A 62,468-nucleotide genomic window follows, 5' to 3' on the forward strand; every position below is an offset into this window, starting at 1 on the left:
ATTTTCTCGGGGTTCTCGGGGATTTTTTTAGAGTTATTTTTGGAGTCTGCGTGTGGCCTGAGAGTGTTCTGCTCAATCTGTTACATGCATATTTCATGTTTGGATGAACGCAGCTTCTGACAGACGCATGCAGGGATTAAAAAGGGAAATTATTCCCGTATTCTGAAAATAAATAAAAGAGAAGATTCGGAGCAGTTATGAGGAGAATCATTTGCATTTAGTCGAGATATTCTGAGGAGTTGTTGGGTATAAAAAGGCTTCACGGGATTCAGTCCAAAGGACGGAGAGTTTGGGGAGATTACAGAGCATCACAGAGTCGAGAAAATCAAGTTGCAGAAATCACAATTTCTGCTGCTATGAAGAACACGAAGAACTTTAGACGCACAGAGACAGTCGTTTATCAACAGTGACAACGACAGAGGGGGTGAGGGTCGTATGCTACAACATCAGTGACAGTTTACATATATCGTTCTCTGTAACAGTGCGGTTTGTAACACTTATAACTGTTACAAACCCGATTTTTAATAGTTTTTCTCCATTTCATCTTTGTAAATACCCTTTGAGCAATAAAAATGAATTTTGAGTATGTTTCTAACTTGATGATGAGCTAATTATCCCACAACCAAGGCAATGAGGAAGCTATTCATGCATGAATAATTGGTAACTATTTTATTCTCTCTAATTTATAATTTATAATTAGGCCTGCCAATATATGTCCGATATCTGGAATCCGTTTCCTAGTATTCGGGATCCTATAGGATTTTATCCGTTTTATCGGATATCAGATATCAGATACGGATATTTATCGGATATTTCTTCCTTAACCTATCGGAATCGGATTAGGCTCTATCTGTTTGGTTAATATCCGATATCCGATATAACATGGATTTATTTGTGATTTACCCTAACCATGTTTATGATTTATTTGTGATTTACCCTAATATCCGATATCCGACATGAAATGTTTGAAAAATGGAACTTAAATTTCAATTATGAACATGTTTTAAGGGTTTTTAACATTTTTTCAGAACCGGATATTATCGGATAAATATCCGATATCCGATAGCTTAGCCTTCAGAATCGATATCTGATTTTGATATCCTATAGGATATTATCGGATATCGAATATCCGATAGTGCTTAACCTGTCGGATATCGGATATCGGATTTCTGAATATCCGACGGATATTCTTCCATTGACATGCCTATTTATAATTCACTCAATCACTGCTTTGCGGAGTTTTAAATTGTTTACTTGATTTTCTTAATTACTTGTGATTCGATTTGATAGGTTATACTTTGTTTAGATAATCTATGCTTAGGGAATACAATTATTGTTTGAGAATATGCCTGATTATTTGTGAATTAAGAAATAATGGACTTAGAAGACAATTAGAGTTTTGGATTATTTATCATAACTTATTCATGTGTGATAGTGGAATCAGTGTCTTGGTTATTTTTAATATCTTGAAATCAATTTGGCAATAAGTTTTCTATTTTCAAGTTTTATAAGTCTAAAATCTTTTGCTTTCACAAGTCTTGAACGAATCATTTACTACAACTCAATTGAAAATCACATCAATTTTTGGCGCCGCCCCGACGCGGATTTGTCTTTAGGCTAGAGTTTTTAGATTTATTCTTTTTTTTTTTTAGTTTTTTTTTTATTTGTTTGTTCTACTTTACGTTTTTTGGGTTTTTATCTTTTTACTACAGATTCTGGAATTTGGAGCGAAAGAAAAATTTGCCAAAGCTTTTGGTGAATACTTAAAGATTTGGAATTAAAGACAAAGCAAAAAGAGCGAAAGAAAAAAAAATAAAAAAAAAGAGAGAGAGAGATTTTTTTTTATTTTTTTAGATTATCTTTTTCTTTTGCACTATATTTTTGGACTGTGGACTTTATTTTTTTTTAAACCCTACGGAAGGGTAGTTTAAATATAAAGTGTTTACAGAGAAGGACGGCGATTACGATATCGCCTCGGCCCCTCGGGTTCGTACACGACATCGGAGTCGTCGACTTCAGCGGTTCTTCGCCCGCCTGGTACGTGAGGTAAGTTTTTCGAAACACCCACGAATCCCCTGTCAGCGGGTTTACTGTATTCCTTCGTTTGCATATATGCTGAGGAATTGAAAACGTCTGCTTTAATTTCCTAGTAAAGGGCAAGTACTGGCCATACAAGATAAGGGTTCGGATTTCATCACCATTCTCTTTTTGCCCGTCTTAGGAAAACGAAACCAAAAGCGAACCTAAGCCTAAAATTTTGACTAGAACGAGACCTATAGGGTAACGAGCTTAATAGAAAAGTCGTTCGAAAATATTGGTTACTCTTTTGAGCATACTTTGAAGTTCATGATGGTTTATGTGAGTTGAATACGCCGCCTTGTAACGCCGGTGAGGCCTTGGGTATCAAAGCTCCACGCATCTTCCCTCATCTCTATTCAACTTATTTTAACTCGGATTGATTCCAGAGAGGTTTGCTCAGATTGTAACGAGTTCCTTTTCAAAATAATAGAAGCTGGTTTATAAACAATCTAAGTGGAGCCATCATGCTTTTTGTTTGGTAGAAATCTTTAGGTTTGCTTTGGTGGAGTCAGCCTGCTTTGTGTTTGCTTAGAACATCCCTTCCTTTAGGATTATTTTATTTGTTTTTCTAGTGTATGCCCGAGGTCATTAGAGAACGGGCTTGGAAAAGAGATAATCTAGGTCGATTGATCAGTGAAAAACCTAGTAGTTCTTCTTGTGTGAAGTGGGGAGCTCGAAGAATCTTCTTTTGAGAGCCCTGTTTTTGGAAAATTCAGTTTTGAGAATATGTCTCTTCGTGAGGAAAATACCCCTAGTACTTCAGCTGTGCCAGCGATGGCAACTTTGAAAGATTACATGTTCCCAACTAGGTCCACCCGAGTTTTGTGCATTAAATTGCCAGCCACTACGGCTAATTTCGAGATAAAACCTAGTATTCTTCAGATGATCCCTATATTCCTAGGAAAAGATGATGAGAACCCTTATTTTCATAATAGGGACTTTGAGGAAATTTGTGGGACAATTAGAATAAAAGACCTTACTGATGAAGTCTTGAAACTTAAGATGTTTCCCTTTTTCTTGAGAGATAAAGCCAAGACCTGGCTGAGCAACCTACCATCTGAATCCATTGAAACATGGCAGGAACTTATTGCTGCTTTCTATATGAAATTCTACCCTAAGCATAAAACTGCAGCTGTTATGAAGAAAATTAGTGCTAGTGTGCAACAAGAGGGAGAGTCTCTTTATAGGTTTTTAGAGAGATTCAATGATCTCCTATCCCAGTGTCCTCACCATGGATTTGATAAGATGAAACTCGTAGAGATTATTTATGATGGTTTAGACTATTCAACCAAAGCCATGGTTGAGTCTATGTGCGCTGGTGAGTTCACTAGTAAAAGTGTTGATGATGCTTTTACTTTCTTAGGAGATGTCGCTGAAAAATCCCAACAGTGGGAGTCTTGTGTTGAATCCCCCAAAAGACTCTTGGTCAATAGAAGTAGCACCAATGTGGTAGATACAAGCTTTGGGTATGATGCTAAGTTTGATGCTTTGTCTATAAGGTTAGAAGCTTTGGAATTGAATCATCCTAAACATAGGTTTCTTGTTGAACCCGATGATAGGTTTAAAGCCTCTCAAGTGTCTAGTTATGGAGTAGAACCCAATAACTCATTTTGGGAAGATCAGGTTAGTGAAGAGCAAGCCCATGCTATCTATAACAATGCTAGGTTTGAGAACTGTCAGAAGTTTGACCCATATTCAGAGACTTACAACCCTGGTTAGAGAAACCATCATAATTTTTCTTGGTCTAAGGGTCAGAATCAAGGACAGTCTAGTAATTCTCAGCCTCCCCCAGGTTTTGGTTATGCTAAGAACTCTTCAGGTCAACCCCAGTTTCAGAATGAGAAAAAGATCTCCACCTTAGAAGAAACCCATACTATGTTAGAAAAGAACCATGGGATGTTATCAAAGAACCACTATGGTTTTCAAGAAGAAACCAGACATAATTTTAAGAATAATTCCCAGTCTCTTGCTAACTTAGAACTTCAAGTCGGCCAAATAGCTAAGTTTCTTAGTGAAAGAGAAGATGGAAGGTTCCCTAGTCAAACTGATCCTAACCCTAAAGGAGAGAAATCGTACAATCATGTGAATTCTATAACAACCCTTAGGAGTGGAAAGAAAGTTGACAATAAGGTTATCATGCCTGATAGTGAACATGTTGTAGTTCACCCTTCTGAGCCAGAAAATGAGGAGACTGATAGATCTCCAAAGAGACCAATGAGGGTCCTGCTGAGGCCGACTTTGTTCCCAGAGCCCCGTTCCCCCAGATGCTAGTTCCAACTAAGAGGGAGTCCAACTTTAATGATATATTGGAGGTTTTTAAGCAGGTTACTAGCAACCTCCCATTGTTAGATGCGATTAAGCAGATTCCCGCTTATGCCAAGTTTCTTAAGGATATGTGTACGCGAAAGCGAAAACTTAGTGTCCAGAAGAAAGCCTTCCTAGCTAGTCATGTGAGTTCTATTATTCAGAATACCACTACTCCTAAGTATAAATACCCAGGGTCCCCTACTATTTCTTGCACAATAGGTAAATACCGTGTCGAGAAATCTTTGCTTGACTTAGGAGCCAATGTGAACTTACTCCCATACCATGTATAACTTAAGCTAGGACTTAGTGAGATGAAATCTACCCAGATGACATTTCAGTTAGCTGATAGGTCCGCTAAAATTCCTCGTGGTGTGATCGAGGATGTTCTTATTGAGGTCGACAAGTTTATTTATCCAGTGGATTTTTTTATCCTAGATACCCAACCTGTCCCTGACCCAGAGAACCAAATACCAGTGATTTTAGGTCGCCCGTTTTTAGCTACATCCAATGCGATCATTAACTGTCGAAATGGTATTATGAATTTGTCTTTTGGTAATATGACTATTGAGCTGAACATTTTTAATATTAGTAAGCTACCCTCTGAACTAGATGACTCGAGCATAAAAGAGGTGAACATGATAGGAACATTAGTCGAGGAGTCATTACCAAACGCTTTGTTAGAAGATTCATTAGAGAAATTCCTAGCCCACTTTGGGATTGATTTTGACGATGAAGATGTGATTAATGAGGTGAATGCTTTGTTAGATTCAACTTCTTTGATAGACACTAGTAATGGCTGGAAACCTAAGTTCGAACCTCTACCCGTTTCTAAGTCTACCCTAGTTCCTTCGTTAGAAAAGCCTCCTAAGTTGGACCTTAAACCATTACCAGATTCCCCGAAGTATGTGTTTTTAGGCCCATCTGAAACTTTACCTGTGATTATAGCATCCGACTTGGATAGTGATCAGGAAAGTAGGCTAGTGACCGTCCTTCAGAATAACAAGGAAGCTTTAGGGTGGACCAACCCGGGTGACCACTTTCCCCTTCCCTTCATCGACCAAATGCTAGAGAGATTAGCAGGACGTAGCCATTATTTCTTTTTAGATGGATACTGCGGTTATAATCAGGTTGTCATAGCCCCAGAAGACCAAGAGAAAAACACTTTTACCTATCCCTTTGGTACCTTTGCTTATAGACGCATGCCTTTAGGGCTATGTAATGCTCCTGCAACCTTTCAGCGTTGTATGATGAGCATATTTTCTGACATGGTAGAACGGTTCTTAAAGGTCTTTATGGATGATTTTTCAGTGTTTGGTTCGTCTTTCGATGAGTGCTTGCATCATTTGTCATTAGTTTTGACTAGGTGTAAGGAAAAGAATTTAGTGCTTAATTGGGAGAAATGTCACTTCATGGTTCGTTCAGGAACTGTTCTAGGGCATATCGTATCTTCAAAGGGTATAGAGGTAGATAGAACCAAAGTTTACCTTATTAAAACTTTACAGGTCCCAAAAACCGTAAGAGATATTAGGTTATTCTTAGGGCATGCAGGTTTTTATCGTCGATTCATTAAGGATTTTAGCTTGATTTCTAGACCTCTTTGCAATTTGCTTGCAAAAGACGTTAAGTTTGTCTTTGATGATGCTTGTTTAGAGGCTTTTGAAAAGCTTAAGAATTTCCTCACTACCGCCCCCATAGTCCAGGCACCAAACTGGAACATACCCTTTGAGATCATGTGTGATGCTTCAGATTATGTTATTGGTGTTGTGCTAGGTCAGCGAGAAAAAAATTTACTTCATGTGATTTACTATGCTAGAAAAACTCTGAATGATGCCCAGTTGAAATATACCACTACCGAGAAGGAACTGTTAGCCATTGTGTTTGCCTTAGACAAGTTTAGACCCTATCACTTAGGTTCTAAGATCGTAATATATAATGATCATGCTGCTTTGAAATATCTTTTGTCTTAAAAGGATACGAAACCTAGATTTATTAGGTGGATCCTTTTGTTGCAAGATTTTTCTCCAGATATTAGAGACAAAAAGGGTGCCAAAAATGTAGTAGCAGACCACTTGTCTAGGCTAGTTGTTGATATCCCTGATGATTCCCTTCCTGTAAGGGATAGCTTTCTTGATGAACAACTGTTCTTTGTTACCCAATTACCTTGGTATGCAAATATCGTGAACTATCTTGTTACTGGTCGAAAGCCCCAACATTGGGGTAAACAAGATCGTTCTAGGTTTTTAGCCGAGGTGAAGCACTTCTTTTGGGATGATTCTTATTTGTTTAAGTATTGTCCAGACCAGATTATTAGGAGATGTATACCTGAGAGTGACCAGTCCAGTATTATTTTATTTTGTCATGATCATGCTTGTGGGGGTCACTTTAGTGCTAAGAAGACTGCTGCTAAGATATTGCAGTGTGATTCTATTGGCCTTCGTTGTTTAAAGAATCCCATAGTTACTGTGTTACTTGTGAGCGTTGCCAGAAATCAGGAACCATTTCCCGTAGGAACATGATTCCCTTGAACCCTATTTTAGTTGTTGAGGTCTTTGATGTGTGAGGTATTGACTTTATGGGTATGTTTCCTAATTCTTTTGGTAACCTTTACACCCTTGTCGCTGTAGACTATGTCTCTAAGTGGATTGAGGCGGTTGCGTGTAAAACCAATGACCATAGGGTTGTGATTGAGTTCTTGAAAAATAATATACTTACACGTTTTGGTACACAACGAGCTATAATTAGTCATGGAGGGTCGCACTTTTGTAATGGACCTTTTAGGCTTTTGATGAAGAAATATGGTATTACACATAAGGTAGCTACCCCGTATCATCCACATACTAGTGGTCAAGTAGAGGTTTCCAATAGGGAGATAAATGTATATTAGAGAAAACAATTAATCCTAATCGAAAAGACTGGTCGTCTAGGCTTACTGATGCCTTATGGGCTTACCGTACTGCGTTTAAGACCCCCATTGGAATGTCGCCTTATCGACTTGTGTATGGAAAGGCATGTCATTTACCTTTTGAGTTAGAACATAAAGCTTATTGGACTGTTAAGCAGCTAAATTTTTCACTTGACAAGGCAGGAGCCCATAGAAAACTCCAGCTCAATGAGTTGAAAGAGATTCATATAGATGCTTACGATAGTGCGAAGAAGTATAATAACAAAATGAAACTTGTGCATGATAAGAATATTTTAAGAAAGTCATTTTCTCCAGGTCAAAAAGTTCTTCTGTATGATACCCACTTGCATCTTTTCCCTGGGAAGTTACGTTCTCGGTGGACGGGTCCTTTTATTGTTCGCACTGTCTTTCCAGATCGAGACACCGGATGGTAGTAGTTCTTCGAATGTTAACGGTCAGAGATTGAAACACTTTTTAGAGCCCTTTCCTACAGGTGATGTTGAGGAGGTCCCTCTGGAGGACCCTGTTTACCCTTGATTGACCATCGAGGCGATTGTATGTTGTATTTTGATTCACCCAGGTACTATCTTTCCGACTTCTCTCTTTACTGATTCCTCATGTTACTCTACTTTTTGGTATTTCTCTTTCATTAGAAACATTGAGGACAATGTTATATTTAAGTTTGGGGGTGGGGAAGAAACTTTTTGTTAGCTTTTAGTTGCAATAAATAAACTCCAGAGCCTAGAAATTTATGCTTATTAAGGTTGGCACTAACCAATCTAAGTGGATGGGAACATCTTGGTTGTAGGAGTTGAGGAACAAATCTGATTAAATGGATACATCTAAAGAGTCTATTCATTAAAGCACAGAAATCAGGTGTTAGAATTAAAAAAAAAAACATGGTAGTTTCGCCATAACTCGTTGAATCCTAATCCCTTCTGTTTTTATTTCTTAAGTGATTTGGTGGGGTACACGATTCAAGTTGTTACCATTTCTAGGGTGAAATAGGGTGATTGAGATACCAAAAAAAAAAAATTTGAGACAAGACTATCAGACCAACCGGAATAAATTCAATAAAGTCGACCAATGGTGCCCTTGTATATGCCAGTTGTGTTGACCTAGAGTTAGGTTTATCGACCACTGGTCCCCTTGTATATGCCAGTTATGTTGATATTAGTCAGATCGGTATCTCAGTCCATTAGGATAGGTTCATCTTGGCAGAGGCCTTCAGACAGATATGGGAAACACCGTTCACTTTAAACCATCTATTTTTCTTTTTATCCATCTTCTTAATATTTCCATGTGATTGGTTGACTCCGGTTATGATGTCTAGAAACTATCTGAGTAGAGCTCTGTCACTTGCATATGAATTATAGTATGTTGAGTGCAAACTCGTGTACAACAATTTGAATTTCGCATCAGGGTACTTCCTCCTATAGTCAATGTTTGTATGCCAACCAAGGAGATTCTTTAGTGCCTTCCAAGGTTCTGGGTAGATAGCTAGGGTCTGGAGTAAAGGTTTTCTGGGTATACCTCTGGTAAACCCTCCGGAGACAACACTCCGCCGCTAGAACCACCTGGCGGTTTAACGGCTTGCTGCACGTCCTAAGTATAGTCAGTTTATTAGTTTTGCTCGAGGACTAGCAAATAATAAGTTTGGGGGTATTTGATAGACGCATTTATGTGTCTATATTGTCCTCAATTTTCTGTATTGTTGGTACTCGATTTCGTACTTATTATGGTGTTTTTTTTGTATTTGTAGGTATTTTTGGGAAATAAACATTTTTGAAAAATTCGGCTCGAAGAGTTGCTCGGGGCACCCCGGAGGACATTTGCTATACGTACCTCATATTTGGCTAAAGAGAACCCATGGCTATGTGTAGCCCAAATTCATCCACAACACCCATTTTCTATCGGCACCCCCAATCTGGTTAGGGGGTCACCCTTCTTCATCATTTGAATTCAAGAACTGGCGGGAAAGTTTTTCACTCACCTGTGGAAACTGCTGGAGTGGATTTGACCGAGATTTTCTCGGATTTTCGGTTGGAATTGGACTCTTATCAACCTGTTACACCTAATCAGGGACAATAACGAGGTTTGTTTCAAGAAACAAGGAATAGAACGTACGAACATAAGAAACAAAGAGGATAAATATTCTCGGGGTTCTCGGGGATTTTTTCCAAGTTATTTTTGGAGTCTGCGTGTGCACTGAGAGTGTTCTGATCAATCTGTAACGTGCATATTTCATGTTTGGATGATCGCAGCTTCCAACAGACGCATGCAGAGATTAAAAAGGGAAATTATTCCTGTATTCTGAAAAGAAATAAAAGAGAATATTTGGAGCAGTTATGAGGAGAATTATTTGCATTTAGTCGAGATATTCTGAGGAGCTGTTGGGTATAAAAAGGCTTCACGGGATTCAGACCAAAGGACGAAGAGTTTGGGGAGATTACAGAGCATCACAGAGTCGAGAAAATCAAGTTGCAGAAATCACCATTTCTGCTGCTGTGAAGAACACGAAGAACTTTAGACGCACATAGACAGTCGTTTATCAACAGTGACAACGACAGAGGGGTGAGGGCCGTATGCTACAGCATCAGTGACAGTTTACATATATCGTTCTCTGTAACAGTGCGGTTTGTAACACTTATAACTGTTACAAACCCGATTTTTAATAGTTTTTCTCCATTTCATCTTTGTAAACACCCTTTAAGCAATGAAAATGAATTTTGAGTATGTTTCCAACATGATGATGAGCTAATTCTCCCACAACCAAGGCAATGAGGAAGTTATTCACGCATGAATAATTGGTAACTATTTTATTCTCTCTAATTTATAATTCACTCAATCACTACTTTGCAGAGTTTTAAATTGTTTCCATGATTTTATTAATTACTTGTGATTCAATTTGATAGGTTATACTTTGTTTAGATAATCTATGCTTAGGGAATACAATTAATATTTGAGAATATGCCTGATTATTTGTGAATTAAGAAATAATGGATTTAGAAGACAATTAGAGTTTTGGATTATTTACCATAACTTATTCATGTGTGATAGGGGAATCAGTGTCTTGGTTATTTTTGATATCTTGAAATCAATTTAGCAATAAGTTTTCTATTTTCAAGTTTTATAAGTCTAAAATATTTTGCTTTCACAAGTCTTGAACGAATGATTTACTACAACTCAATTGAAAATCACATCATTTGCAAATAATGCATTCCTTAATATATATAAATGTACTAGTTCATGAACAAACCGATTTTAGAACTTTAACCACTCAAGTATGCAAACGGGTACGCATACTTAAGTACCCGGTCTGAGGTTGGGTTTCACCACTATGCAAACGGGTACGCATACTTCCAAACACAACAGAAATTTCTGGACCCAAACCCTTCGCCAGTACGCGTACGGGTATGTGTACTTAGGTACTTGGAATTTCACAACTAACAGGTGCGCATACGGATATGCATACCATAGTTTCGGTCATGGATCACATACATGCAAGAACGCATACTATGTTCATAATCCAATGATGGTTAAGTGTTCTAAACTCTATTTCAACCATTGAAACTTTCTTAGAGGATGACAATAGCCATTTTCACACACTATTAGCATCAAAGAAATTTTCAAGTTATTGAAATAATCATAACGAGACATTCCAAGTCTATATCAAATGATGTATCACACAAACCATGTAAGATGTTACTCGGCGATTTTCACATGATCTTATTTTGACTTTCGTCAAGAATATAATATGAACTTGGTTGAAATGAAATCTTACCAACACATATTTTGAGAAATATGTAAGCGAATTAAACTCAGCTCGAAATCTCAAATGTGCATAATCGAATACTATATGATAATACGACTTTTGTCTCAATGTAGGATATATAGTAGAAATAGACTTTTCATGGGATAAATGAGTTTTAGTCTCCACATACCTTTTGTTGATGAAGTTCCACAAGCTCTTCTTAGTAGTTCTTCGTCTTCAATTGATGAACACCGTGAAGTATAATGTTCAACTACACAATCTATCCTAGTCCGAGACATCACTATAAGTAGACTAGAAATAAAGACTTATAGTTTTGATCACTAACATTGACAAACAAGCTTGAGATACCAACTCTTGAGAGTTCGACCGAGCAGTGATGTAACATAGAGAATCGTCACATTCATCACTTGGAATCATGCTCGATTCATCAATCTAAGACTCGTGGTCTATCTAAGTCAACGATTGACCAAATAAATACTCGTCTGCAAAACCGACTTTATATGAGACATCAATCATGTCACATGTGGCGATATTCACTAGGATTTTGATCTGGCGGCCTACATCACGTGCGATATGGAAATACATCCATCATGATAAAGTGATTAAGTCATGTTGGCAGTTGAAGGAGTAAATGGAGTAGTAGACTGATAACTAACCAAGTCTCCCTCACAAAGAGGAACTAGTTCAACCACAATTTCCTACTTTCATACTCTTCAATTCCTCTTCAACTGTCATTACTTATTGGAGATCAATGTGTTAATTATGCCTGCTACAAATAGGTTCATTAACCTATGATACATAAAACTAAGAACTTAAACTTATGTCAGTCAATCATTAATCACATAGAATCTTTCTCTCAGTCTAATGCAAATAAATCATCTTCAAAGAAGTTCAACACATTATGCACAATCAATTACCATTGATCTCAACACATTCTCAGCTTCCCTCCTTATAGAGCGACCCTTCTCCTTTTTTTGTGACCGAATTGAATATGGAATGACCATTTATTGCTCTAGACTAGAGTCTTACAGATTGATCTCTCTAACTCAAAGCAGTCCTGTGCAATGCATCTGTTAAAGGTTTTATACGATTTACTTCATCAAGCATTTTCCTACTTTACCACTTTACTCTTTAACTAGTAAATCGTTTTTACCTATCAACAAATGGTTGTTTTATACCTCTATATGAAGCAACATCCACATCGTGATTGGTAGGAAGATAACCTAATCCAATCAAAATAAGCTAGAGATTGTTAGTAAAGCACAAAGTTCGGGTCCGAATCATACGGTAAAACTTTGAAATATGAACATGTTGGTTTTTAAGATGAAACTCGAAGAAAGTAAAATGATTGATTTAAGTGCGATTTTGAGGGTTTCTTGCTGAACCCCATAATTGGTTCTATGAAGATAAAGTATTCTTATAACACTGATGCACTATTTAGCTTGGCAGTCCCTGAAGGACTCAGATTGCATCTAAATAAGACTAGTGTTCGCTGATTATATTTGAATATGTCAGGCTTGAAATTTAATCATAATCACCATTTCGAATAGGAGAATTTTATGAACAGTCTTTTATGTATTTTATGTTCTTAGTACAAGAGCAAAATTCGGATAAATTGATGATATCATCTTTGCCTTGAGCCATTCTTGAACTAGTTTGTGATATCTCATTGAAATTGGAATATTTCTTGACCTAAAGTTCGAAAAAGGCTAGTATATATATATCTGTTTCTATAGACTAAAGTATTCAATCTTTGACACTCATGATACTTATTATGCTACTAAATTAGCAATGTTATTATGTGATTCATAAGGGGTAAAAAGTGATGAATTTGTCACGTATATAGACATATTACTTTATGGCCCAAAAGAACCATGTAAGAATATAATGAATGCATTTTTTTTGTTTTTCTATTTTTTGTTTTGCAGGTTACGCTTTTAAAGGCTAAAATTTATTATTGGTAAAAAAGAGTTTACAAGAGCCCTTTTATTGTTACGCCTGAAGTTGAAATGACAAACTTAAATTGGTGTGCTATGATTAGAGGATTTAAATGCGAGGTGTACCGTGTTTAATGGTACACCCGACGTAAAATCTAACAATCAATCCTTCACAAACTGCGAATAGTAACGTAATTTTCTGAATGTTGTATAATATTTGCACCACCAAGCGTAGGGGTTTCAATGGATGAATATCCATATGATATTTAGAAATCCGTATCCGATAGGTTAAGTTATCGGATATTCGATATTCGATAATATCCTATAGGATATCAAAAATCAGATATAGGTTCCGATAGGCTAAGCTATCGGATATTTATCCGATAATATCCGATTCTGACAAAAAAAATGTTAAAAACCTTGCAAAACATGTTCATAATTGAAATTTAAGTTCAATTTCTCAAACATATCATATTGGATACCGAATATTTTTCCTTACTCTTCTACTCGACTCTAATATGGTTAGAACAAATTGCAAATAAGTCCATATTCTATCGGATATCGAATATTAACAATTCATATGAAGCCTAATCCGATTCCGATAATATTAAGGAAAAAATATCCGATAGAATATCCGACCCGATATCCGATAAAACATATAAAATCCTATAGGATCTCGAATACTCGGAAACGGATTCCGGATATCGGACAGATATTGACAAGCCTAACCAAGCGCTTTAAGAAAGTTATACTGCGGGAGAGTAAACTCTTGAAATCTTTTGCAGGACTTAAGCGCGATGTACTTTTTTTTCTTTGCAAGGTTTTTTCGCATATGGTTCTCCTTGCTTAAGTTTTAAAAAGGCATCGTATGCATGTATAATACCGTAATTAGGCAATGTCAATCGTACACTTTTTTTATGGTCAGGTTTTGTCCCATGTGGTTTCCTGGTGGAATTTTTAGCGAGGCAACATGATTATCGACGTCGAAAATATTATGAGATTTTGACGTTCAAGTTTTGTCCCAAGTGGTCTTCCTGGCTCGAGCGATCAGGTTTTGTCCGAAACGGTTTTCTTGATGCATTTTTGATAAAATAGGTGGTTATCCTCGTTCTGAGCACCAAGTGTTCACGTTTTATACAAAGTGTTTTCCCAACATAGTTTTGACGAACAATAAAGTTATGTGAAAATGATGCTCATCTTTTCCAACGAAGTTCTTTCGGAAGATAGTACATGGAACCGGAATGCACCACGTGTACAAGAAAGCATATTAACAGATATTTTGTTCAAGGGAGTTTTATTTTGGACCTCAACGAGCTGTAATCTTTCATTCGTCAAAGTTTACATGGTTTTCCTTGTCAAGATTCTAACGAGGCAGCATATGCGTGATCAAAGCCATTCTAAATTTCTGATGTTGTACTATTTTTTTTGTCTGATTTTTATTCCCTTGGGATTTTACTAGAAAAATTTATGGATGAAACAACGATGTTAAAACAGTGGTAATTGAAGGAACAACATTGTAATTAAGTCGCTAATTGTGAATAACCACATAAATGTTAGACTCATCTAATATACCATTTCTTTGACACATGTGCACTAATGTGTCACATGTATAAAGGGTATAATCATAATTGTCGCTTTAGATAATATCCCTCTGTTTCGGGAAAACTACGATAAATAAAAAATGCGAGAATATCTTCTTTCGTGTTTCGGGGTAATCCTATTACTTGGCTTAAGTTTCGCTGCACAAATAGCTATTGTTGGATTACTCTGTAATAGTAGCTAGAATCAATAATAACTCCATTTTGTTATGTGAACACATCTTGGGGGTGGCCCACCGTTTTATGGAATAATCCAGCAAGTACTACGTTTGCTTCCCAGTTAAGAAGACCGACTAAGACCGGATTAACATCATCAACTTAACTGTTAAGTAACTCCTAAAAATCCGTGTACTTTTCTCACTTGCCGCCGAAGTATTCTGGGCTATAGATAGCCACTTACTCTTTCATTTTGTAATGTAACAGAACTTGAAAAAAAATGAAATGCTTTCTTTGTTTCCACTTTCAAAGCTAGTAATTAGTTCGGTAACCCGTATTCAATAATCACTAGTACATATACTACTTGTCCTAAACTTACTGTATCAGTACGGTGAGTTAGTATATGAACAATTATTACTTAGTAATATCATTTCATAAAACGTTATCAGCAAGAATCGCTCCCGACGCTCGACGGCCAAGCTGTTATTGTTCAACAACTAAAACACAGGGAATATAGGTAGCTGTTGTTTCTTTGAATACTTTTCTTAAATGGTAAATCTAACAAAACTCAAATTCGCAGGTCTCAATATCTCAAGAAATAACTATATTTCTTGGGCACTTGATGTTGGAATCTTGCAACAATAGAAGAAACGTCAGATGTATCAAACAATAAATATAAAGAACAGTATCAAACAACTCTACCACGAACAAATTGATGAGGGCAGAATCACAGGTTCAACAAGCTGTCCTTAACACATTAGTTCGCGGGTATACTCTGAAGTAATGCTAAACCCCAACGTGCGAAGATGTGTCCAGGATAAGACTGCCCGATATAACTTGAGTTAGCACAACGCAAGTTACCCACTCTTGAACTCAGCAACAGGGATGGAAGTAAAACGCCGCAAAAAATATAAGAAGAAGAAGAAAAGTTGACCTAGAGATAGTCGCTGCTTGTGTATTTTTAAAACAGAATTTCGAGTCATATTTATAAGATGAGATACTTGCAAATCAAGTTAGGTTTTTGTTTTCTTCAAAAACAAGTAAAACTCGTAAAAGGAATTTCCCACAAATAAAACTCTTAAAAAATAATTTTGGAATTAAATTCCTAAAGAAAAAATTCTCCCAAAAATAAATCCGTGTAGGAAAGGGACTTGGTGCATGGTATACGCGCATATCGCATGGGTCAAAATATGTATTTTTGCCCACCCGCTCCACCCACGTTTTACAATTCATACATAAGTGTATGATTATATAGTGGAGCTCCTCTTTAGTTTTCCACAATGTGGGACTAAAGGTTCCACTTCATTCACCCAAAAATGAGTGAGTATCCTTAGACCCTTAGGTCATTAATCAAACCATACCAAGACCATAAAATCTTTTAATTAAAACTCATTTTCTCCAACAATCCCCCACATGAATGAAATGTCGGAAAACGAAAAAATCAGAGTAAGGAAAATACCATTTAGGCAAAGGTGTCCATGAGGTCTTGAACCTTGCTTAGTGAGAAGTTACCGGAACTACTAGCTAGACAGTGAACGCGATGTCTTGAACTGCTAGTGTTTGGTGTAGTTCAAATAATATCCACGCATAATATCCTCCAAGTGTTGCTAAGTTCGTGCCGTTTTGTCCATTTTGGCCCTGGACATATTCTGTTTCTCAGAATGCTCTAAAGAATTGGCTCCATTCTCATAGGAAGCGACCCACTTCCTCATTCAGATAGGTGAGTTCCATCAAGAGTGTTTACTGCTACACCCCACTTCAATCTTAAATTGAAACTATAGAACTCATTAAGACTTAATTAAAAGTCATCCTCCACATGCAATCACACTATCACATCAACACCATAGGGAAGTGACAGATAATGAAATTATCTGATAGTGTTTACCTTTAACTACCACAAATTAGTTGTCTCATTCGAAACCTTGATCTTGGAATATCCAGTCAGCAAGGTTGAGTATCCTTCATGGCAAGTTTAATTATTTGAGCCTAAGCCCCATCCCCTTCGATGCTTTACTAACTATCTCCTTGGACAAGCCTTTCGTCAAAGGGTCCACAATATTCTCCTTGGACCTTGTCCAATCTATGGAAATAACGCCTGTTGAGATTAGTAATTTCAAAGAATCATGTCTTCTACGCATATGTATAGACTTTTCATTGTAGAAGCTATTTTTAGCTCTACCTATTGCAGATTTGCTGTCACAATATATAGATATAGCTGGCACAGGCCTATGCCAGAGAGGAATATCTTCTAAAAAGTTTCTTAGCCATTCGGCCTCCTCTCCTGCTTTATCTAACGCAATAAACTCCGACTCCATAGTTGAGCGAGCTATACATGTCTGCTTGGAACTCTTCCAAGTCACATACGCACCTGCTAGATTGAATACATATCCACTCGTAGACTTAGACTCCTCTGAGTCTGCTATCCAGTTTGCATCGCAAAATCCCTCAAGGACGGCCGGATACCCTTCGTAATTCAAACAAAAGGTCATTGTGTACTTCAAGTACTTCAGCACTCTAATAAGTGCATCCCAATGTTTCTGCCCTGGATTACAAGTATACCTGCTTAACCTACTCACAGCATAAGCAATGTCTGGTCTCGTACAATTCATCAAATACATCAGACTTCCTATGACTCTCGAGTACTCAAGTTGGTTAACACCTACACCCTTATTCTTCATGAGTTTTCAAGAAGAATCATATGGAGTGCAAACAGGTTTACAGTTAAACTGATTATATTTCTTAAGTATGGATTCAACATAATGAGACTGACTCAGACTATAGCCATTAGAAGTTTTTCTAATCTTCATACCTAATATGACATCAGCAGGGCCTAAGTCTTTGATGTCAAAGTTCTCATTCAACAGTTTCTTAGTGGAGTTAATAACATCCATGTTTGTACCTAGTATAAGCATATCATCAACATACAAGCATACAATCACACAGGCATCCTTGACAGGTTTAGTATAAACACACTTATCAGATTCATTAATTCTAAAACCACTAGAAATCATCACATGATCAAATTTCTCATGCCACTGTTTAGGTGCTTGTTTCAATCCATACAAAGATTTAACCAGTTTACAAACTTTCTTTTCACAGACTTTAACTACAAAGCCCTCAGGTTGTTCCATATAAATTTCTTCATCTAACTCACCGTTAAGAAACGCTGTCTTTACATCCATTTGATGTATCTCTAGATTATGGACAGAAGCTATAGCAATTAACATCCTAATGGAGCTAATTCTACTCACTGGTGAATATGTGTCAAAGAAATCTATACTTTCTATTTGTCTGTAGCCTTTAGCTACCAGCCTAGCCTTTTATTTTTCAATAGTTCCATCTATCTTACGTTTTCTCTTGAAAATCCATTTACACCCTGTGGCCTTACACCCTGGAGGTAAATTTACAAGTTCAAAAGTACCGTTTTCTCGAAGGGAATCCATTTCACTAATGGAAGCTTCTTTCCACCATGGAGCTTCTGGACAAGTCATGGCTTCCCTATAAGTATGAGGATCAGACTCGGCTAGGTATGTAATGCAACCAGGATAGGTTTTTTTAGTTTTAGCCCTTTTACCTCTTCTAGGTTCTACTTCTGGTTCATCTTCCTTTAAAGGTAAAGACTGACTAGTTGAAGGAAAGTCTAGGGAATCATCAATACATCTCTTACGAGAGTCACGTTTTAAAGGAAAAACATTCTCAAAAAACTCAGCATCCCTTGACTCCATGATAGTATTCAACCCTATGTCAGAAATTTCAGAACTCACAACCATAAACCTATGGGCACTAGAATGCTCAGGATACCCTATAAAAACACAATCAACGGTTTTGGGTCCTATCTTAGTTGTCTTAGGAGGAGGGATGGCCACCTTTTACAAGCACCCCCACACTTTGAAGTAAGCATAAGAAGGTTGTCTACCTTTCCATAACTCATATGGAGTTTTATCTGATCCTTTAAAGGTTACTCTATTCAAGATGTAATTGGCTGAGAGGATAGCCTCCCCCCACAAGTTCGAAGGTAATCCTGAACTAATCAACATGGCATTCATCATATCCTTAAGGGTACGGTTCTTACGTTCAGCTACACCATTAGATTGAGGTGAATAAGGGGATGTAGTTTCATGTATTATGACATGTTCTTCACAGAAATTTCTAATAGGAATTTCATATTCACCACCACGGTCAGACCTAAAAGTTTTAATGGTAGCATTCAATTGTTTTTCAACTTCACGTTTATAAATCTTAAAGGCTTCTAAGGCATCGTCCTTCCCTCTAAGCAAATAAACATGACAATACCTCGTATAATCATCTATAAAAGTGACAAACCATTTCTTACCACCTCTAGTTTGAACTGACTTCATGTCAACTAGGTCTGAATGGATTAACTCTAAGGGTTTAGTGTTTCTCTGGACATTCTTACTGAATGATTTCTTAGCATGCTTAGATTCTACGCAAATCTCACACTTATGACTTTTATCTAAAGTGAATTTAGGTATGCAGCCTACGCTAGCCAGTTTATGCATTGATTTGTAATTTACATGACCAAGTCTACCATGCCAAACATTCGATGACAAACACATGTAAGCATAAGAATCATTCAATTTCACTTCAGGACAGGTTACATTAAGTTTATAAAGACCCCCAGTCTTATAACCCTTACCCACATAATCATTGCCCTTAGTTACTATAAGTTTTCCAGACTCAATTGAAACTTTAAAACCCTTATCATCTAAAATAGAACAAGAAACAAGATTTTTGCAGATGTCTGGAACATGAAGAACTTCATTCAATGTGAGAGTCTTTCCAGATGTGAGTTTCAGACCGACCTTTCCTTTTCCTGCAACCTCTGATGCAGATGAGTTACCCATATAGAGTTTCTCGCCTTCTCCTACCCTCTGGTAGGAGGTGAACAGATCTCTGTTCCCACAAACATGCTTGGTAGCTCCAGAGTCTACCCACCAGTCCATCACATTGGTCACCAAATTAACTTCAGACACTACTGCAGAAAACTCGTCCTTGTTCTTTTCAACCAAGTTAGCACTATCCTTTTTGTCCTTACGATGTCTACAGAGAACTGCCATATGGCCAGTAACTCCACACGCATAACAAGCACCCTTAATTTTAGTAATGCTAGACTCTGGTTTTCGAAACATACCTTTCTTGGGAGGACCACGCTTAGAGGTACGATTGTTACTCTCACCTTTTCCAGCTTTGGAAGATTTGTGTTCAGTCATATGAGCTTTGTTACTCATGTCCCTTGCAGAAGACACGTTCTTATCCTTGGTGCACAGCATCTCTTCCACTTGAATTTTCTTTCCTAATTCAACCATGTTGATCTCGCCAGTTTCATGTCTTAACTTTTTCTTGTATTCAGACCAAGAAGATGGTAACTTCTCAATTACCGCAGATACTTGAAACGTCTCATCAATGACCATACCTTCAGCAAGAATCTCATTAATGATCTATTGAAATTCGAGAAATTGATCAACAACAGGTTTATCATTCGTCATCTTGAAGTCCATAAACTTCGCCACCAGAAATTTCTTGCTCCCTGCAGTCTCCGCTTGATACTTTGCTTCTAACGCAGTCCACAAATCATAAGCACTGAAATTTTCTTTAGCATTGTAAAAATCATACATCGCATCTTCCAAACCATTCATGATATGATTTTTCGCCAGAAAATTACACCTCTTGTTATACTCGATCGCCTCCTCAGTTAAACCTTCAGCATTCATCAATTCAGCATGTGGAACAAGTACATAATCCAGTTCGTGATGGCTTAGATAAAATAGCATCTTGGATTGCCATCTCTTGAAATCCTTTCCGTTAAACTTCTGTGGTCTTTCAACATCGTTCTTTCCCATTGTTACAAGGAATACTAATGTGTTAAGATTGTTGGAATCTTGTAACAATAGAAGAAACGTCATATGTATCAAACAATAAATATAAAGAACAGTATCAAACAACTCTACCACGAACAAATTGATGAGGGAAGAATCACAGGTTCAACAAGCTGTCCTTAACACATTAGTTCGCGGGTATACTCTGAAGTAATGCTAAACCCCAACGTGCGAAGATGTGTCCAGGATAAGACTGCCCGATATAACTTGAGTTAGCACAACGCAAGTTACCCACTCTTGAACTCAGCAACAGGGATGGAAGTAAAACGCCGCAAAAAATATAAGAAGAAGAAGAAAAGTTGACCTAGAGATAGTCGCTGCTTGTGTGTTTTTAAAACAGAATTTCGAGTCATATTTATAAGATGAGATACTTGCAAATCAAGTTAGGTTTTTGTTTTCTTCAAAAACAAGTAAAACTCGTAAAAGGAATTTCCCACAAATAAAACTCTTAAAAAATAATTTTGGAATTAAATTCCTAAAGAAAAAATTCTCCCAAAAATAAATCTGTGTAGGAAAGGGACTTGGTGCATGGTATACGCGCATATCGCATGGGTCAAAATATGTATTTTTTCCCACCCGCTCCACCCACGTTTTACAATTCATACATAAGTGTATGCTTATATAGTGGAGCTCCTCTTTAGTTTTCCACAATGTGGGACTAAAGGTTCCACTTCATTCACTCAAAAATGAGTGAGTATCCTTAGACCCTTAGGTCATTAGATCAAACCATACCAAGACCATAAAATCTTTTAATTAAAACTCATTTTCTCCAACACTTGATGCCGAGCTTCATTTGGAAGCTAAAGGCCTCGGGCATACTACTACTGAAGGAAACAACGCGTCCAATCAGGACCGCGCTACGTCTCTAATTTTCCTTCGCCATCATCTCCACTATAATTTGAAAAGAGAATATTAGACAGTTAAAGATCCATTTACTTTGTGGAACTGTCTGAAAAAACGGTTTGACCACCTAAAGTTGGTCATACTTTCAAAAGCTCGGAATGATTGGTTGAACTTGCGTCTGCAAGATTTTCGATCAGTGGCAGCTTATAACTCTGCTTTATTTAAAATCACCTCAACACTAAAATTGTGCGGTGAAAATGTCACTGACGAACAAATGTTAGAGAAAACATTTACAACCTTTCATGCCTCGAATGTGCTCCTGCAGTAGCAATATCGAGAGCGTAAATTTACGGAATATTCTGAGCTAATTTCTTGTTTGTTGATTGCATAGCAGAATAATGAGATTTTGTTGAGAAACCATGAAGCTTGTCCCGTTGGTTCCGCAGCGGTGCCTGAAGCACACGTGGCTACAACTTTTGGACGGGGAAATAATCATGGTAACAAAGAAAAACGTGGATATGGTAAAGAAAACCAACGTGGGGGCCACGAAAATGAACGGTGAAAAGGTACCTGTTACCTTTCGTACCAACGACAGCTGAAAATTGCGGAACCAAAGGAACCGAAGCAAGAAAAAGGAAAGGGTTATTCTAGTCAACCTCCTCAGAAAAATGTTTGTTATCGATGTGGCTTAACTGATCACTGGCAGCGTACCTGTCGTACGTCGGAACATTTTGTTACTCTATTAGGAGTCCCTTAATCGACCAGTCGAAGACATAGAGACAAATTTAATAGAATCCAGTGCCCCTAGTACCTGTGATACCCACTTGGATGTATCTGATTATCTCTTCGACCCTGAAGGTGGCGAGCCTAGTCAGTTTTCTTTGATGAGCTGTAGAAGTGTTTCTTCCTTATGCCCTGTAGTATATTTTCTTGTGTTTTCTGTATGTTTTTTCTTTTGTTGTATTTTTGGGTGTGTGTTTTTCTTGATGTATTCCACATTTTTTGGTGTATAATATAAGTGGATTTTTTTTTGTAGTACTTTTGTTAATTTTCTCGTCTATTTGTATTGAAGGATATGGATTCCAGAAGTAATCTATCCAAAATAGACGATGGGGATATTTTTTTGGTTGACAATGGAACAACAAACACAATTTTTCGAACCCATAAATATTGTATAACCTTGAAAAGGTTTAAGGGTAATGTGAATACCATTTCAGATTCGAGTAGTTGATAGACGGCTCCGGAAGAGCGTGTATCATTCTACCAGGTGGTACAAAATTAATTATTGAAGACGCCTTATATTCTACCAGATCCCAGAGGAATCTGTTGAGTTTTAAAGATATTCGGCGTAATGGTTACCACCTTGAAACAACGGATGTGCATAATATGGAGTACTTGTATATTAATTCATCTGTACAGTGCTAGAAGCACATTGTAGAGAGGCTTAAGGCTATCTCTTCTAGATTATATCTCACAAGAATTCGAACAGTCGAATCTCATGTGGTCATTGACCAGAAGTTTGATGACCCTGAATTATTCAAGCTTTGGCATGACCGGCTTGGACACGCGGGTTCTACCATGATGAATAGAATAATACAAAATTCTCATGGACATCCATTACAAAACCAGAAGCTTTTGTGAAGCAAGGATATGAATTGTGTTGCTTATTCCCTGGGAAAACTAGTTATAAAACCATATTTAACCAAAGTTATTATAGAATCACCTACATTCCTACAGAGGATACATGGTGACATTTGTGGGCATGTCCACCCATACTGTGGGCCATTCTAATACTTTATGGTATTGATAGACGCATTTGCTAGATGGTCTCATGTATGCTTATTATCAACACATAATGTTGCGTTTGTCAGACTGTTTTCCCAGATTATTCGGTTGCGTGCCCATTTACCGGACTTCCCTATCATGTCCATTTGGCTTGATGGCGATAATGAATTTACATCTAAAGCTTTTGATGCTTATTTCCTTTCAGTTGGTATTGATGTCGAGCATCCCGTATCACATGTGCATACTCAGAATGGCTTAGCTGAGTCTTTTATAAAGCATCTTCAGTTAATTGCTCGACCAATACTTATGAGGATTAAATTACCAACTTCCGCTTGCATGCAGCGGCTTTAGTCCGTCTTAGACCAACTGCTAGCCATCAATACTCCTCTTTACAACTTTTTTTGGGACAGGAACCAGATATCTCGCACTTACGTGTTTTTGGTTGTGCTGTTTATGTGCCTATTGCACCACCACAACGTACTAAATTTGGTCCACAATGTCGCTTTGGTATTTATGTTGGTTTTGATTCACTGTCTATTATAAGGTATTTAGATCCTTTAACAGGTGATGTCTTTACAGCTAGATTCGCAGATTGTCATTTTGATGAGACACTTTTCCCGCCGTTAGGGGAGATGGTAAGCCATCAGAAGAACGCCGTGAAATATCTTGGTACACACCAAGTGTATCTCATCTTGACCCTTGCACTAATAAATCTGAAATTGAGGTGCAAAAGATTATACATCTGCAAAATATTGCAAACCAAATGCCTGATGCATTTACTGATACTGGTCGAATTACAAAATCCTATGTGCATGCTAGAAATGTTCCAGCTCAGATTGATGTACCAACATGACAAATTGGGAGCTCAGCGGCAAACGAGTCATCAAAGCCACGCCTGAAGCGTGGACGACCAGTTGGTTCAAAAGATTACGTCCCTCGAAAGAGGAAGAACCAATCTGTCTCAATCAAAGGTAGCGCTCCTGAAGAGGCTACATGTAGTGCTCCTTAAGAGACTATCAAAGAACGATCCACTTTCTCTGATGAACCTCCTGAAGAGGATAAAATCTTGGCTGAGACACATGTACCTGTGTATGAGGAAATTTCCATAAATTGTGCATGCGACAGAGAAGTGTGGGATCATAATACAGTAATTGTCGACGATATATTTTCATTCTCAGTATCTACTGAAATCGCCACGGATAATGATGATATTAAACCATACTTTATAGAAGAATGTCGACAAAGAGACGATTGGCCTAAATGGAAAATGGCAATCCAAGCTGAATTGGAATCTCTCGCTAAACGCAATGTTTTTGGGCGCCCAATACAGACACCAGAAAATGTGAATCCTGTGGATTTCAAATGGGTGTTTGTGAGAAAGCGTAATGAGAGAAATGAAGTCATCCGTTATAAAGCACGACTAGTGACAAAGGGTTTCTTGCAGAAACCTGAGATTGACTATGAAGAGACATACTTCCCTGTTATGGATGCAATTACCTTTCGATATCTAATTAGTATGGCAGTCTCTGAAAGGTTTGACATGCATCTAATGGACGTGGTCACTGCGTATCTATATGGAAATATAGATACATATATTTATATGAAACTTCCGGAAGGATTCAAATTACCTGAAGGGAAACCACGTCATATGTATTCATTAAAATTAAATAAAGCTCTATATGGATTGAAACAATCCGGGCGAATGTGGTATAATCGCTTCAGTGAATACCTAATAAGAGAGGGATATGTAAATGATCTTATTTGCCCTTGTGTGTTTATTAAAATGACAGAATATGGGATTGCAACAATAGTTGTATATGTAGATGACATCAATTTAATTGGAACTCCTGGTGAACTCTCCAAAGCAATTGAATGCTTAAGGAAGGAGTTCGAGATGAAAGATCTCAGTAAAACAAATTTTTTTCTTGGCCTACAACTTGAGCATTATGAAAGCGGAATTCTTGTTCATCAATCCACTTACATAAAGAAAATTTTGAAACGTTTTAAAAATGAAGGAAGCATATCCGCTTAGCATCCCAATGGTTGTAAGATCTCTTGATCCCAAAAGAGATCCATTTCTTCATAAATAGGAAGACGAATCACTACTTGGTCTAGAAGTACCATATTTGAGTGCAATCGGGGCTTTGTTATACTTAGCTCAATGTACTAGGTCCGACATTTCCTTTGCAGTAAATCTACTAGCCAGTTATAGTTCTGCTCCAACAAAACGACATTGTACAGGGGTAAAACAAATTTTTCTTTACCTTCGTGGTACTACTGACATGGGTTTGTTCTACTTGAAAGATTCTTTAGATTGTCCGCAGATAACAGGGTATACTGATGCTGGATACCTATCAGACCCGCATAAAGGAATCTCTCAGACAGGGTACGTTCTTACGATCGGTGGTACTGCAATCTCATGGCGTTCATGTAAGAGAGCATACCATCTACTTCCTAAAATCACTTTGAAATAATTGCTCTCCACGAAACAAGTAGAGAATGTGTGTGGTTGCCGTCACTAATGGAGCACATCAGAATCTCTTGCGGGTTGACTTCCATAATCGGTGTGCCAACAACAATTTGTGAAAACAACTCGGCATGCATAGATCAAATGAAGGAAGGCTACATCAAGGGTGATAGAATAAAGCACATTTCATCGAAGTTATTTTATTCTCACCAGCTCCAGAAAAATAAGGAGATCGATATCCAGAAGATACAATCCTGTGACAATTATGCTGATCTATTCACCAAGTCTCTGCTAACAAAAGTTTTTAGGAAGCTGGTATATGGAATCGGAATACGCCACATGTACAAATAGACAAATTAACAGAGATTTTGTTCAGGGGGAGTTTTGGACTATCATGCGATGTACTCTTTTTCCTTCACCAAGATTTTGTCCCATTGGATTTTCCTTGTTAAGGTTTTAACGAGGCAGCATATGTGTGTCCAACACCGTTCTAAGATTTTTTGTTGTATTCTTTTTCCTTCGCTCGGATTTTGTCCCACTGAATTTTACCGACAAGGTTTTAATGAGGCATCGTTCTTAGAAATGGTGGTCCAAGAGGAGTGTTATGTGTACACGTCCTGGGAGTGGCCCACCGTTTTCTGGAATAATCCAGCAAGTACTACGTTTGCTTCCCAGTTAAGAAGACCGACTAAGACCGGATAAACATCATCAACTTAACTGTTAAGTAACTCCTAAAAAGCCGTGTACTTTTCTCACTTGCCGCCTAAGTATTCTTGGCTATAAATAGCCACTCACTCTTTCATTTTGTAACGTAACAGAAACTTGAGAAAATGAAATGCTTTCTTTATTCCACTTTCAAAGCTAGTAATCAGTTTAGTAACCCATATTCAATAATCACTAATACATATACTACTTGTCCTAACCTTACTGTATCAGTACGGTGAGTTAGTATAGGAACAATTATTACTTAGTAATATCATTTTATAAAACATTTTCCTTTTTCTATCTCGTGTTCTTTCTTGTTTGGCACACAATATTTAATTATATAAATGAGCCTTACACAAGTTACCCCAGTCCGACTTTGTGCACCCTGGTTCTAACCGGGGTGCACGTTCCTCCTTTCTTTATTTGTTGAATCTCTTTGCTGTTATGTTATCTCGTTTTTCAAAATCTATTATTATTTTGACCGGATTTAAGAAAATATAAACATACATGGGAAACCGCAAATATATAACTTTACATTAGTAGTACGGTTCCTTCTCTTTGGTCTCTGCTTTGTGGTTTTATCTCTCTTTGTTCCACTCGCTTGTTAAAACTTTTTATTTTTGGAAAAAAATAATTCACGGCACTCAATGAAATCACATATCCATGCAATATAACAATTTGTTCATTGTTGATGGTGGTTTTTAGTTCAGGGTCAAAATTGTAAAATCCTGTATTTAATGCACTGTCATCCTGCAAAGGAATAAAGGCCATTTAAAAATAATGAGTGTTCAAACCTCTATACTTATATATGTATTAAGCAATTCAACATATTTATGAAATTTATCATAATGGTGCATGGATCAACAATCCCAGATATTCTATAAATTTCAATCTATCGCATTATTTACTAACCCATGGCCCGCATAGTATTTTCCTATGCTATGTTCTCTAACTGAACTTTCAATGTTGGCATGACATGATGATTGATTTTCAATCACAACAGAGTCACACGAATCTCTCGAAGCGTCAGTGTTGAAATCTGCATGAAAACACTCGTGTGTAGGCTATACCACCCTCTGACAGAGAGATTAGCGTGTTTACATACCTTTTAATTAAAAGTTAGCGTGATCACACGCGTTTAAATTCCTCAAAGGAAATCCAGACTGTCCACATCGGTCTCAAAAATAATCACGGCCACACGATTTGGCCGCGCGATTTAACAAGCTTAGACTACTCCTAGCAGAACGAGGCAATCACCATAGTGACCTCTGGCGGGCCCACTTGTGCCCTAGTCGATCGAGTCCTATTTTGCTCATTCACAAGTGCTTCAAACGCCGACCCAAACATGGGTGTTCGCGCTGTATAAAACAAGCTCAAACGAGCTAAGATCGACAAAAACGGTCTCAAAAACCCATCACATCCGTCCAACTTAGCCAGCCTAGTTGGACGGCTTAGATCGCATCTCAAGCGATCAAAGAGTTGTCAACGTGTTCGCCGTTGGCCCAACTTCTACCTTGGTTGATCGACTTGTACACGGCAAGACCAGAGAGCATCAAATCGTTTACCCAAACTCGAGCAAACATGTTATTTCAAAACCCTAAATTTTGGGTTGTGGCAGTATACTTCTGTTGCAAATCGATCACATCCGTCCAACTTATCCACCTAGTTGGACGGCTTAGATCGTGTTTCATACGAACAAGGAGGTGCACATGAGTTCACCACCGGCCCAATTTTATTCCTACTCGATCGACTTTCCCAAGGGAAGTCAATGACACATCAAACCGCTTGATCGAACTAGGGAGAATGCGGCGGCCATCTCTAAACCCTAATTGGCGTTTGCGGCAACACACCACTGTCGCAAATCGATCACGACCATCCAACTTCTCCAACCGAATTGAGTGTCTTAGATCAAATTTTAGGTGGCCTAGGAGATGTAAGCATGATCACCGGCAATCCACATTTGTACATGGTCGATCGACCTGGTCGAACGACCACTCAACGCATCGAATTACTCGCCCAAAAGAGGGTTGATCGCGCACCCCCTAAACCCTAAAATTGCGTCAATGGCAGTATACAACTTCCGCAAATCATCTCGTTCATCCAACTTTGCCAGCCTAGTTGAATGGTATAGATTTAAAACTAACAAAACAACATTGCGATCACCGACCGTCTCCACTGCACAGGGAGTGATCAACCAAGTAATGGATCGCCCATAGGTCCCTCAAACGATCACTCAAATATGGTCGGTCGTGTTACTTTTAAGACGCTCAATCCGTGACTGATTCGATCTAGCTCAAAAATAGCGTTGCTTCTAGCACATCGATTATTTTCAGTTGCTTTCTTAAAAGCGATGCTTCATACACATCGATTATAAGCGATATTTTATAAATATTGGTTTCACAAATAATTTATTATTATTTAACCTAAAAGCACTATGTGTTGATTTTAGCGGCAAGTCACATGACTTGACCCATTCACTCGAGACATCAAACATGTCACAAATTGGGGGATACTCACCGGGGTATTGGTCTGGTGGTTTACAACGTGTGGCGTGCAATGCGCCCATTACGAGAAAGTGTCAGGAAAGATGGACAATTAACAGTAATGACAGTAGTGGGTGAACGTGTGATCAGTCTTCCCTCATAACGGAAACATGATGGTCACCATCTTCCGCACAAGCCCACTTCTCCACTAATTAACTTCCTCCACTTACTAAGAGATCAGGGTGCGTTCAATGACTTGTATAAATAGGGTTTTCAATCTATTTCGACAAAAAAGGGAACACAAGCGTTATCAACACAAGTAGCCAGAAACCATTTTTCTGATACAAGTCATAAACAACCACACCTTCATAATTCAACATTCTGATCTCAAACACCTTCTCTGCTTCCCTCCCTAAGATCAACCCTTCTCTTTCACCTTGTGACCTAATTGAATCTGGAACGACCATTTCTTGGTTTAGGCCAGAGTCTCACAAATTGATCTCTCGAACTCAAAATTACTCCCGTGCAATGCATTTGTTTAGGGTTTGAATTCATTTCTCATCAACACACCCCAAATTTGCCAAAAACAGCAAAATCAGTTTTTTCCCTCAAACAACTAGCGACCACAGTGGGAGATTAATCTCTTGGTTGCAAGATCAATTTTCAATTTCATTTCAATTTTCTCAAATTCAAGATGGTGGATCTTAGGTCTGGATCAGCGATAAATCCCGATGTTACTGGCGCTGACAACACCTCTGGTGTGAACATTCATGCCGGTGACACTAATGTACCGCCTACCAGCACGATCAATGCATCTCGTGGTACTACGTCCTCAACCACCAATATCAGCCACGGAGGAAACATTCCCTTAGGCGTGACACCTCCAATCACTAGATCCAGAGCCGTTGCCGCCACCCCCAATGTTTCTTCGAGCGTAACCCCCCCGGTCGTTACTAGAGATACTGCCACTCCCCCATCAGGACGAGAGACTGGAGGATCCAGAGGAGGCCAACCCCCTATTACCATTGTCGATTTGATGGAAAGACAAGAGGTTCTTGTTAAGGCTCAGACGGACATGGCTACAACTCAGAAGGAGGTACTCACTTTCCTCAAGACGCTAACGGAGCGTCTACTACAAGAGCCGCGTCAACCCATGAAGCCAATTAGGAGTACTTTCAACACTCCTGGCGCAAGCGCTTCAACAGGGTGTGCCTTAATAGATGAAAAAGTCCGTGTTTCTCCTGAGCGCTCAAGGGAAAGGAATCAACCGTCCAACTTCGTCACGCGTGAGGATCTAGAACGATTTCTCAAAAATCGATGCAAGGAAAACCCGGTAGATGTAACTGGGGACTCCTAACCATCGCTCGCTTGAAGGATGTCGAGTTTGATAACACACTGATTGGTGTAGCATCTGATTTCAATATTGTCACTATCAAGAGCCCTGAAAGCTGCAAATATTTCAAAGCAGGAAGTTGTTCACTGCCCAACCGTAATTAAGAATTATGAAGGAGAGTCTAGAGACGCTTACAGGTACATCGACCTCGAAATCAAGGTGGGAGACACTCCAACACGCGGTAAGTTTCATATTGTGAAAGAATACCCGAATTATGATATGATTCTGGGGCGCTCGTGGGTGCATAACAACAAAGCAAGACAAGGAGTGTGTCCTTTGCCAGTGTCAATACCTGAAAGGATTTCCAACAAGCCGTCCAACCCAGAAGATTATTTGTTGTCGTATCAACAACTTGCCAATGTGATGCAATTACCTGTAGAAATCCCATCAACATGCATTCGAATATTTTGAACCCATGTAAGTCTTATTGAACAACCCTTTTCGCAACCAGTCACTCCTCCTTCCGCTCAGGCTCGGGGACTCGCTCCGATCAACAACCGCCACTAGGAGATGTGAATGGGAGGCTGGTCCTTTCAAATGCTTTGTCAAAAATTTAGAAGTTGTCTCAGTCAAAGATAACGAGTTCAAGAATCAAGTAGTTGTACAACGCCCAAACCCATTTCAAGTTGGAGATATGGTAGTGAAGGTGACCGCGTTTCAAGTTGGAGATGTGACAGTAAAGGTGACCGCCCAGCCTGATTCTCCTACAGAAAGGGAAGACGAGCCATACCTGGTGGAAGATGTTATTTTAGGCGGTTACCACAAGCTCATCAATACCGACAAACTGGAAGGCGTGACAATCCAATCACGATGGCTCAAGCCCTTCAATATCTAAAAATGTTGTGCTACCGTTTCCTCCAGCGTTCTCTTTAGTATTTCCTCCAGCAATTTCCCCTTGCATGCAATATTTGTAATTCCTCCAAAATGATTGCACTGCTTGCATTCATAATTAGGGTTTCAATTTGTCAGTTAATCAAAGTATTATTTCCTTTTAGAAATCTCTTTACTCGTAAAATCATAACACAAATCCTTGAGCAAGCTTAAACCCTCATCATTACCCATCAATTCAAACCAGAAAGACAAAACCCTAAAAAGAAACATCTCATATGTCTCAAGGAATACAAAGAAAAGGGGCAAAGGAATCGTATAATTATTAGGGCAAGCGTAAGAGCAGTTTACTCCAACAGAAAAGCAGCCTCTCGATCATCACATGGTTAGGCGAATTGCACTACAAGGGCTGACAGGTTCGTGGTTAATCTCTGATTTCCATTATTGCATCCCCTTCTTTGTCTTTAGGGATACATGCAATCATCATGAAGATAGCATACGGTCACATGAGAACACATCATCGCTTATGAATGTTGCGTTCCCTTTGGCTGTACGACCCGATGGAATGAAGAGATTCTATTGCAACCCTACTGGGAAGTACTACAACTAGGGTTCCCAGATACCGTGAATAAAATAAAAAAAAAAATATCATTTAATGAAAACCAGGCTCGACCGCAAAATTACTGAGTATAAGAAGAAAATGTCTACAAGCTATGAAAAGTGCTCAACTAGGAATGAAAGCAACAAAGGAAAGTCTAGTCATTAGAGGGATCAGAAGTGTCTTCACTGGAAGCTGTCACTGGAAGATGCTTCAACACCTTCATCACAAGCCACTACTGCATCCTCTCTGGAAGCTGCATCGACTCCCCCTTCTGATGTTGTTTCAACACCTCCCTCAATAGTTGCTTCAATATTCCCTCCAGGAGACGCGCCGACATCTTTCTCAGAACCTGTTTCAACATCCTCTCCAGATGCCGCTACCATGATCTCCTCAGCAGCCACTTCAGTGTTCCCTCCAACGGTTGCATCAGTACCCTCCACGGAAGCTACTTCGACCTCTTCCTTAGGAACTGCCCCAACAGCCTTCTGAGGATTCTCTGGTTCGTCCACGTCAGAATCAAGAATTATGATTCCGTTACGGATAGGGTAATCATACTTTTCTTCACTGGGAGGCCATTCATGCTCGATTCTTCGCCGCTTTAGCCGATCTGCAAACCTTTCAGCTCTCGCGCTCATCGACTGAGATGCTTCGTCGTGTCTCCATTTTTCCTACATGCTGACCGAAGCCAAAAAGGCCTGAGTACGCTCTCGAACGATGCGTAGGTGCAGGAGAGACATACCCTGTATGGCACGACTAGCCTCGCGAAACGGGGAATCTATTTTGGCCATCACCTTCTCGAACGCATTACCCTTGGGTTTGTCGACTTCAAAACTCTCTTCTGGAGAAGTAAAAGAATAATCATCACCAGCAGTTCCCATCATATACTGCAGAAAGGCGTTATGATTATATATCAACAGCAGGTATAAAAAAAATCAACATCAATTAAAAATCAAATTGCATGATGAACATGAAGCAATACCTGGAACGAATAAGAAAAGCAATTATGCGATGGGAGAAAGAATCCAGCGTCTTCCTTTTATTTCACAAATCAACAAGATCCCGAGAAGAAAGGGAGTCTCCACTTTCCGTGTATAAAGGCTCCAGATACGGGATAACAATCAAATAGATACTTATCTATCTGAAGACAACTGACGTGCGCTGAAAGGAAACGTATCTTGCTCAAGGGACGAGCCAAGCCCTATCCTAGTATGTGCGCTAAAACTGTTCCTGAGAATGTTTTTTACTGTCACCATCTAATGCTTACCCCGCAATAGCGTCACTATTACGTGCTAAGCAGGGGACTTAATGTTGATGGTGGTTTTTAGTTCAGGGTCAAAATTGTAAAATCCTGTATTTAATGCACTGTCATCCTGCAGAGGAATAAAGTCCATTTAAAATTAATGAGTGTTCAAACCTCTTTACTTATATATGTATTGATCAATTCGACATATTTATGAAATTTATCAGAATGGTGCATGAAGCAACAATCTCAGATATTCTATAAATTTCAATCTATCGCATTATTTACTAATGCATGGCCCGCCTAGTATTTTCCTATAATATGTTCCCCAGCTGAACTTTCAATGTTGGCATGACATGACGATTGATGTTCACTCACAAAAGAGTAACACGAATCTACCGAAGTGTCAGTATTGAAATCTGCATGAATACACTCGCGTAGGCTACACCACCTCCGACAGAGAGATTAGCGTGTTTACACACCTTTTAATTAAAAGTTAGCGTGATCAAACGAGTTTAAATTCCTCAAAGGAAATCCAGACTGTCCACATCGGTCTCAAAAATAATCACGGCCACACGATTTGGCCGCGCGATTTAACAAGCTTAGACTACTCTTAGCAGAACTAGGAAATCACCATAGTGACCACCGGCGGGACTACTAGTGCCCTAGTCGATCGAGTCCTATTTTTCTCATTCACAAGTGCTTCAAACGCCGACCCAAACATGGGTGTTCGCGCTGTATAAAATAAGCTCGAACGAGCTAAGACTGACAAAAACGGTCTCAAAAACCCATCATATCCGTCCAACTTAGCCAGCCTAGTTGGACGGTTTAGATCATATCTCAAGCGATCAAAGAGGTGTCAACGTGTTCGCCGTTGGACCAACTTCTCCTTTGGTCGATCGACCTGTCAATGGCAAGACCAGAGAGCATCAAATACTTTGACCAAACTCGAGCAAACACGCTATTTCAAAACCCTAAATTTTGGGTTGTGGCAGTATACTACTATCGCAAATCGATCACATCCGTCAAACTTAGCCAGCCTAGTTGGACGACTTAGATCGCGTTTCATACGATTAAGGAGGTGCACATGAGTTCACCACCGGCCCAATTTTATTTCTACTCGATCGACTTGCCCAAGGGAAGTCAATGACACATCAAACCGCTTGTTCGAACTAGGGAGAATGAGGCCGTCTCTAAATCCTAATTGGTGTTTGCCAACACACCACTGTCGCAAATTGATCATGACCATCCAAATTTTCCAGCCGAATTGAGTGACTTATATCGAATTTTAGGAGTCTCAGGAGATGTCAGCATGCTCACCCGCAATCCACCTTTTTACATGGTCGATCGAGCACTCAACGCCTCGAATTGCTCGCCCAAAACAGGGTTGATCGCGCTCCCCCTAAACCCTAAAATTGCGTCAATGGCAGTATACAACTGCCGCAAATCATCTCGTCCATCCAACTTCGTCAGCCTAGTTGGATGGTATAGATTTATTTTTAGAAAACTAACTAAACAACATTGTGATCACCGACCGTCCCCCCTCCACAGGGAGTGATCGGCCAAGTAATGGCTCGCCCATAGGGTCCTCAAACAATCACTCAAAGATGGTCGGTCGTTCTACTTTTAAGACGCTCAATCCGTGACTGATTCGATCGAGCTCAAAAATAGCGATGCTTCTAGCACATCGATTATTTTCAGCTACTTGCTTAAAAGAGATGCTTCATACACATCGATTATAGCGATGTTTTATAAATATTGGTTTCACAAATAATTTATTATTATTTAACCTAAAAGCACTATGTGTTGATTTTAGCGGCAAGTCACATGACTTGACCCATTCACTCGAGACATCAAACATGTCACAAACTGGGGGATACTCACTGGGGTATTGGTCTGGCTGTTTACAACGTGTGGCCTGCAACACGCCCATTACAAGAAAGTGTCAGGAAAGACGAACGGTTAACAGTAATGAGAGTAGTGGGTGAACGTGTGATCAGTCTTCCCTCATAACGGAAACATGATGGTCAACACCTTCCGCACAAGCCCACTTCTCCACTAATTAGCTTCCTCCACTTCCTAAGAGATCAGGGTGCGCTCAATGACTTGTATAAATAGGTTTTCAATCTATTTCGACAAAAAAAGGGAACACAAGTGTTATCAACACAAGTAGCCAGAAACCATTTTTCTGATACAAGTCATAAACAGCCACACCTACATAATTCAACATTCTCATCTCAAACACCTTCTTCGCTTCCCTCCCTAAGATTAACCCTTCTCCTTCACCTTGTGACCGAATTGAATCTGGAACGACCACTTCTTGGTTTAGTCCAGAGTCTTACAGATTGATCTCTCGAACTCAAAAGTACTCCCGTGCAGTGTATTTGTTTAGGGTTTGAATTCTTTCTCGTCAACACACCCCAAATTTACCAAAAACAACAGAATCAGTTTTTGCCCTCAAACACCCACATAATCAAGAATTACAACTGACATACATATGATCCAACTATCCAACCAATTTGTTTGCACACAAACATAACTTCAACGGATTTGTTTTTCTTATAAAAGTTGTAGTACGGTATTCCGGACCAAATAGGAGAATAGTTAAAGACATGTTAAACATAATCAAGGTTGATTACTCTTAATTTTGTAATTTAGGTTTTGATGACTACGGTTGTTATAAATGATAAAATTTGAATAGGTGATGTAGAAGGAGATAAGTTGATTTTAGCTCTAGAACAATATAGCTTTAACCAACAGAATCATAGGCTCAACATCAATAGAACTGTTTTCTGGATTTGGAGTAAATTTTAACACGGCTCCAAAACAGATCCTTAATTAGAAAATGAAGTGACCTTACATCACTAGAGTTAATAAAAAAAATGTGCAAAAATTAACTCAATAATGACCAGTATCATAATCAACACTATGATCAATTTTGACAATGTCTGTTATGATCAAGCTCTATGATCTTTGATTTTTCGCCAATAAATTTACAAAATAAAAATGAAAATTCAAATGACATAAACCTCTATGAAGTTCGGCTAACCAGGAGGAGAGGAATGTGCACACAGGGGTGCACAAACTAGGACTCAAGTTAGTCCATAAAATCATTACAGGTTTGGTGATTTCCAACAATTTGATTCAAGCATTTTCATTTTAAGTAGCAAAAAGTCTAAACAGACCGTGTGCCAAAACCACTCCAAAACCGCTAAGAGACATGAGATGAGCCCAACTCACCCATAAATGGTCCTCTTAGAGCAACTGCAATGGACGAGTAAACCCAAATTTTCAGTCGAGTGGGCTGGCGTAGTGGGACGGACCATCGATCAAAATTTGATCAAAGAGTAAAATCCAGACCAAATTTGGTCTGCGATCAGGACCAAATCCAAATATAGTCGGGCGTTGATATAATCTCCGCTGCACATCGGGCGTTGATATAATCTCCGCCATTCATCGGGCGTTGATATAATGTACGCATGAAACGGGGCGTTGATATAATGTACGCCTGAAACGGGGCGTTGATATAATGTACGCCCGAAACGGGGCGTTGATATAATGTACGCATGAAATGGGGCGTTGATATAATGTACGCCCCACTTTCACAAATTTTCAAAACTTACATGGGGCGGGCTTTATACCTCCGCCCCATTTTTTTTTTTTGTTTCTGAAGCGTATACTATACCAACGCCCCACTCGCGCGTTATCTTTACCAACGCCCCATTCGGACGTTATCTTTACCAACGCCTGATCCCAGGCGTAATGTTTATCAACGCGCGACCAAATATACTCTTTTTCCACTACGCCACATGACGGACTAAACCCAAATTTGGTCTTTTTTTTTAGTCTTTGGTCTTTGGTTATACTCGCACCACTGTGGACGCGCTTACAAATTCCCAGATCACGGACGGGTCTGGATGGTTTTTTGGGCGGTCTATCGAGAACCACTGTTTAAGTAGGCTACTTGGGTAATGAAGCTACTCGGTTAGTCAGCTGGGAATTTTCAACTTGCCGACTTGGGTACGCAGCCAATCGCTAGATCCTAGATTTCGAGATATGATCGCTTAAATCCAACCGAACAAGTTTTCCTTTTTCGGAAATTGCGCCTGTATATCTGTTGTGATCTGTCCGATACTAAATAACAATTCGAAGGTCGGCTAACATAAACTGTCACTGATATTTGTTTCTTTGTTTCAAAAAGAAGAAAACGACCTCACCCGCAATTCCGGCCACAAATATTCCCGACATCTATACACATGGCTGTTCTCTTATTCGGTCACTGACACGTGTCGCTTATTTAACGGCTCGTGTTTTAACGTGGACGAATAGATTTTAAGAAACTGATCCTTCATTCTCATCCACTAGTTTCAGTCTCTCTCCACACCACGTGTCGTCTCATCTTTGAATTAGGAAAAAAAAAAAAAAAATCTTTTAGAGTCGGCAAAAGAGAAAATTCAGGTTTGGATGGATAATTTGGCGTTTTAAACTCTGTTGTTCAGATAATTGTTTGTAATCTGCTAATTTACAAGAAAGTGGAAATCTATTGATCTGGTAAACTCTTGTTCCTATAGATTCTTTGTGGTGACATCTGTTGTTGAGAAATTTTTTGCTGTTTTTTTGGGGTTGAAGGATAAGATTTGGGGTTTTGTTGTTTAAAATTCAGCATTTTCAGTCCTGCAGAGGTTGTTGTTAGTTGTATTTTAAGATGAGATTAGATCGATCAGATAACGGTATCCTTAGTTCCGGGTAAGGAATTTGCCTGTTGAGGATGTCTGACTGGTCTGAGGTAGGTTTATTTTTTCTTTCTTTTGTTCTTGATCATGGATTTAGTAGTCTAAGTTGCTTAACAGCTGGTTATTAGATTGATTCATTGGTTAACCAGTGGCGCTCTGTTTTGTTGTTTAGGAATCATAAAACTTTGAATTTACTTTAACTTCCGATGGATTTTTATGGTCATTTCAGAGACACTAAAATAGAAAAAGATTGTTTAGAATTAGAAGAAAAGAAATTAAACTGCTGTTATGTTGTTATTTTTCTGTGTATTATTTGCTTGCTCATCCAATTTTTTTCCCCTAAGATGCAATTGAGCAATGTGTACCTGGGTTTGTGGGTACGGCCCTCTTGCCCTTCAAAAAGGCTTGATCTAGGGTAAAGATGACTTTATCTGATCATCTTTCAATTATCATAAGACTCAATAGTGTTGAATCCATGAGAAGCACATTTTCTCTGGATTTCTACTATGTAATTTGTATGGTTTAGGTTATCGCTATTGCAAGGATGGAGCTGTTAGTGGGATACTAGATACTGTTCTGAAATAACTCAGGTGGACATTAAGTGCACTTTTTATGCAATGATAATAATAGCACAGTTTTCGCTTTCTATGCATGTTTTGGTGATGGTGTATAGTATCTTAGTGTTTTTTAAGATCTGTAGTTGCTTTCTAATTTGTGTTGTCCGGTACTCTTAAATCGCCTAAATCACCTCAACTGGTTTTACAGCTGGATGATATTTCATGGGATGAGGTTGGTGAGAATGATGACCATATAGTGCCTCATCGTTGCGTTCAAAAAGGGTTCGTCTTTCCAGCTCAAGTTGGTTTCGGCAAGAGGGATAGGTGTTGCCGAATATTTGCTTCTAGAAATAATAAGAGCGTTGCAAGTTTACTCCTAAATATGGTATTCAGGGAAGAGTGGGAGTAAAAGACATCAAGGGTCCTATGTTGGAAAACAATTTTTGGTCTGGTTCTCCTGAAGGTTTATCTCTTGATTCAGGAGATACCAATTTAATTCAAGAAATTGCAAACTTCGCTTGCACTGATGCTAAGTTATCCAATAACTGCTTTCTAGATAACAACATTATGTCTTCAAGTGGTAATGCATTATACGGAAATGTTATGTTTGATGATAAACTGGCTGCCAGAGATAGCAGCTTTTCTCGATTTCAGCTTGGTGATCTCACTCCAACAAACAACAAATTTTGTGCGGGTGAAGAAGAGCAGAAGGATTCCACTAATCTTTTGTATCATGGATGGCCTGACATTGGCAATCTTGAAGATGTTGAAAAGATGTTTAGGTAATTTTTAATTCCTTTTGTTGCGACAAATACAGTTGTATGTTTCCCTTGTAAATTTTATTAGTGAAGTTCTTTCTGACATCATACCATCCTTGTCCTGTGATTTCTTGTTCTATAAAAGCTGTGATTCCACTTACGGGCAAGGGAGTTCTAGTTATGACAATGAAGTTTCATGGCTCTCGTCTCCTGTCGACAGCTCTGATGATGCTCTAAGATCTAGTTTCAACTCGTCAATTTCCGAGTGGAAAAGTACATCAAAACAAAGTGAAGGAAATACAGAATATCTGTGCAGCAGCGTTACTCCTTCAAGCACCAATTTTGGCAAGCAAAATGTCTTTGATAGTTGTTGGACGAATTCCCAGAATCTAGGTGCTGACGATTCTTCCTCTGCGTGTCCATCTTTTTGTAATATGGTGGATATAGATGTTGAAGATAGGAGGTTATCTATATCAAATGAGCAGGTTAGTAAGAAAGCGTGTTTTCCATGTGCCTGTTACATTTTAATTGGGCTGTAGGTGCGCCGGGTGCGTTGTCTCCCTAACCTTACTAGCTGTTTAAAATCTTTGACTGTTGCATATGCAGGTGTTTACTGGTCAGTATTTCTCCTGTTACTACTACGAGTGACAGTTGTGGAATTGTGTCATAATTTGATGAACAGGACATATAAGTAGGATCTTGAGGATTGTCTAGTTGGAAATCCATTGCCTTGCATGTTCAGTTTGATTTCTTTTTTGAAATTTACATGTCATTTACATGTCTGTCCGATTTGCATCAACCTGTCAAGGGGCTCACTCAAGATATACCCGAACTATGACTCAACAGAAAATGAGAGCGTTAGTTTCCGATTTGCATGTCCATTCCTACTGAGGTTGGTCAGCCAAGCTAGAGATTTGAAGTTGCTTTATCAACGTATTTTCCGAAATAGAAGAATGATTCCTTTTCATTGAACTAGCATTATTTGAGTTTTATCTGTACCTGTTCCAGAAACCTTGTAAGAAAGGGTGATTCTATGAAAAAATGATAAATGTGTTGGAAACATCCGTGATGTGAAAATGTAAAATTGTAACCCATTGTGTTGTCAGAATATATAATACATAATCACCATGGCCATGGATTAGTTTCCCGACAGAAGAAAACAGCACAGGTTGTGGCAGATTGTTAGAACTTGTTAATTCTGTGGACATGAAAAAGAGTCACCTTTGTGTCTCTGTTCATCTTGGGTTCCTTCAGGAGTCGAGACATACTTTTTAAGAGCAAACTTTTTAAGTAGATGTTTGTCGTCTACTTTTGTTGGTTCAGAATTGATTCTAAGAATTAAGACTTAAGAATGTGAAGCCTCCATTCTCCATATCTGTTGGCAGTCTCCTTACAAGACTCACAACTGTTTCAGAGAACAAAAGCAAAATATAGTTGTAACTTGGTCAATATATATACACTTTAAATTACAATGGTTATTCATGTAAGTATCCAACCCTACCATTGGTGTTGATTTGAATCTGAAACTTATTTTCACTCTGCGTTTTTCTCCTAGGTTTCTGCTTTTGCCCTGGGTCATGCTCCCATGGAGATGTCTCCAAACTTCCCACCGGAGATTCCACCATCTATGATCCTGGAGGAGAATATAGCAAAGCATAACCAGCACGAACATATGCAAGTATCATATACGACTGCGTATCAGCATGAAGATTCCGTGATTCAGCAAGCACAGAGTCAGACATCACTCACTGACAAGGTTCCAGTTGGGGAAAAATTGCATCAAAGTCTTAATGCAGTTGAACTACTAAGCATTGAGGTGCCAGCAGTATCAGATACATCGACTGTACCGGGAAACCCTTGTGATTCTACATTCTTGGATGATGTATCAGTAGAAGCATCTGGTCTACGACAGCTTCTATGGATCATGAAGCAGGTAAATTGTTTCTTGAAGTCTGCATTATGTAACTTAACATGCACCATGGCCGATAAAAAATGAACTCCTTTTTGCTCTTAGGCATTGTTAGTCTTATCCACATAGATGTTTGATCAACTGGATTAATTTTGAACAGAAATAGTCCAGTTCTTTTTTTCAGATACCATCCACTGGATTGATTTTACCTTTGTATCGGTGACACTAGTGATACTAAAACCTTCAGTAAGTTTGTGCATATCCCACTATGTTGGTTTATACAAGAGATTTGCTTCATGCTCTGCAGATTGCTTTTGCAAGTTTGTCAAATTATCATTTATGATTAACCTAGAGTGCGCTGCTTTCATGGTAAGGTCAAGGTAATGTGGAAAGCTGATTGCCACACTTTGCTTTGGGTTAGTTTTGTTTTGAAAGCTGTCTGGTTATTAAGCATGTTGACTGAGACCAAGTTGACTGAATGTGGTGCATAACATGGATAAGTAATTCATATGAAGACCCGTGCCTTGCATCATTGTTGTGTACCAACTCTAAGAGAAAGCATGGTATTCTGAGGCACAATCCACATTCTGGTTTGCCTTTTATTTTTATTTTCATATAAGTGTACGGCATATCATCAAATCTCTAATGTAGGAATACAAGGTTGTAAATTGCTGAATTTGGAACTAGTATCGGGGCAATTAAAAGCAAAAACTGACGCACATTCAGTTGCACAAACAAAACCATATGAAACTGGTTTTTCAAATGTATCTGGTATCTGGTATTGATTCAGCTGAACTTTCTTATTTTCAGTTGGATAGTAGAACAAAGCTATGTATAAGAGATAGTTTGTACCGCTTGGCTAGAAGTGCTGATCAAAGACACAATCTTGGATTATCAAAAAGTAGCGGCAGAGATATCATAAATGAAAAAGGAGTTTTCACAACTGAAGAAGCAAATGTGTATGATAGTTAACCATACTCATTAAAGTTCTTATATTGATATGTGGGTGGCTAGCACCGTATATGGGTCCCTACTCTTCTTGTCCTGCCTTAGGGAAAGTACATAAACAGACGAAGTACTAAAAATTATAAATGAGAATAAAATTTAGGCAGTACCATTATCTCCAACTTGAGGGGCATAATAATCCATTTATGGGGTTTGTTCATTCCCCAATTTTTGTTAGAAAAATGTAGAAAATTATGTTTAGGGGAACACATATGTTGTGTGCCTAGGAAGATTACTCTGTCTTTGAGAGAAGAAATCAAAGATCAAAGGCGCAGGGAAGCTGACAGATAGTTCAATTTTGGGGAATTTGTTTTTGATCGTTTTGAAGGTAAAATATGGCATCTATACATACATATACATCGATGGTGAATGAGCATCTTGATTTGGGGATACTAAAACTGCTACTGCACCTGACAGCTATGTTCCGTATTGAGTACTTGGGTTTTTTATCAGTTAGGAAATAGGATGCCGACCAGGACCTGGGTCATATAGGTATCATCCACCAGCTACTAGAGAAAAATCAGAAGTGTATCTCATGAATGAGTTCTTTACCTATTTTCCTGGTTCCTGAACTGCAAACCAGGACCTGTTAGTTGTGCATTTGATATTAAGGATGATGTTGATGTTTTTTTTTTTTAAATATTTTTTGCTGTGTTTGATTTCAATTCCTAACATGCTGGTCATTATGCAGGTCTTCGGAATTGAAGGACTTGGAAGCTGTTACAAATCCAATCGATCGCTCTGTCGCACATTTACTTTTCCAAGTCCCAGCCAAACCGGCTACGGGAGTTTGTGATGGTTCCTTATCTCTAGAGTCCTCTAGCGTGGTTAGCTCTTAGACAATTAGTCATGATCATACATAGCTTTTCTTAGCCAGGATGCTTATGTTTCTACATTATAATCATTATGTTATTGAATTGAACCTCAGGTTCAAGGGGCTATCACTAGCCAGCATTTGATTCCTTACGAACTGCTCTACGAGGAAAAACATTCTGGTGGGGTGGAGGAAATCTCTGAATACTGATCAAGAGTAAGAAAATTATCTCCTTCAGCAACTTCAATGAATTTTCTTATGTATGTTAGCTGTTGCTTATCACTATGTCCGAGTAGTGATACATTACAAGTTGTCGTGTACTGGTTGCAAAGAAGAATATATGTAACTCCAGTTACAAGTGACAACTTCAGCGACCTTTCTGGTGTGTATTAAGCGGTTCTGCATCGCCAAAGAGCTCATAGGCAACACACTTACAGGCCTATGTCATCTTTTAGGTGTATCAGTTACGTGACTATAGCCTGTATCACAAAATAAAAAGAAAATGCTTTTTTAGCTATTTTAAGATTCTGCTAATGTACATATACTTGTTCCGATTGGCATAATTATGATAGGTAGCCACTTATTTGTGATCATTATACAAAATCATGTCTTCATCCTTTCACGTTTTCCAGTCAGTTAAATGACTGAGAGATAAGGACAGAATTATAGAAAGATACCCATACTCCTATTAGAAAAGTAAGGATCTGATTTGGTCCGTCTATTGGAAGTAAATGATACAAAGATTTGAATATTGTCTCGTGGCATGACCTCATGACATTTTCTTTGGTCATGTTTGTGTTGGTACTGGATGCGGATTCTGGTTAACAAGTTCAGTTTCCAGCAATGCGCTAAAGTGTGAAAATGGTTATCTGGAAACACTATTCTTCTTGTGGTGCTATAAAAACAAATCTATGCTTCACTACTTCTTGAATGAACATTTATTTCATGTCTGTGATTACGTATCCTTTTAGTTCACTCTTACAACTAACAAATAGTTTGCTATGATGTACAACTGGGCCAAGTATCTCTTCTTGTTGCAGGGTCAGTCTACAAGATAATGTTTTGCGGAAGAGTGGAGATCACTCACTCCATCGCAGGCTTTTATTATGGTTTGTTTTTTTCTGGTAATAAACAAAGAGAGGTTAGTGTGCTTACTTGCTGTTACGCCTATAGACTTGTGATATATTTTATCTGTCAGTCGCCTCTTTATACCATTTTGGTCTTTATAGCCTCATATCCACGTTTCGAGTTGGAACAAGGTATTAAAGTTATTAGAACATTTGAAGTGCAAAGGAGGAGGGTGTGGCCAGTAGGTACAAGTTACAGTCTATCTATCCTAACTATCATGAGTCATGACCCACAATCTTGTTTTATACGGTAGTACTTCTCTTATCTGACTTTTAAGCAGCTGAAACTTTTTAAGTAGTTGGTTCTTTCTAGTCATAATTAGAAGTTGGGCAACTCCTACATTTATGCCACATTAGCCAACATGGAAATTATCTCTAGGAGCTTCTTTCAGTAGAACTGATAACTTTTTGGTATTTACTAGCAATAGTATTTGATTTTGGAACAGTGTAGATTTGGTTTGGTTATTACTCCGTGGCATCTGGCAAGGGCGTTGAATACGGACCCTAGTGTTGGTTCTGATGGTTGCTGGTTATTCCGATTTATCTGTCTACCAAGTAGAAAATATATACTATATGGCAATCGAGCTGACTTGCATAGACCTTAACAATTTCGATAGGAAACCTCCACAGCTAAGATGTAAGAAAGAGAAAGCTAGAGACCGACTTATCATTCAATAGGGATGGAAGTAGGGTGTGGTGGACTTGATTGCACATCTTAATGTGCAAGCACCCTAAATTTAGCAGGGAAACCTATACAAACAGTAGCTTGTATCTTGGTCCTGTGATGTGGTTGTTCGAGTTGGCTGGTATGAATAAAAGAGTTATGGTTCCGTTTTCCATCTTATGGTTGTTTTTTATTGTGAAATAATTTAAGGCTTGCAACGTTCCTGTTTTTCTAATTGCTTATTATTGCTCTGGTGGTATTTTAATCCAGCAGTTCGATAATGAGATTATGGTTTAAACCATGAAGTTGGCAAGTGGTAACCACTAAGCCAATTCACACTCACTGGTTGGTAATGACTTGACACGGAGGCTGAGGCCAAGGCCAGAGGTGTGCAAGATATATCTAGGTCATGACCAAGACATCGGCCATTTAGTGTTGTTAGTCGAGCATATGTGAGACGCATGATTGGAAGTTTGTTACATGACAATTCGGGAGGTCTGTGAATGATGGGCAACCAGTTGACCAACATATTGGGCCAACTGTATGTCACAATTCACTCGAGAAAAGGAGAGTTTTATTATGGTTTTGAGTCTAAACCAGGGTGTCATTCCGGCTGCAGCTACTCGTCATAATCACTTCACCTTTTTCTCCCAAAACCTTCTCGTTTTTGTTTTACCTTTTATTTCACTACACTTTTCTCCTAAAGCTCATTTTTCGTTATTTTCTTTTTCGTTTTACATTTTACTTTTTGTTTTAAAACTGCATTTAAATTGAAGAAAACGAATTAAAAATATGCAATATTTTGTTTTTTTCTCTTCTCAAACCATCACCTCTCCCAGGAGACTTAGTTAGTCAAATTACCTATGAATCAGGTTTGACCTTTTATCTTAGTCAAATTGACCTATTATCCATAGCCCACGAATTAGGCTAACCCGCGCTGCTTTATTCTTCTTCACCCTTTTATCACGATTGTATGCTGATTGATATCAAAGTTTAGCAATACGGTTTTTAGTTTTTTCTATAAATAACGTGTTTTGTTATCTTGTGCAACTCATTCACAAGATAAGAGCCAATCATTAACCTTGAAAATGATTAAAAATAATAAAAAATTATGAGAGATAATGTATTTTGAATCGGAGAAAGCAAATGTTCATAGATTTTTTGAATTTTTCTGTAAAGAAGTGCAAACTTTACCTTCTCCAATGCAAAATAAAACATCTCTCATAATTTTTTATTGTTTTTTATCATTTCCAAGGCCAATGATTGGTTCTTATCTTGTGCATGGGTGCACAAGATAACAAAACTCATAAATAATTTATGATATGCATGTAAATTAGCAAACCAAAACGGCTTTTGTTAACTTCTATACCCGTATACATGTTAAGGTGTAATAAAGAATTATTTTATTTCTTTGGAAATTGTGTCCTTTTGTCTTATTCTACTAGAAATTGGTTTTTCTTGCACTAAAAACAATAATTTTTGTTCCCAATGCAAAGAATTACTATTTTCAATGCAATAAAACAAACAAATCTTGTTTCCAATGCAAGAAATTGTTGTTTTAGTAAATCTTAACATGTATACGGGTATACAAGTTAACAAGACTCAACTAAAACTATAGGAATTTAATCGATCTAGCTACAAGAATTTTTGGACCTTGGTTCTGTTTTCGGAGAACCATGCATATAATAAACCCTAATTTATTTACATCATTACCATGTTTTCATGGGGCTATGGAATATCAAAATTTTACGGAGTTTTCCCATTGGCTCTCATGGTTTTGCCGTCCGATGACCGATTTCGATTCATCGGGAAGTTTAATGGGTTTTCACTATTGTTGATTCCCTATAAAAAAAAATTATTCTGATCATTTTCTTAAAGATTTTAATACGTTTTTGCCAACTTTAATCATGTTACTAACGAGGGTTTTCTTACCTGTCCGTAATTCTTATTATCAATCATCCCTACTGTGAATTATTAAAAAATGGTGGTGGTGGTATAACAATACTCATATTAAGTTTGGGTTGTGAAATGAAAAAGTAAACAGTGGACATTGTTGGATTTTCTTAAAAGGGAAGCAGAGGGTATGGACTGTATTAATCATAGTAGTCGGTGGAGATGGAAGAAATTGAAAAACGTTCAGGCATTAACGCGCCTTCATGGAATACTAATGAAGAAGAAGGAGTTGAATCGTCCTTCAACCTATCCAAGTTAAAATTTATGAGATATAGATAATAACGATAAAAGGTCAAATTTGAATTTTAGGTCAACTCAGCTGACTAAGTCAAATGGGTTATCAATAATAAAACCGTGAGATATGTTTAAGAAAATCTTTCAATAACATAGATTCTATGTTTTAGACTTGTGTTGCAAACATAAACTGGATCGGTCATCAGCCTCAACATAAAAAATCTCTATTTTGAATCCCAAAATCATCACAGATCATCATTGTCATGTGTGTACAAGTATTTTTTAAATTTTGTTTTCCCGTAATGTTGGTTTTCCAACATCCAAATTGTACTTGTGTTCTATCCACCTAATTGAATCAATTGATCATTTTGATTTTCATTAAAAAAGAAGAAGAAGAATTGATCATGACGATAAAAGGATCTATTAACAAAAAAGAAACATGTTGTATAAAAAATGTTTATACAACAATCCTCGGTATTTGCGTATGAAGATGAAATTGTAGCGGTTAGATGAGTTAGCAGTACCCTCGTGATACATTCTTGATAGATGAGGAAATTCCAGCTATTTGGTGAATCGACTCCTTATCAGCTTTTTCTCTTCAATAATTGTTGGTAGATGAAAGTGGAGGTGCCTGCAATGACACTCTGATGCCTCAATGAGTGAGAGATATAAGCAGGTTTTTATGGAGAGACAATGATTATAAATGTGTACCTTTCTGGTTGAAATTCCACATCTATTTATAGGTTACAGAGGAATTGTATCAAGTTCAATATTTGTTTGGATACATTTGACTATGTATTTGGACCAAAAATGTAGCATTTACATGTTTATCAAAAGGTATGTGAAGACTTGAACTTATCTACCACTCAAAAGTCTATCTACTTTATCTCCTACTCTTTGAGACAAGAAGTCATATGCTATATATATAGACTTGGATTATACACATTTGGTATTTCGAGCCGAGTATACCTCGCCTATCTATATCTCGAAATATGTGTTGGTAAGCTTTTCGGTTCGATCAAGTTTATCTTTACCATGTGACGAAAGTCATGATATGTTTCAATCATCTTGAAAATTGCTTTGACGAGAAATGGTGTAACAACTATATAACGTCCTCTAAGAATGTTTCAATGATTGAAATGAGAGTTTAGATTACATAACGATTGATGGACATAAGCATTGTTGTGGAAACACGTTTATGTATAAGTCATATTCCTTGAACCAAAGTTTGCGAACTTTGTTGATCAAGAGAATCGGAAGAATGGCGTGAGCCAAGTCCGCGAACTGCCGAAGTTCTCAAACCCAAGAATTTCTGCTGGAGTTGACAAACTACTTGCGTGAAGCTAAGTCCGTGAACCCAGTCCGCGAACCGGCGAGGTTCTCATTCCCGATAATTTCTGCTGGAGTTTGTAAACTCTGCCCGGTAACTTAAGTCCGCGAACCTAGTCTGCGAACTTGAGAAGATTATATATCTGAAGATGATTTCTGAACTTAAACTTAAAAAGACTAAGGAATGCAGTTTGCAAACCGTGGCTATAAAAGTTCATGAACCGATTCAAGTGAATCAAATCATCTTTGCTTCAATTATGTCTTGTGTAGTACACGAGATTTCCTTGCAATTGAACAACTCTCTAACTAGTTCATTTGAACTAGTTATAGTGAAGAAGAACATGGTTGATATGAAATGCTCATATGGCTGACCATTTGGTTAACTATTGTTGAACCAACAAGTGCATGCGTTTGGGTATGGTTAACAAACCTAAAAACGTGCATTGTCAAGTGTGTGTAACAAGCTAAGTTTTCGATCTAACGGTTGAGTAATATTAGCTTGAATCTAAATCAGGTTTTCATCTAACAGTGGATGTTAATTGCTTTGTTACCAAGGTAACCTAATTGCAAACCTTGATTTGAAAGACTATATAAAGGAGACATCTAGTATTATGGAAAACTAATCCCCACACCTTGCGTGTGATACTAGTTTGCGTGCTAGAGTTGTTTCTCCTTTAACCTTTGGTTTTCTTCTTCTAAAACCAGGTTAACGACTTAAAGACTTCATTGGGATTGTGAAGCCAGACCGATACTACTTTTATCGTAGTTGTGTGATCTGATCTTGCATCTTCTATCGTACGAGTACAATCAGATTGATTGGATTGAGATTGATATCTCCGATAGGCAAGATATAGAAAGTAGTCACAAACATCTTCGTCTCATTGTTTTTGATTCCGCAACATCTTGTTTCGTTACCATACGATTAAGATTGTTGTGATGTGATTGATAACTCTAGGTTGTTCTTCGGGAATATAAGATTGGATTATCAATTGGTTCCTATTCACCTTGATTATTATCAAAAGACGGAACAAAACCTTTAGGTTTTATCTGTGGGAGACAGGTTGATCCTTTGATAGACTTCTCTGTGTGAGACAGATTTGTTTATTGTCAAAGCCTGCGATTTTGGGTCGTAGCAACTCTTAGTTGTGAGTGAGATCAGCTAAGGGAATCAAGTGCGCAGTATCCTGCTGGGATCAGAGGCGTAGGGAGTACAACTATACCTTGGATCAGTGGAAGACTGATTGGGGTTCAACTACAGTCCAGTCTGAAGTTAGCTTGGAGTAGGATAGTGTCTGTAGCGGCTTAATACAGTGTGCGTTCAATCTGGACTAGGTCCCGGAGTTTTTCTGCATTTATTGTTTCCTCGTTAACAAAATTTCTGGTGTATGTGTTATTTCAATTTCCGCATTATATTGTTTTATCTTTATAATTGAAATAATACAGCTTGTGCGTTTAGATCATCAATTAGAATAATCCAACCCTTGGTTGTTGATTGTCATTGATTGATCCTTGGATATTGGTTTTTGGTGCCATCCAAGTTATTCCTTGTGTTTAATTAAAGACTCGTTGATTTCTGTTAGCTTGAGTATAATCAAAACAAGAGAGAGATATTAACTCCTTGAGATACTTTTACCTAGATTGAGTCTGACTGTCTAGTTGATTCTCTAGAAAGTATTTCGGAGTTAGTCCATACAGATTGCTAAGCGAAATATTTGGTGGTGTTGTTAGACCCCAGCTTTTTCAATTGGTATCACAGCAGGCAAACACATTTAAGACCTTACAAGTCTATGTTTGTAGCGACCTGACTTTATGGACAGAGGTGTTATCTCTATTAACGTACCACCAGTCTTCGATAGTTCTAATTACTTATGGTGGAAAATTGCCATGCGAGTTTTTCTTCAAGCGCATGATTTTCAATCATGGGTATATGTTGTTAATGGCTATGATGCTCCAGTTGTGGCAGTTGGAGATGTAAACGTTCCCAAAAATATTGGTGAATATAATCCTGCCGAGATACTTTCCGCAAAGCGAAATTCCGACGGTTTGAACGCCATCATACATGCCATTACCCCAAATCTTCAGCACCATGTGTCAAATTGCACTAGGTCTAAAGATGCTTGGGATATCTTAGAAACCATATTTGAAGGTAACTCTAGTGAAAAGGAAGCTAGGCTTCAAAACCTTAATTTCAGTTGGGAAAACCTTCGTATGGCAGATGAAGATACATTTGATGAATTTAATCACAGAGTGTCTGAAATTGTTAATGCATCTTTTGCATTGGGTAAGACTATTCCTGAAAAGGACATTGTGATGAAAATTCTAAAATCGCTGCCATCTAGATACGAGTCTAAGAAGCATGCCATCGTTGAGGGAAATAACCTTGATAATCTTTACAGAAATTCATTGGTTGGATAACTAAAGATCTTTGATCATGAGCATACATCCAAAATCTTAAAGGATGTTGCCTTTAAAGCACAAAAGAACACTAAGTTACTTGATAAAAGTAAAAGTGTTTATGTCTCTGGGGATGATCAGTCTGAGGGTGATTTATCGAATGAAGATCTTGAAAAATCAGTCTCCTTGATCACAAGACAGTTTAGGGATCTTCTATTAAAGATAATTAAACGGTTTTCAAGAGACAAACCTAGGTCGTCAGATAAGCCTCACAGTCGCGTCCCTCCTAAAAACAGGGATGCTGGCGATGATATGCCATAACGCTTTAAGTGTAAAGGTTTTGGTCATTTTACAAACGAGTGCCCAAATCGTAGAAAATACACTGGGAACAAAGGTATTGCTGTAACACTTGAAGAGATGCCTGAGATCTATGATTCTGATGAAGATAGGAAATCAAGTGTTGGTTTTCTATGTGAAAACATTGATTTTGATAATTGTAGCAATACATATATCAACCTTGATGGTTTCGGTGAAGAAGAGAGTCCAATCAAGCTGGAAGAATCAATTGACCCATCCTTTGGAAAATCTGTTTGTAATGTTTCAGGATCTACTATGTGTCTGGATGCTTTCACACCACATATGCTTGAATACTATCCAAGTTTGACGTGCTTGTTTTGTTCTCAGAAGGGTCATGAACTATCAAGATGTTACAAGTACAAACATCAAGTGAGGCACGCCAACAAACTTCAACGAAGAGCAAATCAATTGGAAGGAAGCTTAAACTTGCTCAGAAGATTGCTGAGGTATGTATGATTTTATCTTCGTCTAAGAATTTGGTTTCCAAAAACAAAATAAGACCATTAGAGAAGAAGGTATGGTCAAATCGCTTTGATAGACAGAAGTCTGAGGATTCCTCTCTAGAGGAAAATGGTGGACAGATTGTTGTTCACCACAACACAAATTGATTGTGTTGTTTGGTAAATCTTGTCTCATGTGCCTGTTCAAAAGAGACAAGGTTATGTACCAATCAGGCTTTAGGAAAAGTTTTTCTTTTTCTTTTCTTAGTTGTTTGTCTATCAAAATAAAAGAAAGGGTTATTATCGACAATTCTACTCTTTATAGGGTTTAGAGTTGGGCGTCCACGAACCTGTTTAAAGGTTGCGAACCCTACATTCCATTTTCCTCTCTGATATCCTTTATATCTTAAGACTGCTTGATGAGATTGTGAATTCCACTCACAAAAACCAGTTGTTTATAACTGTTCTCTAAGCATCATGTCTTTGGATGGAAAAGATGTCAATATGATTGTTAATCCATCAATCAAGAAAAAAGAGATATCTCCAGTAACTCCTTCCTTGAAAATAAAAAGGAGGAATACAAGAAAGCCAAGGGCTGTCCCTTCTAACTCTCAGAAGTTTTCCGATGTTCTTGATGAGTTGAAGGAAGTAAGAAGGGAGATTAGTGAAATAAAGGCTTGTGTTGTAAGATCTTTGGAAATTCAAAAAGCCCTGGTTCGACATCACCAGCCAAGACGGTTTGTTGGTATTGACTCCTTCCTCCACGAACCTTATATTCCAATGGCTGTTGACGACAAGGAGTTCGGGAATGATAAGGAATTTCTCAAAGATATTGTTTCCTAGTATGTCTTCTTTTTGATTTAGCTGGAAGAATAACTAGTGATTGGAATATCAATGATTGTGACTACACAAAGCTATTATTTTTCATCTTCTTGTTCTTTTTAGGTTTATTGGTTTAAATTCTAAAACTTTTTGGAGGATGATGTTTTGCAGTATTAATCTTTATGATTTGTTATATTGAAATTTGTTATGGTATATTTGTATTTATGTCCGTGAACTATGTTTGTCCCATACTTCGTCAAAAGTAAAGTCGTTCGTGATCGGTATTCACGTATTGATAAAAGAATGAATGGACTTTTGACAAATACAAAAGTTAAGCCTATATTGTCAAATACTTGATGGAAGATAGGTTAAAATCTTTTGTTTCAAGGATTATGTCTATTAATATCGTTATGCAAATAGTGATTGACGATATAATGAATCCTTGTGTATTCCACAATATTGATCATCCCCGATCCATATTTTATGTATTACTGTGAGGCTATGTAATGTATCTTATGTTGAGCACTATACAACCAAGTTGATTTTTTAGCTTAGTTGGTGTTCCGTGAGATATGTTATGTCGATCATATTGAACTAAATTAATCATCTTGTTTGATTATTTAGTTATTGCTCCGTAAGCTTTTTTATGTCGAGCAAAATAAATGACAACTAAATTGATTACTTTTGTAATTAGTTTGATTGTGTATTCCAATTAGATTAATTATGGGTTCTCTTGTAAATTTTCGTGTCTCCATAAGTTTTCTTATGTTGAGCACAGTCAATTGAATTGATCACTTTTTGTGTTTAATTTGATTGCGTATTCCGATTAAATTAATCATGGGTTTACTTGTGATTAATTTGATTGATTTTTTGGATATAAGAAATCTTTCTTATGGTTTTTGGTGTCCAATAAAAATCCTTCTTTTCTTTCCAAATTAAGGTCGCTCTTGTTGTTCTTTCGGGAACGACATCAAATGGTGGAGAGTTCTTTTGAGCTTGTGCTTAATGGTCATATCTTGAGGGGTGTTCGGCTGTGGAACTTTAGAGGGGTTATCTTGTAGCTTTAAAACTCCTTGATGAATGCATTTATCTTCGGCTTTATGATTGCATCTAAATTAGTTGGTATGTATATTTTTCCTTTTGTCATGAAATGTCTCTTTCGGAAATTTCATTATGATCCCGTTCTTGTACCTTTGCCAATTTTATTAACAAAAAGGAGGAGAATTAATATGTAGTTCACACTACAAATACATATGGTTTTCGGATCATTGTGTAAGGGGGAGTGGTTTCCATGTGAGATGGAGTATTGACTAAGTGGGGGTGATACATATCACCATAATATTATTGTTGAAGTTGTGATACAATTGAACTTTGACGCTGTGTAATAATACTATGACGCAGTATACAATGATCGAGAACTATGTTTTCTCATTGTTATTGCTACGGATCTTCAATAACTGTGATGCTAAACTTACAACCTTTGGGATCATTGGAGTACTTGGAAGTGACGAAGATTTCGAGGAATGTTGATGATTAGACATGTGGAATAGGAGCTACTAAAGTTTCTTTATCTTTTTTGTATTTCATATGTATTGATAGTTTTGTCACTAAAACTGACAAAGGGGGAGATTGTTAGAGCATTGCTCGGTCGAACTCGCATGCGTTGCTATCTCAAGCATGTTTGTCAATATTAGTGATCAAAACTTTAAGTCTTGATTTATAGTCTATTATAGCTAAATCTCGGACTAGGATAGAAAATGTAGTTGAGCTCAAGGACTTCATGGCGATTCATCATACAAATAGAAGAACTACTCAAGGAACCAGTGGAACTTCTCGACAAAAAGGTATGTGAAGACTTGAACTTATCTATCACTCAAAAGTCTATCTACTCTATCTCCTATTCTTTGAGACAAGAATTCGTATGCTATATATATAGACTTGGATTATACACATTTGGTATTTCGAGCCGAGTATACCTCGCCTATCTATATCTCGAATTATGTGTTGGTAAGCTTTTCGCTTCGATCAAGTTTATCTTTACCATGTGACGAAAGTCATGATATGTTTGAATCATTTTAAAAATTGCTTTGATGAGAAATGGTGTAACAACTATATAGCGTCCTCTAAGAATGTTTCAATTATTGAAATGAGAGTTTATAACCATTGATGGACATAAGCATTGTTGTGGAAACACATTTATGTATAAGTGTTATTCCTTGAATCAAAGTTTGTGAACTTTGTTGATCAAGAAAACCGGAAGAATGGGTGAGCCAAGTCCGCGAACTTAGTCCGCGAACTGCCGAAGTTCTCAAACCCGAGAATTTCTGCTGGAGTTGACAAACTACTTGCGTGAAGCTAAGTCCGCGAACTCAGTCGCGAAACCAGTCCACGAACCGACGAAGTTCTCATTCTCGAGAATTTCTGCTGGAGTTTGTAAACTCTGCCCGGTACCTTAAGTCCGCGAACCTAGTCCGCGAACTTGAGAAGGTTATATATCTGAAGATGATTTCTGAACTTAAACTTAAAAAAACTAAGGAATGCAGTTTGTAAACCGTGGCTATAAAAGTTCATGAACCGATTCAAGTGAATCAAATCATCTTTGCTTCAATTGTGTCTTGTGTAGTACATGAGATTTCCTTGCAATTTAACAACTCTCTAACTAGTTCATTTGAAGTCATTTGAACTAGTTATGGTGAAGAAGAACATGGTTGATATGAAATACTCATATGGCTGACAATTTGGTTAACTATTGTTGAACCAACAAGTGCATAAGTTTGGGTACGGTTAACAAACCTAGAAACGTGCATTGTCAAGTGTGTGTAACAAGCTAAGTTTTAGATCTAACGGTTGAGAAATATTAGCTTGAATCTAAATCAGGTTTTCATCTAACGGTGGATATTGATTGCTTTGTTACCAAGGTAACTTAATTGCAAACCCTGATTTGAAAGACTATACAAAGGAGACATCTAGTATTGTGCAAAACTAATCCCCACACCTTACGTGTGATACTAGTTTGCGTGCTAGAGTCGTTTCTCCTTTAACCTTTGGCTTTCTTCTTCTAAAACCAGGTTAACGACTTAAAAACTTCATTGGGATTGTGAAGCCAGACCGATACTACTTTAATCGTAGTTATGTGATCTGATCTTGCATATTTTATCATACGAGTACAATCAAATTGATTGGCTTGAGATTGATATCTCCGATAGGCAAGATATAAAAAGTAGTCACAAACATCTTCGTCTCATTGTTTGTGATTCCGCAATATATTGTTTCGCTACCATACGATTAAGATTGTTGTGAGGTGATTGATAACTCTAGGTTGTTCTCCGGGAATATAAGACCGGATTATCAATTGGTTCCTGTTCACCTTTATTATTATCAAAAGACGGAACAAAACTTTAGGGTTTATCTGTGGGAGACAGATTAATCCTTTCATAGACTTGTCTGTGTGAGACAGATTTGTTTATTGTCAAAGCCTGCGATTTTGGGTCGTAGCAACTCTTAGTTGTGGGTGATATCAGCTAAGGGAATCAAGTGCGCAGTATCCTGCTGGGATCAGAGGCGTAAGGAGTACAACTGTACCTTGGATCAGTGGAAGACTGATTGGGGTTCAACTACAGTCCAGTCTGAAGTTAGCTTGGAGTAGGATAGTGTCTGTAGCGGCTTAATACAGTGTGCGTTCAATCTGGACTAGGTCCCGGAGTTTTCTGCATTTACTGTTTCCTCGTTAACAAAATTTCTGGTGTATGTGTTATTTCAATTTCCGCATTATATTGTTTTATCTTTATAATTGAAATAATACAGCTTGTGCGTTTAGATCATCAATTAGAATAATCCAACCCTTGGTTGTTGATTTTCATTGGTTGATCCTTGGATATTGGTCTTTGGTACCATCCAAGTTATTCCTTGTGTTTAATTAAAGACTCGTTGATTTCTATTAGCTTGAGTATAATCAAAACAAGAGAGAGATATTAACTCCTTGATATACTTTTACCTAGATTGAGTCTGACTGTCTAGTTGATTCTCTAGAAAGTATTTCGGAGTTATTCCATACAGATTGTTAAGAGAAATATTTGGTGGTGTTGTTAGATCCAAGCTTTTTCAATCCCTAATCCTTCTTTCCTTGTGACTGAAGCAGCCTTTGAACGACCATTGTGCGTGGTTTAGGCGAAGACTGTTCGTGCTCAACCTCCCGTAACTCACTTTCAGAAACCCTAGAATCCCTCTTCTAGTCTCTCTCATATTTTAGGTAACTACATTTTGGCGACCATAGTGGGAGGTTGTTCACTCAGTTACAGATATCAATCATGGTTTCTTAGGAAGGAAGACGATTCCACCAATCCCAAACACAAAAACGTTCTCTTGATTCAGTCTCTGTAAATCCATTACGGACTTAGCCGAGAGAGTTATCTCTACCAGCACTTTCTCTCTCTTTCAAGTTTGATCTTAGTGAATAGGTTAGTGTGTCCCGGATCACATGGATCTCCTCCTGCATAACAAAACGCCCTAGTAACCTATTTTCATAAAAATCTACTTCTAATCCTTGAAAATGTTGGATAAGGACCAAGGAGAACTCTCGGAGAGCCAACAGAATCTTGCAAAATCTCAGATCGGCATCCAGACTTATCTGAAAACGCCTTTAGAGTTACCAGTAGGGATAGATTCAACAAATCTAGATCGAGTACACGTTTCCTAAAGAAGGAGTACTAAAACTACTGAGGATAGAATTGACGGGATCTTGCCTGCAATCGAACTCACCGGTGAAGATAAAGCTCATTACGAACGAGACACAGCAAAGGAGCAACCATCCAGCCGACCTTATCACTCTCAAGGACCTTAAGGACCAGATGACGCTCTAAACTTGGAGATTCTGACGAATATTTGTTCCAAAATTCGTTTAGGTCAAGGGCCATCAACCTGATCACAGGGGACTCGGGAAGTTTACTTCACTTTACTATTTTACTTATAACTCTTTCATTCTGTATCCGATTGACCTTGTTCTTCTTCCGTCGGATTTTTCTTTTCGTCGTCTACATGATAAACTTAGCAGAAACTTGGAAAGGATCCAAGAAATTCGTGACCTAGTCAAAAGCGTTGCAGAGCCACGTAGGGTCATAAACAACCAAGAAAGATACATGTTGTCTCCCTTCCTGCTCCAGAGGATTGTGACAAGAACACGACAAAGTATGAGGAGAAACTAGATCCCAAGACAAGGCTCAACCAAAACTCTGCTTTATCCGAAGACGCAAAGTCGTTGGTCGGTATGCTATCTCAATACCCATCCCGTCAGAAAGAAGGGGAGTCCTAGAAATTGTACGACTATGAACCCCTATCTCAGCTACACCAATGATCATCCAATATCATTTTTTGATGAGACATCAGTTCACCCAATATGGATAAGCAGAATATCTTTGTAGTCGAATCTTCCAAGGAAAAAGAGATGTGTAGTGATACTCGTCAGGTTAAATATTCAGGATACTCATCCAGAAATTTGCTAGAAGTTCCCACAGTCAAAGCCTTTTCTCTTCGAAAGATCATTTCAATAAGATATCCCATGTGTCAGAGTCGGACGTAATGACCGAATAACAAGATGCGACGACCACTTATGGATCCCTAAATTAGAAAACCACTTCCTCAAAGTTAAGAAGTACCGTGGGGACTTTCGAAGAACTCCATCATCAGCAACAAACCAGATTTCTACTCCCAGAAGAAAGATAAATCTCGATAGATGATCTGGCTACACAAGTTCACATGAATCCCTGTCAAGACACCTAGTAGAGGCTCTGTCAAGACACCTAGTAGAGGCGGGGAAAAACTTCATCTTTTCCAGGAAGACTCATGCGGCCATACACTCTACACGACTCTCCACAGACGTCTCCAACCCGCGGAGTATCGCTTTATCGCCTTTAAGACTCAATCTCTTATGCTACGAGGGTTTTACTTCATTTTTCCAAGCGTCTCGAGTCAATAAGAATCCCTATTCATATATCAAACTAGGGACTAACGGAAAACTGTACTACACACCTTTGCATGATAAAAAGAGGTGACCCTGACATCCAGTTTCCAGATAAATATTTAGAAACAATCAACACAAGAGTCTTTAAAGATTGGGACACATCGAGACCATTCTACTCCTCAAACCCACATCACAACATGTTATTACTTGGGGACTATGAGACCAGAGTTAGACCTTCAAAATCGCGAAAGGGAATCATCCGCGACTCGATAAATCTCGCGTCTCTTTTCAGTATCATTGAATTCTACTTCGCCAGCATCTTCTCTGTATTCAGCAATCGCAACTATGTCCCGGATCCTGATTGAAGATGTGAGGGTTCAAATATGGATGGTTTCGTCCCTATAAGGTGTTTTATGTTTTTATATGCGCGAAACATGACTATATCAAGTAAAAAAATCTTTCAAATTATTCTTCAACAATTAATAAACGCATGCAGGAGACAAACTAGGATTCACAATCGGTTTGAATAGGTGTATACAGTTTTCAGTCTACTCGGACGCGGTTCATACTTTATTCACATAACTCGTCGAACTGGGACAAATGGGTAGAGAATTGGACAATGCGCCATTGATAAAAATATCTGTCCATGTCTCTCCTACCATGTGTAAAAAGGGAATGATGTTTCAATACACGATCCAAGAGATATCATCAAAACACTTGAAGGAATTGTTGCTAAATAAATCTAAACTCCAAGTTCAACTTCATATGGACTTAACACCTTTAGATCCTAATTTTATCTAATAAATGAAAGGTGTGTCCTCTCTGTTCGAAAACTGGGGTCAACCACTAAAATCGGATGCCAAACAAAGTTTCTAGAACCTCCAGAGTGAAGATCGTGCAAGGAAGGACTTTATATTACGAATTTTAATCGAGGTTTTCATCCACTCGCATACACAACAGAGCCAACTAGGGTTTGCACAAGTTCAGAACTCTTCAGGGTCCACTTTCTTTACGAGATGCGTGCAAAAAGGTCCAGGGAGGGAAAATATCAACCTTGAAGAATGAAGGTCCTTAAAGAAAATCTCTTGTTTCATGTTCGGCTGTTTCGCTTTGGCCTCTGCATCTCGATATGCCTGCTTATTGATGAGTGCCAAATAATGTATATATTTATCCCTTTTTGTTGGCATTTAACTCATCTTTTGTGCATTAATTCTACATTTTATCCCATATTCTGTATTTTCATTGTTTTCAAGAATAAATATTTTTCTTACTTTATTTTGCATTTTTAGGTAATAAATAAAGTCTGGATGAATTGCGGAGCGGAATAGAGCAGAAAGTAGTGAAAAGCCGGGAGAAATTACGCAAGGAAACCGCGAAGAATGGTGCGCACAACCTCATTTTCTACACACAAAAACGCCTCCGTTCTCAGCCATCAGATCAGTTCTCAGAAACATCCAACGGTCGCTCCTTCATAGAGCATCAAAATCTGAAGTCTCTGCCAAGCACCACAGCGCTGAAATTCCAAGCCTTCAGATTAGATGGTAGTTGAATCCAACGGTCGCTCCCTTGCTGTTCATCAACGTTTGATATTTCCGCCTTACACTACAACACATAACCCCATCTAGAGCCGTTAACTTCGTTGTATCAAAAAATCTGACGGTCGCTACAAGCTTCACTTCACATCACCGTCCGATCTACCTACCATCTTCGCATCTCGCAGCTCAGAGTCACAGAACATCAAGACTCGGTGGATACGCCTAACACCCTAGCAACCGAACCTATACCACCTACCCAAACACCCCCCTTCTCCCAAACAGTCGAGCCATCTCCTCCATCACCCCCCATCTGCAGAACCATCACCCTGCAACTGTCGCCACCATCATCGCCACCACTCCCTGTCGCCACCAAACACCACCATACCACCTCCGTCATCATCCTACACGTGATTGAACACCTTCCCCCATCATTCTAGCCCTTTATCCCATCAACTCATTACCTAACCTAAACCCTAGGTTATGGGTTGATGGATTAACGTGTGCTAGAGAAGCAATTGATGCATGGAGGTGATACAGGAGAACAAATAGAGTAATGGGTCGAGCTCAATTTGATGTTGCTACATCAAATTAGGTGAGTAATCACCAACCCTAGCTACTGTTATTTTGGGTGAAAATGGGTAGAACCCTAATTGTTTGTGGGTATAAATATGTAGTGTGGGTGTGTTGTAGAAACTTTATGCTTGGATTAGCCGGCGTCCAGGACTTTCATGTCCTGTTAATGTGTTTTTTTTTCTCTTCAGTTTTGTGCTGTTTCATGCACTTTTCATGTTCTGTTAATGTTGTTTTTTAGTTCAATTTTCTGTTAATTTTCAATTTCAGTTGTTTTACTCTTAATATCCTGTTTGTTCCTTCATTTCAGTTGTGATGTTTGTTCTGTTAAGGTTTAATTTCAGTTGTGATGTTTGTTCCTTGTGATGTCTGTTAAGGTTTAATTTCAGTTGTTTCATGTTCTTGTGATGTTTGTTCCTTCATTGTTCAACTGTGTTTCAATTCATTGTCAAGAAGTGATGGTATGCTAGGTTAGAGCTTTCAGTACACTGTTTTGATTGAGCAGTGGGGAGAAACTAGTGCTCACTAGTGACAATGAGCAAGCTAGTTTTCTTCCCACTCCATTTGTATGCTTAACTCTCTTGCATTGTTGTGATTGAGCAATGGGAGGAATTAGTGCTCATAGCAAGCTAATTCTCCTCCCATTCCATTGGTATGCCTAGAGCCACTGCTACTACTTGCATTGTTATCACTGTTAGTTTCACCATCTTCCCTGCCTTAGGCTAATTGCCTTTGTGTCACTTTCACTTTGTTCCTTTTTGTTTTGTTTTTGTTCACTGTTTTGTTACTCATTATCTTGTTCACACAATTTTCTTCATTGCCTTGTTTTGCCCTGTTTACTTCCCTTGGCTTGCTGCAACTCTGTTGCTGCTGCTGTTTTCTTGGCCTTGTGCTGCTGTGCACTGCTTGTGCAGCTGCTGCTGCAACCCATCTGCCCTGCAACTCTGCTGTTGCTGCTTTCCTCTAAATTGCTGCATTGCCTCCCTTCCACTGCTGCTGCAACTGCTTCCTCTCCTGCTGCCATTCCTTTCCCTGTTGTTTTCCCTTGTTGCAGCTGTTGTTTTCCCTTGTTGCAGCACTGTTGTTAGCCCCAGCTGCTACTGCTTGCATCTGCTCTGCTGTGCACTCAAGCCCATAGCCCAGTTCAATAGCCAAGCCCAGTACATTTCATTCCAGAAGCCCAAAGCCCAATTACTGTGAAAGACCACTTCACTGTTAGGGTGAAATTGAGCCCAAAGCTCAATCAAAGCCCAAAGCTCAAAGGTACAAAACCCACTAAGCCCATAAGTCCATTGGTACCCAAAGCCCAACAACAATTTAGGAGCCCAAAATAGCTAGAAAACTCCAAAACACACCCAGTCTCTGTGGATCGACCCGTACTTGCACGAGCTACAACTGACGACCGTGCACTTGCGGTATTACTGTAGGCCCGCGTTTTATTACGCTTAATTTTCACGCCTTTCCGGGGCCCACCAAGTTTTTGGCGCCGTTGCCGGGGATAATTTCTATACCCTTTTCCGGGCCTACCACTTATCATGTTTCAACTTTTCGACTACCATGCGCCCTCCAAAGAGTTTACAATGTTATCAGAAGAAAGACCGTTCAGAATTATCATTCTCATGATATAAATCCATCGGCAAGTGTCTCATTTGAAGTCAAGACATGGATCCCGGGAAATCACCCTCATGCCGGTCAGTTGTTTCTGCACTCCGAATTTCTTTCTGAAAGTCCTCTAAAATTGTCGAAGCTCGCCTCATCCGCATTATACTAAGGACGAACTCATTCTCACCATGAAGAGTACTCTACAAACAAAGAGAAGATCAGTAGGGATGCAAATTTCAAACTACATAAGTTAAAATCAAGGGATAAACAACACAGGACTATGGTTTGATTGATATGAAGACCGGTCTTTTACCCCTCTTCAAGCATTGTCTTCTCCTAATCCCTTGAAGCATATCCTCATGCCTAGAGTCCTATACTTATCAGGAAATCCATCTCACATCTCAATAGATACTCATGGATTTGTATGGGCTCACACTTTAATAAAGGATCAAGGGAAATATGTTTTCTTCACGACAAAGGATATTCAACAATATTCGAGAGTTGTGCTCCGTCTCTTCGGGTTTCTTATACGCAAGAATTACTGAAAGCTGGGGACTGATGGGTGGCTGAATCATCGTCAAGAGAATATATTTCTATTGTATTTCCATCAAGTACATCTTGAGTCTTTCCCACGTTATGAGTCTACAAAAACAAGATGAAATCAACCAAGGTATATTGAGATATGAAAGTAAAAAAAAAAAAAAAAAAAAAAA

The 62,468-nt window shown here is 38.3% G+C and overlaps 1 protein-coding gene across 5 annotated transcripts; it reads left to right on the forward strand.

Moving 5' to 3' along the window:
• The first annotated feature begins 37,396 nt into the window (after positions 1-37,396).
• On the forward strand, positions 37,397-43,680 carry LOC113347522 (protein LNK2-like). 5 transcript variants are annotated; one of them, XM_026591198.1, is made up of 7 exons: positions 37,397-37,547; positions 38,495-39,068; positions 39,190-39,529; positions 40,600-40,977; positions 41,764-41,912; positions 42,650-42,785; positions 42,887-43,680. In XM_026591198.1, the coding sequence occupies exons 2-7, from the start codon at positions 38,713-38,715 to the stop codon at positions 42,980-42,982; spliced, it is 1,455 nt and encodes a 484-aa protein (XP_026446983.1). In that variant the 5' UTR covers positions 37,397-37,547; positions 38,495-38,712; the 3' UTR covers positions 42,983-43,680. The 5 variants fall into 5 exon arrangements, with proteins under 5 accessions (XP_026446983.1, XP_026446986.1, XP_026446984.1 ...); XM_026591199.1 differs by lacking the exon at positions 37,397-37,547 and adding an exon at positions 37,564-37,782; XM_026591200.1 differs by lacking the exon at positions 37,397-37,547 and adding an exon at positions 37,803-38,319.
• Positions 43,681-62,468: the final 18,788 nt, after the last annotated feature.

The sequence above is a fragment of the Papaver somniferum genome, chromosome 2 (assembly GCF_003573695.1).
Source record: "Papaver somniferum cultivar HN1 chromosome 2, ASM357369v1, whole genome shotgun sequence".
NCBI lineage: Eukaryota > Viridiplantae > Streptophyta > Magnoliopsida > Ranunculales > Papaveraceae > Papaver > Papaver somniferum.

Bases quoted from the DNA above. Each gene is read 5' to 3' on its own strand.
- LOC113347522 (XM_026591198.1), top strand. From the start codon at position 38,713: ATGTTGGAAAACAATTTTTGGTCTGGTTCTCCTGAAGGTTTATCTCTT. The intron at 39,530-40,599 runs GTTAGTAAGAAA...TTTTTCTCCTAG, and splicing joins TATCTATATCAAATGAGCAG to GTTTCTGCTTTTGCCCTGGG. The intron at 40,978-41,763 runs GTAAATTGTTTC...TCTTATTTTCAG, and splicing joins TTCTATGGATCATGAAGCAG to TTGGATAGTAGAACAAAGCT.